This window comes from Atractosteus spatula, chromosome 8 (genome assembly GCF_055471065.1).
Source record: "Atractosteus spatula isolate fAtrSpa1 chromosome 8, fAtrSpa1.hap1, whole genome shotgun sequence".
Taxonomy (NCBI): Eukaryota; Metazoa; Chordata; class Actinopteri; order Semionotiformes; family Lepisosteidae; genus Atractosteus; species Atractosteus spatula.
In genome coordinates this window covers 15789208-15861296 of record NC_142713.1, presented here as the reverse complement: position 1 = coordinate 15861296, position 72089 = coordinate 15789208, and the positions used below count along the sequence as shown (strand labels likewise).

The window sequence follows — 72089 nt, the reverse complement described above, 5'->3', positions numbered from 1 at the left end:
CATATGGTTAATACAATATAGAATATGGCAAAGTGAATGCAAATATTTGTTGTTTTTCATGCAGTGGCAGTTACTCAGAAAAATGAATAATGTATTAAATACAAGCAAATTGTATTTTTACTGTATACACAAAGCTGGCTTGCTATTTTAGTAAGTTTACAACACAAACAATTTGGGTCAGCCAACCACAAGATGTTGCATTTTTTTAAAGAAGCTGAGCAGGTATAATCAAGGCACAGATGGGCATTGTCGGTCTTTGTCTAACAGAAAATAGCTAGCCTATGAATACAGCTAAGTCTCCAATCTATACATTACCTTTGCATGTTTTGCTTAAAAAATACAAAATCCTTTGCTGCAAGGTGTTCATTTAAGAGTTGACAAGGGACTAAGGTAAGACCTGAGCTTGCAGATTTAATTTATTTAATTGAATTCAATTTTGAAAATTATGGAAAATTAATATTAAGCTTTATCAATATAGCGCAATATGCTAGCTAGCTCAGGGGTATTTAGAAAATTACCTGTTACATTAATCAACATTAAAAGATTGACAGTATCTGTTTACATATTCTTTCAGGGGTTGTAATATAAGACATAAATACAGCAAGTGTGGCATTAAATGAAAGCCTATGTTTGCAATAACATGTTTAAATGTTATTTTGTCATGATGCGTTATGGTTACTATCTATTGCAAGCTTCTTGTTCCATAAATATTTTTTTGTGCACCCTTACCAAAAATGCTTTTGATTCTGATTAGTATTTTTCTCAAACAATTTGATTAGATTGCAATTAAAAGGATAAATCACAACGAGTACATGTAAACTTGTACCAGTAAACCTTTCCTATTAGGGTTTGGACAGAATAAAGTAGTGATCAGGGCTCTCAGTATCAGCCCAGAAGGATGTGAAAATAAAATTCTGAGTGCTATGGGTGTTTGTTTGAGTGAGGAAACTCTACACTCTAAAAATGTTTGGATTGATTTACCTGGTTAAATAAAGGAGATTTGATTGTTTTTTTTTATTTGATATCTTCTTCCTGGGCAACAACAGTCATTTTTTTCCCAAGCTTATGATTGTCATTTGAATACTGTAATAAAATCTTAAAATGTTTAAATGAATGAATCTTTTATTCATTTATTTTTATTAACTCACTGACTCATTTAGACGTCTGGAGAATAGAATGTAATATGTGCAGTGTTTCATCATTGAGAGCTACAGCAGAATTGAAAGTGTGAACTACAGCAGATAATCTTTTTGATTATTTAAATGAAAACTAAGAAGGACAAGAAAAAAAACTTTTGAATAGAACAGAAAACTATTGTACAGTTTTTGCAAAACATGCAATATTTATTGAATTACCCACTCACTGGTGATATCTGAACACCTACTTATATCTGAACACAATTTGCTTTGGTCTGACTTGTACACATTGTACACAATGTTGTAGTCTTAGACAAGTAAAATTGGAGTATTTTTTAATCTAGTTCTAAAACCCAATTGTAAAAATGTAGCTTGTGACAGCAAAGAAACAAGTGAAAGGTTTATTCCATGCTGAAAAGAGAAGAAAGGAAACAATGTTTTGGCTGTGGAGCCTTCTTCTGGTGTTGCACCAAGAAGAAGGTTCCACAGCCGAAACGTTGTTTCCTTTCTTCTCTTTTCAGCATGGAATAAACCTTTTACTTGTTCCTTTGCAGCCTGCCCATGCTGACACAGCTACCTGCTTGAATGGCTTTGTGACAGTAGCCAAATATTTAATGTATTTTATTAAATACATTGTTCAGATTCACATTCTATGCAATAGCCAGTGAAAACTGGGACATTATGAATTAATGTTAAAAGGAGTTGTTCAAATGAAATACAATTATACAGTATGTACTGCTTCTGTTTCATTTCTGATTTAAATACCCAAATTCAAGATAATATCCATATATATTCTAATGTCACAGATTTTGGTGCATTCATCTACTTTCACGAATCATGAATCTCAGGCCTTGAGTACACATACAGTAGTTGCTCTTTCATTGATTAATTGGGACATGAACATGAAGCCAGTACTCAAATGTGTTTCCGATTGTGGAAATTAACCTACTGCCGTAGCTTTTTGTCAGTATATACCATTTGATTTAAATACTGCAATTCACATATTATGTCCGGATAACCTGTTGTGGAGTCACATGACCTTGTGTAAAATCTGTTGAATTTTACAGCTATAAATTGTTAATGCACCATTTTTTTATTCAGAAAGGTGCAAGATGGCAGGGTCTTTATTTCGCAGTGAAGAAATTTGTCTGACACAGATCATCCTACAAGTCGAAGCTGCCTATTGCTGTATTGCAGAGTTGGGAGAGCTAGGTCTTGTCCAATTCAGAGATGTGAGTAAAAAACAAGCTTAAACAATTGAGTTTTTCTCCTACAATGACAAAAAAACAGGTGCAAAAAACATCTTTAATAGGGAGTAAATGTAAGGTGATGTGATGAAGAACATTTTGATAAGAGACTATTTTTATTATTAAAGAAAAGACAGTTAATTGTGTGAATAATGGCCATTCCTTTCTGTTTGGAAAGTTTACATGATATACTGTATAATCATAAAAAAACCACAAGAATGTCTGAATAGCATCCAGTACTTTAAGTATCAATTATGTGACACTTGCGCAGAGAAACAAAAAGTGTATTAAATACAGTACAAACAAATCATGTTTTGAATATCAATGCATAGCTTGCTTGTTATATCACTGTGTTTAGAACATAAACAGTCTCAGTAGGCCAGGCAAGAGATGATCCAAAATCTGAGGCAGTGCAGTCGGGATGTGAGCTGACGGCGCTGAAAAAGTGTGGTTCGTAAAAGAAAAACAGTCTGCCTACTGTATATATTTATTTTTAAAATATGTTTGGAAAAAATATTTAATGCAAGGTGTTCTTTCTCTTCAGACTAAGGGCTCAGGATCAGATTTGAGTAACAGCCTTTAATTTTTTTACAATGGAATGAACCAAAATTATTCAAATCTTTGTCACATTATACCATTTCCTTAGGATAAAATATTTTAGTTTTATTTATTCCCTTGCAAAATGTGATCAAGCCTCTTTAACCTTTTAGTAATAAAGCCCTTCAGAGGCCATTTCCACCTGATATGGATGTGTCTTTAAACATCTTGCATTATTTTGGCAAATATACAGTAGACAGTACAAACCGGGTTGAGGGACTGAATTCAAGGTATTGTCCAATCTGCAAACAGGAACTAATTTTAATATCACTTGTACTTGTACTTTCCATAAATTCTATTTGTCTTTATCGCTTAAAATAATACTTCCAATGATGCTGTGGAATACTAAAATAATGTCTGAACTCCTGAAATAATGAACAGTCCTAAGCAAAATAAATCACTTTTTATTTACAGCTGAATGCACATGTAAACAGCTTTCAAAGAAAATATGTGAATGAAGTGAGAAGGTGTGAAACCCTGGAAAGAATCCTCAGTAAGTATTTTAGAAATAGTAAAATATCAAACAAAAACAGTATGTAATCTTTATGGAGGAAGACTAATGGGAAAAAGGGTTGGGCAGCACATACAGTATACAGTACAGTACTATAAATGCAAACATTAATGTTACTGAAACATATATATTAATGATGAGTTTTTTAATAAAAAACACTCATGGATACCCTAACTTTATTGAGTCTTACAATGATGTTGTTCACAGGGTTTCTTGAGAAGCAGATGGAACTTGAACAAGTAGTAGCAGAAAACTGTGGTGAGAGCTGCCCTTTATCCCCCCTTCCACGAGAGGTCCATGATTTGGAGGTAGCAATAAATCTGTGTTAATGTTGAACTCCCATTTTTGGGAGGAACTTTAATACAACTCATATTGAGCTAATTTCCCTTTTAACAATTTTTAAACGTAGATTTTAAATAGGTACAGATCACATTGTGTATTTAATGTTATATTCCTATGTAAGAGATTAAAGCCTGGTACTACTGGTATATTTGCTACTGGGCAAGCACAATCTAACAAATAACAGTGACATGGCTTGAGAGAGATTGCACATGAACCACAGGGATGCATTTTTGTTCAATGTCTATCCAGCTTGTTTCACCTAACATCCAGGGCTGGACACTGATTCTGAAAGGCAGAGCCGGCACTACAGGCAGTACAATGGGTGCAACTGCACCCGGGCCCAGATCTAAGGGGGCCCTGTTGTTAACGTCATTTAAATTAGAGCTGTTTTGTGTGTGTGTGTGTGAAAAGACCATCCGTAAAATAAACGAACGAGAGTTCGTATGTCAGGGGCGGGGAATATTATCCAATATCAATACAAATAAATAAAACACAACGATCTCTTGGAAAACACGGCTGTGCCGATGATTTGCAATTGGTCATTGGCGCGTTCATTCCAAAATATGTCGAATTGGATAACACGACCTGTCCCCCTGCAAGACAGAGCAACAGACAACTTTTCATTTTGCTAAGCTATGTTCGTTGGTGTGCAACATGAAAGCGGTCCAGAAACGTAAGTTGGGTACCGAGAAACACAAAGAACAGAAAAGACAGAGAGGAAAAGTTTAGTGAACATTTTCCATTGCTTACTGGACACTGTCATCAGTGAGACAGAAGAACGTTTTTCTTTCTTGAGCAAATTCAGCTGTCTTTTTGGCATTTTGTTTAACATAGAAATACCGGAGATAATTCATCTAAAACCTGCAACGAACTTGCCCTGATTTTAGGAGACATTCATGGCAGTGATTAGGCAACTGAATTAAAGTTTCTGTCTCATCTTCCCCCCAATGAAATCAACACTCCGTCTGAAGTACTGCGGTATTTGGTCATCAAAGATATGAAATCTGCATTTCGAAACTGTCATAGAATGTCAAGTGTTTTTAACAATTCCAGTTGCTGTCGCCAGTGCTGAACGCACGTTTAGCAAACTGAAATTGATCAAAACTGATCTAAGGTCCACCATGTCACAGGAAAGACTGTCAGATCTGGCTTTGCTGTCTATGGAACAGCACTGCAAGGCAAGTGGATTTCAGTGATGTAATTGCCAAGTTTGCTGCGACCAGTCAAGTTGTATACTTTTAAATAACTAGTTACTAAGTCTAAAGTTCAATACGTTAGCCCGTTTTAATTCTGCTCTCTTGCTCTGTGTGCACTGGCAGAGCGAGAAGGAAGCCGGGGAAGGAGGGGGGTTGTAATTACTTGCACCCGGGCCCAAGTACTGTATGGGTCCTGGCCCTGCTGAAAGGCATGAAGGGAATTTTTCAAGAGATTAGAAGATGTACTGTACAAAAATATCAATAATATGATTGTGATAAAGAAATAGCAGTTTTTCTTTAACATGCTTTGAGGGATGTAGGCCATATGGAAAAGGTAATCAGACCTCCCCTTTACAATAAACCAAAGAGTTTTTACATTGATAATGGTGATAGGTTTGTAGCAGGCAGTTTAGCATGACAAGAACTGGGAAACAGTGGTCTAAAGGCCTGTGTATCCTAGCTAGATTGGCAAGAATTGTTTATTTTATTCGATTGAGAAGAACTGAGCTTTCGTTATGAGCTCTAAAATAAGCACAGGACTAAATATGTGGTCAACATAACTTAAACTGCTACATTGAAGGAACAGAACCTTTTTAGTCTGGACCAGAGAAGATTTTGAGGAGACTTCATACAAGTGTTCAATATCTTGAGACCACTGACAAATCAACCCATTAGATTTATTCAGAATGAACACATGAGAAACATGAACCTGAAGACGTACTGTAGGTGAGAACTGAGAAAAAGAGGCACTTTCGCACTCAAAGGGCTGTGGGAGTGACTGAATCTGGGCCATAGCTTCCTAGGATACTCAGAATCCAGATTCTGAATTGTCCAGTGACTTCACATGGCACAATTTCTGCCAGCAGAATTCCCAGAATGTTTCCCAGTTCTCTCTTTCTCTGAGTTATGAGTCATTGAGCCAGTTTCAGTCACACTTTATTTTCAGGTGGTTGAAAGTAACATACGTAGCTGTATACATTTGAAGTAGGTACTTATTGCTTTTATGCAAGTAAAATACTGTAGTTCATACTTTTTATTCAAGTTTGGGTTACAAGGAGTACAGAAAGGAGCTCTCATTGTAAATTTTGGGATGTGCAGATTTCACTAAGATGTTTCTGAAGTGTGTGATTTGAGAATACTGTATGTAAGGTTCTATGCACAAACAGCACAAAACACCATAACTACATAGAGCATTCTAAAGTGTAGAGACCTCTTCTGTCGTTGGAAAATCTAATTTGCATCACACCAATTATAGTTTCCAATCAAATATTATTAGGACTAAATGATGAAAAAGGAAAAAGCCACTAAAACCAGTACTGGTTGGTAAAATATCCTATTAAAATTAGGTAGTTTCAGAAGTACATTAATATAGCCCTGTAATGTGTCAAGGAAACCTTGATTATGATTCCCTGCAAAATATCACTTATGGCATGGGGTATTTGACAGAACTGTTATGACCGCTAATTGTCCACTAGAGGGAGCCAAAGGTTCCTTGTATAAGTTCACTAGTATGATGATGATGATGTTATCCGGTCAGTCGGATCCGACTCTCGGCGATTCTATAGGCCATCTCTCGCCACGCTTTCCGGTCTTGGTGTCCGTTTTGATGGCGTCGAGCCACCACGTTCTTTGGCAGCCTCGTCTTCTTGTTCCACTGACCATTCCAAGCATCATTGCTTTCTACAATGAATCTGATCGCATCACGTGACCAAAATAAGTGAGCCGGAGTCTGGTGATCTTTCCCTCAAGCGAAATTTCTGGCTTGATGCACTCCAGAACCTCTTTGTTGGTGACCCTTGCTGTCCATGGTATCCGTAACAGTCTTCTCCAGCACCATAGCTCGAAAGCATCCATCCTTTCACTGGTATACATTAGTTAATTACTGTATTATTGGTGAAAGGTTAAAAAGATACATTCTCACTTGGGGGTGTTCAGTGATTGCTTGCAGTAGAATTTTTAGGAAGCAGTCTTCGGAAGACTGCAGTGGAAAGCAGCAATAGAGAAAAGAGCTTAGTTTATATCTTTGGTTTGTAAGTCCAAAGACTTACTTCAACAGCCACATTACAATGGGGTGGGTTCTGTCAGTCATATTTTCAAGGGTAGACTCCAAAAATTTAAAAAAACAATATTTCCAAAGAGGTGAAGGAGCAGGTATTCCTGTGCATTATAGCCTATGCATTAAAGTGATTTAGAATCTAACTGACACAGCTAGGAGTACCGGAGGTGTGTATGATATTTACAAGTCCACTTTGTTCTTTATTTTAATTTAATTTTTAAAAAATGAAAAAAAAATATTTTGTGTTAAAAAACATTATATTTTAAATACAAAAATGAGGAATACAAAATCGAAAATATTTAGCTCAGGAAATCTAAATGTAAAGGATTGTAGGCTAAAATAATATCCTGCATATTAGTATTTTACACAATAATGCTTTACATAAATACAGTGATGTGATTCATCCAGATTTAAAATTTTCATAAAGATTTAGAGAATTGGAGTGACAATCAGCTGAAGTGAAAAGATTGAGATGTTTAATTATCTAACCTGTAAGTCCATGTCTATATTTTTACTTGTGAGTTATCTTTTTCTTCTTGTGCAGTCTGTTTTGGAGAAATTGGAAAGTGAACTGCTTGGAATGGCTCAAAATCAGCAGTCGCTAAGGAGCAATGCCATGGAGCTGATTGAACTTAAAGAATTAGTCAAGACGGTGCAGGAATTCTTTGAGGTAAATGTTTTTTGTCATAGATACTGTACGTTACCAGTCTTAAAACTTGTGAACAACATTAAACCATAAAGATAGGTATCAAGTAATGCCATGCTGACATTCAAAAAATCAAAGTGATTATTCCTCTCTTAGGACATTTTCACTATGTAATGACAGTCACCTTAAAACTGCTTTGTGGAATTTTGAATATTTATCCACAGGAACTGTTTTAACTTTAAAGCTTTAAAAAGTTTTTTTTTACTTGTGTTGAATATTGGCTTACAAGAACTAAATACTCTGCAGACATTTTTCAGGTGTAAAATGAAAATAATCTACAGTAGGAAAAGATTCCTGAAAAGAACATAAATTGGTAAATGATGCAAAATGAATAACAAGACTAATAAAAATTGAAATTGTAACTGGAGCAATCGCTGTTTATTAGTTCAGTGGATCACAGTTCTAATCTTATTCAAATGCTCCATTTTCTTTCTTCCAGTACTAGGGGTAGTAAATAAATTACTGTATTTTGGGAACATCCATGGTACTAATATAATCCAAGGATGAATATGTGCTTCTCATTCATTTTCAGCATTCAGGGGTAGGCTTTGCTGTCTTAGTGGAAGGATCTGTCATTCAGTGTAGAACAAAGAACTAGCATTGTCCTTACCTTAATGCTTTTTGAGGGGCCCAGGATTACTCTAGAATGACACCAAGCCATGCCCCTAATGAGGGTAACTTTTCTGCCCAAACTGTTAATGACAAATTGTCTTCTTATTTGAGAACGTACAGTATATGTCACGGATGCCGGAAGGGACAAACCGTGGAGAGGCAGGGGAGCGGAAAAAGACCCGTATGCTTAGCGGCAGAACTGGGAATTAGCCTGGGCTCAGCAGTTCAGGAGTCGAATAGAAACCTATGCCTTCATGCAGCAGACGTGGGGCAACCTAGATGCTAGGAGGGTCTCAGGACATCCAAACATCAATGCTGTGCGAGGGGGAATAAGGGACCTGGAAATATATAGCCCCAAAGAGAGAGACACTGGAAGGAGAGCAAAGTACAGGAAACTAGGGACAGGACAGAGTAGGAGCGCCCTCTGGCTGCAGAGGGCATGACAGTATACTATTTGTAATACTTTTATGTATTACTTTTTTGATTATCTAAAGAATGTAAAATACAATATTGGAAATTTTTTACACTTCTGGATGGCATGGTGATGCAGTGGTTAGCATTGCTGCCTTGCAACACTGTGACCCTGGGTTCAATTCTAGAGCTACAGTAAGGTGCAATCTGTGTGGAGTTTTTATGCACCTCCTATGTTTGCATTTTTTGCCCGTGTTTTTGCCAAGCACTTTGGCTTCCTCTCACAATTCAAAGACATACTGGTAGCTGCTGGGAAAATTGGCCCTGAATGTGTAGAGTTTGTGTCTGTGTGTGCCCTGCAATGGACTGGTCTCCCATCTAGGGTATATCCCACATTGTTCCTGATGCTTACTGGGATAGGCACCATTTCCCCAACGACCATTAGAAGATGGATGAATGGATTTACAGTTCTTTTATTGTTTTTTTCTTGCACAGAAAGAAACACATTTCCCAGACGAGTTCTTTACTGAAGAGAACACAGCTTTAGTAGAGTCCCATGGGCCATCTACAGCAGTAGCTAGTGGCAAACTGGGGTAAATCTTTCAAAGAGTGTATTTTTGCTTTGAACATTATTTCTGTATGAATGGCAGAATACATTTAAAGTGTTCTTTTGCATGCCTGATATCAGCAGCTAAATCCAGAGAGTGAAATTTAGACTACACAACCAAGTGATTTTAATGTACTATAAAATTTGTAACTAACACAAATCATTAATACATGGCAAACAACACATTTCACTGCACTTTCCAAATTCTTGTGCTTTTTACTGAATGCTATATTACCAAAAGTAAAATATATGCATATTTTTACTTACAGTACATTGTATGCATATAATAGACTAGAGGTCCATCCTTTTAGTTGCTGCAAGGGAATCTGATATAATTATATTCTGTTATAGATGATCACAGAAAAGGATTATAGAAATGACAGATTACAGCTTAGATAATAGAAACACATATTACAAAAATGTATCATTTCTCCTGTTTTGCTTTTCTGTCTCACCATGGGAAATTTGCATCTGTGGCCAGTCTGGTTCTGATTTACCTTTCAATTTCAGAAATTTTCTTTAAGATTGAGACAATTACTCTGAAATCTGTGCTATATTCTCAGCCTTGTGACGTGATTAATTGTTGTATTGATAGATTTATGGATTCCATCAATACAAGTGCGTACTGTGCTCCACATTTTTATAAAATTGAAACTGCAGTTCAAGCCACAAGAAGCACACCTACTGTACACATTGTAAGCCCATCAAATACCTATCGCAGGTTGCTTCCCCACTGTTCTAAATCACAGTTTTAATTATATCTAGACATCTGCAACCATTTTTATGTATTCATTGGCTTCTGGGCAGTTGTGCAGCAATGAAATTGTTGAGCATGCAGTTCACAAGGTATACTGGACACCCCTGTACATACACCAGTACAGTTCATGGTGTCTTGAGTAAGAGCTTTGGCTATTTTTTAATTCAAAAGCAACACAAGACCTGTCATTTAAAAACACTACTATCCACAGAGACCTCTGTCCTTTGATATACTGTAACTTTCAACTCATTATCTCCATATAAAGTCCACTACTTTGCTAAAACGCCTACTGAAATTTTGTAACAAATTCATAGGATCCAGAAGTGAATTTCATGTACACTGTATACTTAATTGAAAAAGCTGTTCACATCAGATACATTACCTTAATGTAACAGTTTGCATGGCTAAGCATGGTAGACAACTGCAGTCTGAATCATTGTCTGTTGTATGAAGTATCATAGGGGGAGTTATCAGAAGCGAGAGGATGCTGTCTTTTGAACGAGTGCTGTGGCGGGTATGCAGAGGGAATGTCTATATCAAACAGAGGGATATGGACGCTACTGTGGAGGACCCTGATACGGTGAAGAACATTCTCTTGAACGTTATTGAAGAAAAAAGCACCCCAGGTTCCAGGATAAGAAGAAATTAAAAGCATGTGGTAGAGATAAAATACCTACCAGAGCCTCAGAGAAACCTGGGGAAGGTCAACATAAAGTATCAAAAAACATCCAAGTAATGTGAAAGTAGTTCAAGTAGGTAGCTGTGTCAGCATGCGTAGGCTGCAAAGGAACAAGTAAAGGTTTATTCCATGCTGAAAAGAGAAGAACACCCGAAGAAGCTAAAATGTTTCTTTTCTTCTTTTCAGCGTGGAATAAACCTTTAATTTATTCCACGCAAGAATCTTTGCAAGTAATGTGAAAGATTCTTAAATTCTTAAATGTCTCTAACCACTGCAGGTAGTTTAATTACAGTAAATCTTTGTGACTTTATTAAATTAATCTGAGAAATGAGCATACTGAATTAAACCAGTTTAAAAATAAGTATTAATCAGTATATAAATAAAGAGCAAAAAGTCTTGTAATTATTATTTTTAATTAGCAATATGTGTTTATCTAAATATCCTTTTAATTTTGTAGTAGGTGCTCACTTCTGCATCTATTATTGCAATAAATTGAATTACAGGTGATCTGTAGCTGTAGATGTACATGTACCTGAATCTGTACTCAAAATGTGCTGAAATAAGAATTTCATAATAGGAAGTCACATTTAATGCCATTTCCACAAAAGCTCCAGTACTTCCACTTACACATCAATCAGATCTAGGTGTTTATACCAATGGGGGGATGGTTCAAGGTGATTCAAACATATTTTTATTATTATGATTATTTCAGAAAGAAGAAGTAAAAAAGAAGGTCTTCTTTATATTTTTTCAAGGCGAGCAACTTGGCTTAAAAATTAAGAAAATTTGTCAAGGGTAAGTGGCATTAAAGACAAGTAGGTGTGTTTTCATTTTTTAAGTAACAGTAGTGTAAAAAGCAATGATCATACATCATTTATATTGTGGCACTAGTGAGCAAAAGACAGGTTCTGGCAAAGACCTCAAGGATGAAATTTATTTGCGATGTCACACGCAACAGCACAGCTCATAGACAAGTCACAGCATAAGACACTCCCCTCGTGCACTATTTGAGGACGAAACACAGATGACACCCCATCACTCTCAAATCCCATCTGTCCAGGGTTATCTGCCATTCACACAAAATGGATAAAATAGAGGAGAAAGCCTAGGTCCTTAAATATTATAAGAAGAAAACATTCTCTCTTACGATTAGTAGTAAACAAAATAATTTTGCTGTAAGCATTAAATGTACAGCAGCTGCAGTGAAGTGTTATATTAAAACCTATTTGTAGGCGTTAGGGAAAAGGAGATGTTGTTTTGTTCTGGTTTTAATTACTGTTTTGTAATTGTAGTTTATAAAAATAATTAACCAAAACCTCATTTGTGTTTGTCTCAGGTCTGTTTTTTTGCTTCATTATTACCTTTACTGAACCTACAGTGTATGCATTTAAAACATTAATAACTCTTTTCCCAGATAAACAGCCTGTATTGGCGTATTTTTAAAAATATGCAAAAGTAATGGAAATGTTTATGCTTCTCACAAGATTAAAATAATTGTAAAAATGCCCTTGAACTGACAGTATATTCTTCATGCAATGAACATGCCATTTGTGTTTAAAAGTATACAGCATGTCAGGTAAATTAATTCTACAGTGAAGAAGACTAATATATTTCAATATGTCAAAGTGTTTTTGTTGTTGTATTATCCAGATTTCATGCTACAGTGTACCCTTGCCCAGAGAACAGTAAGGAAAGACGAGAAACAGCTGCAAGTATTAACTGTCAACTGGAAGACTTGCAAGCAGTAGGTCATACTGTATCTCTTCTCCCTCTGCTATTGCGTCAGTGTACAGTCCCACTTTCTCAGATCGGTTATTAAATCTTGATAACAAAATAAAATCTTGTATGGTTTAGAAAAATTTTGCAAATTTTGAATTAAGCACAAAATAGTGAACCTTGTGTAAGTAAGTTCATGCAAATCACGATGTGAAGTGGCTCTTCCTGTCATCTCGAATTCGAAGGCAATATTTCTTTTGGATTAAAAGAGATGTATTCACAAGCCTGTCTGTTTACAATATAACAGGGCTGCTTCATGTCAATGGATTTTTTGCCTATTTCTGAATCACAGACAATGATGACAATATGACGTTGCACATACAGTACCTGGAATTTTTTACTATTTTGTGATGTAAAATAGAGCTTTAAAAGCTACTTTGTATGTTTTACTTTTATTGTGGTTTGAAATGCACTCATCAATGCTGATTCTTTCTAACCCTGAAATATAAAAGTAGCATTGCAGTTCCCCTTTAAGTATCACGCTTGCAGATGCAGTCATGCCGTTCAGTGATTTGATGCCCCCAAACAGGAATCAGCCCAGCAACAGTCTATACTGTATATGAAGAAATGCTATATTCTTATATATTCTGTATGATTTAAAAAAAACACTTCAGCTTTCTCAGTAAGCAAAGAAAACAAATTTAATCTTGACATTAAAGTTTTTAAAAATTCCAAATAATTTGTAGACAAATTAACTGACATAAGCAGATACTATAGATTAATTTCAGAATGGAATATAGAGTCCACACTATACTATACTATACTATACACACACTATACTACATGGCACCCTGGACCTATTGCACAGTATCTGTGTTCAGATGGTGCTATTGATAAAGTAAGGTAAAATCTTTAAATTTAATGAGTCCATATAATACATGAGGCAGCTGGATACACCTAGTTAAGGCACACAATCATAGAGCAGGTTGTGTCAGGTAGGGTATCCTTGGCTTACCGTGTTAAGAGTTATACCCTGAGGCTTCTGAAAGGCCTTGATTTTAGCAGAGAGGGTTTCATATTTTTATTTCTGATACTCTGGGTCTTTTCTTTTTGTAAAAAGAAGATAGGAACATGTTTCAGAGAACAAGTACTGTTTTCATCTTCCTGGTTTATGTTAAGGAGGTTGAAAATGAAATGAGCTAATAGTTAATTTTGGATATTGTGAACATAGATAAAATGCTAATTCCAAGAGTTTAGATAAAAATAAACCATTCACATGGCAACACAGCTCTGTATTTTAAATCTCTGACACTCTAATTCTAGGTCCTGAAGCAAGCAGGAGACCATCAAAAGAGGGTGCTACAGGAGGCAGCTAGCAGCATTCAGGAATGGAAAATTAAGGTGCAGAAAATGAAAGCGGTCTACCACACCTTGAACATGTGCAACATTGATGTAACCCAGCAGTGCTTAATTGCTGAGACCTGGTGTCCTGTCACAGATATGGACAGAATCAAAACGGCTCTCCAGAAAGGAATGGCAAGTACTTTAACTATTTTCAGAGAAAGAATACAATAGTTAATATGTGTAATTGTAACTATGGACCTCCAGAAGTTTAACATTGTTTAGAGTGTCTTCAAGAAAAATATGTTTTTGAATTTCTACGTTACACAGTATCAGGGGAGGGAGTGTCTTACATAAGAGCTGTTTGTGTTTTTTACATCTGCTGGGAGGAGAGAAAGCGTAGAGGGTTTTTTTAATGGGAGAAATATAATTGTCATTTTTTATAATACTGAATTATCATGTGTTTGGTGTGTTGATTTGTTGTTTGAAACCACAGGACCGGAGTGGTTCAACTGTGGATCCTATTGTGACTGAAGTAAGCACAAGGATGTCACCACCTACCTTTAACAGAACCAACAAATTTACAGCTGGATTTCAGAATATTGTTGATGCATATGGTGTATCTACTTACAGAGAAATCAATCCAGGTTAGCAGTTTCGTCTACAGTAGCTCAATAAGAATTACTACTGATTTGTTTCTGTCTGTCTTCAGTATTTGTCTCAAGTAATGAAAAAAGATTAGTGTTATTCACTAGCATTCATTACTGTATGTTAAGAAAGATGCATTTACTAAGGCTCAGGAGTGTACTGTCCTGGATAGTCCAAGAGGTCTAATGAATTTCTTAACATAGTATACTCAGCACCTAAAGAACTGAGGGAAAATGTTAAACTGGTCTAAATCAAAGTTTGTAAACAGAGGAAAAATTGACCATCTGGTATATTAAATCTACAGTAAATTGAATTGAATGTTTTTTTTAATCAAAATGTGAATGTTGTAGTGCTAAATACATTCATGGGTGGAAGAACTTAAATGTCAGCAAAACCTAACAAAAATTAAAAAATAAAATACCTAGATCACATCCATATGCATACACATTCACCACCTTGTGTCAATTCTTGGTGGAATTTCCTTTGGCTTGATTCAGTTGTGTTTGGTTGGAGCATTTGAGTTTTACTTTAAAATGTATATACAGTACAGCACTGTAATTCAACACAAAATTACATCATTTAAAGGAGGAGAATACTTTGACCAGGCACTCTAACTCTAGGTAACACCTTTGTCTCAATGTCTACGGTATCATCAGTAAAGGAACAATTAATAGGTTTATTCTATGCTGAAAAGAGAAGAAAGGAAACACAACATTTCAGCTGTGGAGCCTTCTTCAGGTCTGAGACAGGACAGGGCAGACAGCAAAGATTATATAGCAAAGGAGAACAAAAGCTGGGAGAGTGGAGGAGGTGGGAGCAGGGGAGGGTGGGAGCAGGTGGTGCGAAGTCGAGAGAGGTGAAGAGAGATGTGAAGTGGAAACCTACAAATGAGAGAGGTTTAGAAGAGAACAAGTCTGTCATTGAGAGAAGGGGGAAGGTGTGAACCAAGTTTCAGGATAACTTTAGTTCCTGATGTCTTTCTGCTTTAGGACCCTTTTTTGAGACAGATTAGTGTGATCATGACTATCAGATGTCATGACTTCACACCACCTAAGTGGCCACTCTGCCTCTCCCCTGCTCCAGACTCCTCCACTCTCCCGGCTTTTGTTCTTCTAGCTATATAATCTTTGCTGTCTGCCATGTCTTTCTCACACCCAAAGGAGGTTCCACAGCCGAAATGTTCTGTTTCCTTTTTTCTGTTTTCAGCATGGAATAAATCTATTACTTGTTCCTTTGTGGCCTACGCATGCTGACGCAGCTACGTGCCTGAACTACTAGAGTTTAGAGTATACTAGTAATGTAATGTAAGAATCTGAGTAATGTAGAATCTGAGTAAGTAAGAATGTCATTTATTTTAAAATGACACATTAATATTAATCTACGCTACATTACAACTACAGTTTTTAAAGAGGAAACAATATGACAATATTGAGAGCAGTAGAGTTTGAACTGCAATGCTTTGTTTAACCAAGTGTATTGGATGAATTCAGGTATGACTGCCTCAACGTACCCATCCACAATATTCAAATTTATAAATGTTCAATAAAGAATGAATGTGAGAAAAAATTGTTTTATTTCATTTAGTGTTAAGAAGACACATAACAAATGTACAATTGTTATAGTGTACAATAAAACTTTACGAGCTGCTTCACTCATTTCCAGATGTTTATTTTTCATCCCCATAGCTCCCTACACAATCATAACTTTCCCCTTCCTGTTTGCCGTGATGTTTGGTGATTGGGGCCATGGTGTTATTATGCTGTCCTTTGCTCTGTTGATGATTCATAATGAGAAGATGTTTTCAAAAAACAAGAGTAACAATGAGGTGAGCTCTTTACAGTCTTTCTGTGTGTTTCTTTCAGAACATTGCTACTGTAAAAGGTTCAACAACAGTAACAATATGATAAAAATATTTATAATGCACATTGTTAATATTGTAAAATAATCCAAATTAAATTTAGATGTTTAATAGGTGTGGACCACGTTTAATTTAGTGTATGATAAATACCTTCAGATTTTATGAGTTCACTAGCTTTTAAGTGCTATACTTTACCTTTTAATTAGTGACTGCAGACATTAATTAAATTCTTATCTACAGTACATACCCTATTTTTCAGTTTTATTAATTAGGAAAGACTATGTTTGTTCATAGGTTTCTCAGATTCTAACCCTATTAAATTTTACTTACACTCACACTTTTGGAACACATACAGTAAATATCTCAATGAATGATTAAATTAATCACAGAATGTTGAAAAAGTTGTAATACTTCTGCCTTGATTTTTATGTATTTTGTTTATTTAATGTTTTTATGGATCTTTTGAGTAATTATGCTATGGGGCAAAACATGGTTTTCAATGGTTGGTAGAAAATGCAGTTGTGACGCTGTTGGGGGTAGCAATGATCTTCTAGTATGTGGAACTTACTAAACATAGACACAAAATTGTAGTATAAGGTAGGTCTTTAGTAAATCCTTATTAACAGTCAAGGAGGAGTAGTGCAAAAGAAAAACAAAAACTTTAAGCTCTCTCCAAACTTTAACTAAACAATTTTGTAAGAAGAAAAAGAATGCTAAAGTCTTAAAAATTGTAATGTCTAATACCGATTGGTAAGTTAAAACTTTAAACACTTCAAATGTGTGACCTCCTTTACATACACTGAAAAAGACTATCTAATCCTAAACCAGAAAGATTATTTAATCTTTGTATTTTTTGTTATAAAAATTGTTAAATATTGAGATTAAATTATGATAGTGAAAACTTTTATTTTCATTTTCAATTGTTTAACATAAAACATCTCCCGATAGCACTGCTCAATTAGAACCATTTATTATGGATATGGTTGTGTTAAGATTAGCCTATCTAAAGCCCAAAGCACCATAAAATCCACAGAGCACTTGATAATGAAAGTTCAGCAAACAATGTAAGCAGAATTCTAAAATTCTTGAAAGGTTATTAGACAAGTTTGAATAAAATCACTCTATACATATTTCTTCCTGTTCAGATTTGGAATACATTCTTTGGTGGCCGTTACCTGATCCTTTTGATGGGTATTTTCTCCATTTATACTGGCTTCATTTATAATGACTGCTTCGCCAAGTCTTTCAACCTCTTTGGTTCCTCCTGGCATGTGAGACCAATGTTTCTGAATGGAACATGGAAGTAAGATACAATTTCAAAACCAAATATTTCTGTGACATTTTTGTTCAGATCTGTTGATGTATCTGATTTTCTCTTAAGTTTGCTAATGAATGTAATTAATTTTTTAATGCTATTAAAATGACTAAATGATGTATTTTAAATCGGTAAATTGTACAGTATATAAGGCCAATGTGCACATGCTCGTTATGTTTTTGTGTATTTGCAATTACTTTGGAATGAGAGAAAACAAATTATTCCTAATGTCACCATAGTTCTTAGTACTCTTAGTGAAGTGCTTTGTTGGGTTACAGTAATGTCAACCATCCTGACTATTTGGTAAGTAAAGATCCTGTGGTGGGTGTTATTCCTGGTGTCCTGACTGATTTTCTCTTTCAGCTTGCACAATCTGATCACCCTATATTATCTTTAATTTGATTGGCAAAGCAATTTCTTACTCCCCTGTCTTATCTTTGGGGCATAATGGCAGACACACATCACCCATGTGGGTGTTGGACTTCATTGATGCCTGATGTTGGTCCACTTCTGTGTGTGAAGAACTTTGGGATACTTTCATATGAAAGATGTTGTACAAATGCAAACAATAATTATTATCTTGAAAATAATAGGTTATTCTTCATGATATTGGCTTTTATTACTCCCATTTGCTATATACTGTGTTAACTCTATGTAATAAAAAAAGGTTTTTTTAACTTTTCCAGTGCACATGTCCTTGAAGGAAGTCTACTGCTTCAGTTAGATCCAGCTGTTCCAGGAGTTTACTCGGGAAGTCCTTATGCATTTGGAATAGATCCAGTAAGAAAGTTAAACATGTTTTTAAAGCACAGTTAAAAAACGCAGACCTTATCAGTGGGATAATGTAAGATCCACACAATTATTTAATACGCTTCAAAAAAAGTGTTCCACATTTTGATGAAGATCTTGTGCTGATTATAAACAACAACTGTCTTGTATTGGAGCATACAAAATTAGCGTCATTTATTCTATTTTGATTTTAATTTTAAATACGACACACTCTTGACATGCATGTATACAATAGATAATGTAGATAATGTGTGTTTTATTTAGAAATTTAAGTTCAGGATTGTTTTTTTTTTAAAATGAAGGATTTTAAAGATAACTAAAACTGGAGATAACTAAATGGAAATTCTGAATTCCATTCCAATTCCAATTGTTTGTAGATCTCCTGGACGGGGATAATGTATTGCTTAGATAAGTGGAACCCAAAAGCAATAAAAAAGCCAAATGTCAGTTAATATAAATACTGTTCTGTTCTGTGAGCCATAAAAAGGACATAAGCCAAGGAGAAAGTCTAAAGAAGAATCATTACAATGCTTTAAAAACTTATATTATAAAGATTTCAGTAAAAAAGTTTTCCAATCCAGTAAATGGCAGTTTGTGAAGGTGTGCAGGTATAATCTTTATAGACAAAGCTTATCATAAATTCCTCTTCATTTCTTGTGTTTGAGTTCCAAAGTAACATGAGAGTAAATAGACTATTGTTACCACTGAGAGGTTATTAAAATGGAGAATAAGCAGGACTTGACCAAGCGGCTTAGTCAATAACTAAAATAATTAAGATTAACCCCCAACTTGTACTACTACATTTCTAACGCAGGTGCTATGGAATAAAAGGGGGCCTGTCTCCCAATTCTAAAATACACCCACTAGCAGGATAGGCAGTTTCAAATGGAGGGATTCTTCACTCAGGAACTCCAAGTTCCCTTATAGGTACAGAATAACAGGAACAAGCTGTCTTGGAAAGATTCATAACTAGCTCCAATCAGGTTTTTTCACAGGTTCATGAAGTAGCCTCTCGCCTGGCATAAGCTTCAAGTTCCTACTGCTCTGTCTTGTGATCTGACCTTTTTTTTATTCTTCTTTCCTTCTCCTCATCTGATCTTATATGGTGTGTTTCTAGACTGTTGATTGATACTGTACTTAATCATTTACTCAGAACTTAATTAACCAAGGTACTGTATGCCAAGGTAAACTTTATAATTTATACATCTTAGCAAACATCCCCTCTGCTTTGAAGCTGGAAATGTTTAAATTGCCAGGTGATACAGACTTTGTTAGGATTTTTAGATACTACCATTGTCACCTACCTGAGCTTGTAACACAATGAACTTTAATTACTGTAAAAAATAGTGGATTCATCAATTATAGAACAAATCATAAAACACCATAAGATGGTTGATGCTACACATCATTAAACTTCAGTAAAAACATTTTTTCAATTAAAATTTTAATTTTATTTAATAGTAAAAACATGAATTTACTGAATTAGTTCTCCACTTTCTTTCCATCAAATGTATGATTATTTAACAACCTCACTTTGAAATGGAAATAGATACTGTATACATACAGTATACCGTATCTCAACAAATTTAGGTTTAGGTGGTTTCTAATATTGCTCATAACATGTTTTTATTTGGTGTTTTACATGTTTTAAATTTTACTTTAGATATGGAACATTGCTTCAAATAAATTGACATTCCTGAACTCCTATAAGATGAAGATGTCTGTAGTGCTTGGAATCATCCAGATGATATTTGGGGTGATTCTCAGTCTTTTTAATCACATGTAAGTTCACGTTAAATTACGGTACCCTCCCTAAATGTACAGTATTGGAACAATGAAGTCTGGGATTTTTTTCACAATGAATTTAATGAATAATAAATGAATTTATTAGAATTTTCTAATAAAGTCTATGAAATTAACTTCTTGTGTCAATTAATATTGTGTTAAATCAATAGCATTAAATCTCTTTATTTTGAAGGAGCAAAAGTATTGTGCAAGTTGTCTGTTAGAATATGTCTCTTATTGGTCAGGAGTTGATTGTTGAATAATTAGGCAAAATTAGCCTGTCTCACTTCAGCATTTGAAATTCTAGTCAAAAGTCAAAAAGAAAACCAAACAACATTATGTTAAACAAACTTAAGCAATTTTGAAGTTGAAAGCAAAGAAAAAGTCAATAATCACCATAGCATAGAAATTGAGCATACCAAATAAACCATTTAGAATATACTGGATAAGAAAGAAACCACACGTACAGTATAATAACAAATTAGTCAAGAGCAGATCTGTCAAGAATAACAAACTAAACTAAAGCAACTGTCAATGAAATTTCCAACACCCTCTTCAGGGCAGGGGTGAAGGTATCAAAATCAATAATGTTCAGAAGACTAAGAAATTCAAAGGCTGCTCTGCAAGATGTAAACCTCTCACAATAGACATGACAAAGTGGCTGTACTGTAGACTTGCTTGAAATCTAAATTGATAACACAAAGACTATGGTGACCTCAATGGGTTAGTTTTCAACTAAATGCTGACTTTTACACTTAATGTAAATGTATCTCAATACTTATGTTCATTTGAAATCACTGGATTGAACAGTATCCACATTTGTTCACATTTATGATAAAAAATATACGTGATACTTTAATATATTCTGTACAATAAATATAACATATATTATATTATCATACTCTAGGGATTTTACCATTTTGATTAATTTCCTTGAATAATTCTTACATCAGATTGGAATGCTTTTCTTCTTTCTTCTTTCCCTTAGGCACTTCAAGAACACAGTCAACATTGTCTTCCAGTTCATCCCAGAGATCATTTTCATCACCTGCTTGTTTGGCTACATGGTTTTCATGATCATATTTAAATGGTGTCAGTATGATGTTCACTCCTCCCAGATAGCCCCTAGCATCCTCATTCATTACATCAACATGTTTCTCTTCAACTACAGAGACTCCTCTAATGCTCCTCTTTATTCATATCAGGTAATGTAATTTTATTGTATATACAGTAGTAACACTATCATTACTGTAATTGTTGTTTTAGTGATTAAGTGTAACAGGTATGTATTTTAGCCTTCGCTAGTTAATTAGTTTATTATGTCCCTCCTTTTCTACAAACAAAGGAAGACATAGTGGACTTATTGTCAAAGATCTTATGGTGAATCAGTTCATCTATACAGTAAAGGAACAAGTAATAGGTTTATTCCATACTGAAAAAAAGAAGAAAGAAAACACGTTTCGGCCGTGGAGCCTTCTTCAGGTGTCAAGGCTCCACGTTGTTTTCTTTCTTCTTTTTTTCAGCATGGAATAAACCAATTACTTGTTCCCTTTACTTGACACAGCTACCCACCTGAACTACAACAATCTATACAGTAGTTATGATTGTTGGTATATTTGTAATTAGCAGTAATACATTTTGGCCCAAATCTGTAAAAAAGGTCTTTGTTTAGGCTGAATCTTTTCTATTTTAAATTTGTAGAATTTCAGTCAAATCACTACTATACTTTAACAGACATTCTCCAGCCATTGTTTAGTTTCATCATGATATTAATTAAGTAAAAAAATAAATATAAACCCCCAAATTTTGAGATCATGATCCTGTGTTGCTAGTGATCCAAAGAATGTATGACCAAAAAAGCAGTAAAGATTTCTTATTTTATACTGTAGATCCAAGGCTTTCTGTTAGTATTGCGTCAGTTTTATCCTGGAATTTTGTTCAGCAGACAAAAATAAAACAATATTAAACAACAGCACAATATTAAACTCACACATAGAAATTAAATGGAGTTTTTAATGAAAGTTCGGGAGGAATGAAAGCAGCAGAGCTCATTCGACACAGCTGCTGCAATTCTCACTAATCCTGACGTAAGCAACCGGTCTCCATATATATCAAACGTCACCCTCTCCTCTTCCTCGTTCACTTTCTGCATGGTTCGTTTTCGCCTAGCTCGAATCCGTGCTCATGGATCTGTAAATTCGCTGCTCCAATGAAGACCTTTTCTGCAGCGCAGGAGACTCTCCTATCCCTCTCGTCCAGTCCTCCCCCCCCGGCTCCCCTCACCTCCGTCTCATCGCCTCCTTCACCCGCCGTGCCACATCAGTCCTCACAACATCCAACTCCTCGCCGAAGACTGTGTTCTGCCGTCGTAGTCCCTCTCTCATCACAAACCCAGCCTTCCCGTCCCTCCACAGCAAAGTCTCCAAATAACTCCCGCTTCTCTCGAGGATGTCCCAGCCGCCGCGCTTCACGCACATCGGCTCCCCCATCTCCTGGATCATCTCTCGCGATTTCCAACTGGACCATAGCAAGCCTCCAGAGGATACTTCAAAAATATGCTGTCCGTTTTAAAAGAAACGCTTCCAAAAAAGCTCTGTTTTCCCTGTACGTAACCGCAGTCTACACAAAGGAAACATCAGCTACACAACTTCCCCCGGTGCCCTCTGATGACATCACCCGCGCCGCCGTCACTCATCCCAACGTGAGGACCCCGAGGCCGTCCACGCCTCTGCCTGTCGCGTCGTCTGTCTTGTCTTGTCCTGATATATCCGTGTTTGTGTATATTCCAACTGGAATGGCATATCTCTCTTCTACGATGACCTTCTCTCTGACGCTGAGGATATCCAGCTTTTCACAGATGCAGCCCCCTCAGTCGGTTTCGGAGGCTATTACAAAGGCCAGTGGTTTGCGGCCCCTTGGCCTCCTGAATTCTCTTCAATCCCTCTCGCTGACCAGTCATTGGCCTTGTTTGAAATATTTCCAATTGTCGTTGCCGCTTCTCTTTGGGGCCACAATTGGAAAATCCGTCCTTATCCATTCGGACAACTATGCAGTAGTCCATATAATCAACAAAGGAAGGTCCTCATCCCGATCTATCATGAAATTTCTCCGCCGCCTTAAATGGATTTCTCTCACACATCAATTCATCCTCGTAGCTGCTCACATTCCAGGCCATCTTAATGAGAAAGCTGACTCTCTCTCTCTCTATGTCCAGCTGGCCCAGCAAACTATCCTCTTAGGGATTGCCCCTCGAACTCTCAACTCTTACTGGACTGCCTGGAAGGGCTTCCAATCCTTCCACCTCTCCGCAAACATAAAATTCCCTTCTTTCGATATTCTCACCGTATCATCCTTCGTTTGCTATTGTAGAAACTCACTCAAGGTACGAGCATCCACCACCAAAGTATACCTGTGCTGCATCCACTTCTTCCATAAACTCCTTATCGGCACAACCTGTCCCTTCCTTATCCACCCTCAAATTACTCTCCTGCTTAAAGGTTTTTTTAGCGGCTTGAAAAACCACTTCCGAACCAACGCGCACCACTTACCTCGGACATCCTTGAATCCTGCATCTACGTTCTCAGGTCCGGTTACCACTCACCCTGGGTCGACCGCACTCTTGAATCTTTATTCGTTAGTCTTCTTTGGCTTCCTAAGATGCTCTGAAATTACCGCTGCTTCCACATCCTTTGATCCTTCTTCTCAACCCTGCTTATCCGACATCTCCATCTTATCTTCCGATACACTGACCTTCTATCTCAAGAAAAGCAAAACCGACCAACTCGGGTCCGGCACTCTCATCTATTATTTCAAACTCTGTTCATATATAAGCCCATACGAGCCTCTATCCCATTACGCACATCTTCGCACCTCTGCCGGAGCTTTGCCTACTGACCCTCTGTTCGTAAACGAGAAGGGCTGTATCGTGACCCGCGACTGGTTCCTCTCTCACCTCCACGACGTCCTTCTAACCGCCGGATACCCCCCTGAACAATTCTCCGGGCACTCCTTCAGATCAGGGGCCGCATCCTCCGCCGCTCACCAAGGCATACCCGAGTATCTCATCAAGCAACTCGGCCGCTGGTCCTCCGAGGCTTATGCATACATTAAAACTAACCCCAGTATCCTAAAGTAGGCACTTTCTCTCCTCGGCTGAATTAGTTTAATATAGTTAATAGTTTGTTTTTGTTTTTTCTGCACTGGTGACTGGGGGTCCCGCTTGGTTCTTTTGGGGGTCCTATCCTCCCCGTCCAACGGCCGGGAGGTTGGCCCTCAGCCAAGCGGGTTACACCAAATCTCCACATCTCAATAAACGATTCTAATTTCTCCCAAGCTTTTGGCTGCCGTCATTCCTCGTGAAATTGACTTAGTTCTAGAAGAATACAAATTCAAGTTAGGTTTTGGGTGTATAATTACATTTACTTTCTTAAAGTAAGAGAGATTGCCAAGCACTTAATTTACTGTACAGTATATCTTTTTATCCAAAATGGTTTTCTTGAATTATGACATTCTTAATGCAGTCTTCTTTAGAATTCTGGGCCCAGTCTTGGACCCTGTTGGATTATACTACATACGTTTATTTACATAAACAAAACCCCAATAACCTGTACGTTCAGACAAAATATTTTAGTCTGCATTCAAAAATGCTGAAACAAGAATTTAAGTACATTAATTTATTTAACATAGAAGCCATATAGGCATTTAAATTTAATAACCACCTTGTTATTAATTAAATAATACTAACTAATTAACAATATCTAATCTTGTTGCTGAATTAATAGCAAAAGCAAGAAACATCTACTAATTTCCTAGTAATCACTATTCGAACTCTGTCACTTAACATTAAATCAACACTACTACACACTTTGAAAAGGCATCCAGTACTTGATAACTATTTAGTGAAAAATATTTTTTACTGGGATTATATCTGATTATTGTTTGACAATCTGGGAAATTTTGATATACAGTACTTAAGTTGTCTTATTCTTACTTTTTCTGTAACTAGGGTAAATAAAAATAATAAATCAACAACAATAATAAAATCATTGATTTCTCAACCTTTCAACAGCACTCTTATGCTAAAGGTTTTTAGTCCACTTTTTATAGCAGATATGATCTATCCAACATACTGTACCTTGTGAATGTATTCAGACATTTTCTTTGGAGTCCCATTTTGTTAAATTACAAAATGCTGTTTAAACAGTTTAAAACTTTTAGTTTATAACTTGCATGTTCAGACTTCACGCTTCTAAGAGAAAGATAAGTGACTGTAAATGTCAACAAAAACATAATAATTAGAAAATTATTTTTTGGGATTGTATAATAATTTCACTCAATACTTGGTGGTAGCACCTTTGTCAGCAATTACAGCAGCAAATCTGTAGTAATTCTCGATCAACTTTGCCTGGTGCAATTTTTGACCATTCTTCTCAGCAGAAATCCTCAAGATCCCCATGTCAGGACTTTGACTGGGCCACTCAAAGAAATTCCCTTTCTTTGTTTTAAGCTACTCCATTATAGTTTTGGCCTTGTGCTTTGATTCTACTGGAAGTTGTATGTTTGCCTTAGATTTAAGTCTTTAAAAGACTGAAGCTGATTTTTCTTGCCTCTCCATTTTTTCTTCAGTACTAAATAGCTTTCCATTCACAGATGAAAAGAAACCCAAGAAATTCCCATAGCACGATGCTGCCACAACCCTGCTTGACTGTTGGTATTGTCTTGACAGGGTGATGCACTGTGTTGTTTCTCTAAGAGACACAGTGCTTTCCAATGATACCAAAATAGCTCAAAACATTTTGATACAATTTTGAAGGATCGCTTAAATGCATCATTTCATGTGGGATTTAAGATGAGTTTGCCACTCTGCCATACAGGATATCTTTATGAAGTGTCCAAAACAGGGTTGACTCATGTACTGTAGGTTTTTTCCATCTCAACCATTGAACTACAGTATGTAGCTGTTTCAAAGTTATCTTTGGCATCCAGTTGGCATCCCTCACCAGTTTTGTCCCTGCCTAGCTGCTTGGTTTGGAGGGACAGTCTGATCTAGGCAGTGTCTAGGTGGCACAATTATTAATGACAGAATTGACTGTGCAGGGATATTCAGAGAATGTAATTGCACACTAATCAGTGTTTTCCAATTATTAAGAATTAAGAGAACTACTACTATTACAATAGAAGCCACTTAAATAATACAGGTTTGCCACAGCAAAACATACAGTATGAATACAAATGGAATCTTGACTTTTCCATTTTTAGTAAATATTAATTATTTTTATTTAGTTTTGTTTTTTGCTTTGAATGTGTGGAGTAGGTTATGTACATAAGAAATATTAATTACATCTTTAAAGTGTCATGACACCAAGTTTTAAAGCACAAAAATATGAAAACTGTACAAGGGTTCGAATACATGTGCAACTATTGTATCTCTTTGTGTGTACTGTATACTGTGCATTTACAGTATATATGTATTATTTTTCAGCAAGAAGTTCAGAGCTTTTTGGTAGTTCTTGCAGTGATTGCTGTCCCTTGGATGCTGCTGTTTAAGCCTTTGATTCTACGTGCCAAGCACTTAAAATCCCAGCAACAGGTAGAAGATGTAATATCTTAAACGTTTTCGTGGGGAACTTTTGTGTGATCTTTATCTTGTCCCAAGGAAAATGCTTCTCTTTTTTATTTTTTTAAGTCCTACAGAAGATTTAACATACTATACACAGTCAGTTTGAGTCAGTCCACAAAACAAATCCAGAAACAGTCTGTTACATAAAAAATATTTATTGTAAACATACAATGGACTAAAGGAGTTAGTTACTAATGAGTTACTATTTCATAATTTCATATTAATCAGATTTACAACTCTCCAGTTACTATTTAATTGCTTTCTCCCACAAAGCAGCCAATTAAGGGAGGTAGAGAGGAGATAGAAGTGGACATACTTCATGTACACTCCTCTAATGACACACCTCCAGAAGGACGTGAAGAAGGTGAAAGAGAGGTACATGTAAGTATTTTTCTTCTTTATTTCTCGGTTTTGTACCCTCACTCTGAGGCAGAACATGATATTGTGTAGTCAGTATTAGTAATTTTTTGAGTAGGCAGTGTAGTTGTGATGTAGCCTGCTGGAAATCTAAATTTGAGAACATGACTGCATGTCTTGGTCTCAATGCCTGAAATATCATTCAGTCAGATGAGGAATAGGAGCCCCCAGGACCTTTTGAGACTAGAGTTAAAGATTCTTTGTTAGGTCAGTTGAGATCTTTGTTAGATCTGTCTCGAAAACTTGTAGTGCATCTTTGTACCATAGTGTTCTATGTGTTTTGTATTGCATATGTTTTTTGTATTATTTTTTAGTTATTTTCTTTTGTGTCAGACTTAGCATCATTTTTAAAGCAACAGGACATCTTGTTGGAAGTTTTCTTTTCAGTTGAAAAAACAACTGCATTATTAAACAATGGTTTGTTATTTCATTGTCAGAAAAGGTTCAATTGGGGAGCTGTGTATACATTTGTTAGCTGCATAGAAACGAGTAGTGGTTAATTCCACACTGAAAATTAGAAAAAGAAAACATGTATCAGTAAAGAACTTTATCACAGAATTTAACTTTTCACATCTGTCCCCTAAATCTCCCTTTTCTTGGATAGTCTTTCTCACCTGTTCTGTATGCATTCACACCTGCTTTGTCCTTTGTTCGCCTATGCGTTAATGTCGTTGCTTCTTTCCTTCAATAAACTTGGGCCTGGGCTTAACAGACAAAACAATGTGTTCTTTCTAATTTTCAGCATGGAATTAGTTGTATTCTGTTTTATATGTCAGTCTTTCATGCAGAATGAGACTTGCAAATTATATTAATTTCTAATACAGTTTAGCCTATTTAGGATTCCTCTTTAAAGATTCTTCACCTTTACATTTGAATAATTTCAGTAAATCATCCCCTTAATTTGTTTGTATATATTCTCCAGGCTACAAAACTAGAATGCTTTTTAGATGATTTTTTGGTTCAGTGTGATACACATATAAAACAATGTAATGTCATTGCTATATTTTACCACTATCTCACAAAAAAGAAAAAATATATACTTCCCATACTTACTGTATGTGGTGCAAGGTGGGCAAGGTGGTGCCCTGCATTTCCAGTGTTCCACCAAATTATGTACAGTACCACTTCTCTTTCCAAATATCCTAGAATTGTTTTTAGTATAACATCATCTTAATGCTAAAATTAAGATTTATCAACCTTTCTCTGTTTAACCAGTGTTCTACAATAAATCACTCTTCTGCTGTTGAACTGTTCTGAAACTAAAGATTCCCATATAAGATTTACTTTTCACATTTATTATAAAAGCCGGCATGGTGGCACATTGGTAGCATTGCCATGCAAAGCAATGGGGCTTTGAGTTCAATTTTGGACCTGGGGTTCAATCTGCGTGGGGTTTGTATGTTCACTTTGTGTCTGCCTGGGTTTCCTCCTGTTGCTCCGGTTTCCTCCCATAGTCCAAACCTCATGTGTGAGTGTGAGTGTATGTGTCTGTGTTTGCATCAGTCTGCCCTGTGATGGACTGGCAACCTATCAAGTTTGTACCCAGCATTTCACCCATTGTTTGTTGCGATAGGCTTTGGCTAAGAAGTGGTTTGAAAATGGATGGATGGATTAATCATAAAGAACAGAAATAGGCTATTGCATAGCAAGCATTTAAAGTAAAGGTTTTGTTAGTGGTTTATATTTAGGACTTCTGAATTTTAATTTTATTGTCAAGACAAATACCTCCTTTTAAATTCTAATTACTGCTTTTTAAGCTATCTTTGTGTTCTAATTAGGATAAAAGTATGCAATGCCATCTGCACTTGAATAATTTTAAATCTCAGAGATTAATATCTTTAATGCTGCAATTTTGGATTTCATACAAGTACATGGTCATTTAATTCAGAAATCATTTTTGGAGTAGTATCTAGAGTCCTGGCTTCAACTGGCATGTGGGAGTTTTATATCCTAGTTTGTTGTACTATTAAGAAAATACATACTGTAGAGAAAATAAATAATATATAGGCATAATAATTAGTGATCAGTGCCATCTCCCAGATGTGTCCTTAATTACAAATAAAGGAGAAGTTCAAACAAGGAGTGAACTTAAGACAAATGAACCTTGTTTCATAATTACTGCATTTTTGGTTTTAATTAGACAGAATGAGCTTTCAGTGAATTTAAAATAAAATTATAAAATAAACACTGGAAACCAGGCCAGGAGCCCTATTTCTATTATTTCCATTTATCAAGTACTCAGCACTCTAGTTGTTCTGCTTTCTTTCTGTCTCATGCAGCAGTCTGTATCTGAAAACACAGAGCAGATAGAAATGGATAAACTTCAGACACACTCCTCCGTTAACAGTGGAGGGCATAATGGAGGACATGATGAGGGACAAAAAGAGGTAAGCCTTTGCTCCTTAACTGTTCACATTTATTACATTCTGTACACAGGCAGGATCTGCAGCTTCATCTGAGGAGTCAGTTGATTGCAATGTAACTTGCTGTGAGGCTCAATTAATGATGCAGAATTTAGCTGTATGCCTTGTTCTCAGTGCCTGGGCTATCATTCAGCCAGCTGACTGGTAGGAGCCACCAATCAATATTCCCTTTAATTTTTAATGGCCGGTGTGCGCAAACATTTCAAGTTGTGCAAATTGTTACCCCAGTGACAAAAACGTGTGTGCACTAAACTGAGTGTATGTAAAATTGTAATCACCTGAAATTATTGTTAATATAGTCATTCTCATAGAAGCATAGAGAACCAAAAGACAGGGACAGCGATTCAACGTGCCCAGTCATAGAGACTGAGTGTCGAGCGAGCACTAGCAGTGAGGTACGAGACTACGAGAGCATAGATATCGATTATTGAGTAGCAATAATAATGCACACAGCCAAGTTGGGTCTCTCTCAGCCAGTCTCATGTAGTCAATTTAGCATTTTTCAATTGATGACTGTGTTTGTTTTATTATTATCATATTTTGGGGGGAATTTAATTTTTTGTGCGCAGTTCAATTTCCTATGTGCGCTGATTTCCTGCAGCCAGCAGAGGAATCCTACTCCGCTGGGCCCCTGAGCAAGGCCCTTAACCCCGGCTGCTCCAGGGGCACCGTATAAATGGCTGATCCTGCACTCTGAACCCAAGCTTCTCTCTCCCTGTCTCTGCGCCTGTGTGTCTCATGGAGAGCAAGCTGGGATATAGGAAAAGACAAACTCCTAATGCAAGAAATTTGCATATCTTGATCTCTTATAAATTTCATAACCTGTGTGTGCACGCACATGCGCAGAGCTTAGAGGGAACATTGCCTCCAACCCCTTTTAAAATTAAAGTTAAAGATGATTTTTTAGGTCTGTAGAGAATTCTGTTTGTCCCAGTAGCACAAAATCATAAAATGCAATGGAGAACCATTCTCAGACAAAGGTGTAATTTACACTCTGTTTCCTCAAAAAACATTACTCAGCTGCAGACATTCTAGCTGTACTAAGACAGGGATGAAACTTATCTATACTTTACACATACTGTAATCAGGCATTAAGGATAAGGAAAACGTACAGTATATGAAAATTTCCTCATGCTTTTATGATCTAAGACGGTTTCCAAGGACCAAAGAAAGGTCTTCCTTTCTTTGGAGAGAAGTTATGTCAGAATAAAAACTTGTTTAGTATTTCTGCCTTGCATTATTGGGATCCTGGGTTCAACTCTGAATTAGGGATGCTATCTGTTTGTACGTTCCCCCTGTGTTTGTGTAGGTTTTTGCAGGTGCTCCAGTTTCCTCTCACAATCCAAAGTCAAAACATATCTACCAAAACATAACTTGTTATGTTAATTTATCTTCTGCAAAAACTGGCCCTGGTGTGAGTGTGTGGATATTCATGCATGCATGGTTTGTGATGGACTGGCATCCAGGGTGTATCGTGCCTTTTGGTTGCAGAGATAGGCTCTGGCTGCCCTATAACTGTGAATTGTTAAAATAAATTGATATTTATCTGTTTTCTTTTGAACTCAACTGAGCTAGTGTTTTAAAGGGAAAAATGTCTGTTTGCCTCTTTCGACTATAGATGTCTGCAGCTGTGAGAGTCTCTAACATTATTTAACAATATATGGCTGGTGCTCTCATTCCTGTACTTACTGTCTCTTCTATGGACTGATATCAGAGCAACAAAAGCTTTTGTTTATGTTAATGGTGACCTAAACAATATATTCTATCACAACCCACTGAACCTAAGCAAGTGTGAGCCTGGTCAGTACCTGGATGTGAGACTCCTTGGAAAATGTAAGGTTGCTGCTGGAAGTGGTGTTAGTGGGGCCAGTAGGGGGCGCTCACTCTCCGGTCTGTGTGGGTCCTAATGCTCCAGTAAAGCACTTTGAGTTGAGTATCCAGAAAAGAGCTATATAAGCAATTATATAATATTGGTTTATTCCATGCTGAAAAAAAGAAGAAAGAGAACACAACGTTTCGGCCGTGGAGCCTTCTTCAGGTGTGAGAGAGACAGGGCAGTAGGCAAAGGTAAAGTAGCGGGAGAACAAAGGTTGGGAGGGAGGAGGAGTGAGAGGCGGGAGCAGGGGACAGAAAGAGAGGCCAATCAAGAGGTGTGAAGTCAGAATGGGTGCAGAGAGGTGTGAAATGAAACTTCCAATGAATGGAGAAAATTTAAAAGAACAGTAGTCTGTCGTTAAGGGAAGGGAGAATGTATGATCCTAGCTGCAGAATAATTTTAGTTTCGGTGGTCTTTCTGATGTATGAGTTCTGAATATTATATAATATTGCATAATAATTTTATTATTTACCTTTTTTGAACCCTAACAAAACTACTGCTGAAGTTGTTCAGGTGGTCAGAATGCATCAGAATGCGTAGGCTGCAAAGGAACAAGTAATAGGTTTATTCCATGCTGAAAAGAGAAGAAAGAAAACACAATGTTTCGGCTGTGGAAGCTTCTTCGGGTGAACGTGTGTTGTGTTTTCTTTCTACTTTTTTCAGCATGGAATAAACTTTTTACTTGTTCCTTTACTACTGAAGTTGTCTTCTGTCTTTTTCTTTGCTGCAGTTCAACTTTGGAGATGTGTTTGTGAATCAGAGCATTCACACCATTGAATACTGTTTAGGCTGCATCTCCAATACTGCATCCTACCTTCGTCTGTGGGCTCTCAGTCTTGCACATGCACGTGAGTCATCCATTCCTCTTTCAGCATGCTAAACCACAAGAAACACACACCACGACAGTTTAAACACTTCAGCAAATAAGTGTCTACGTGAGATGTCTACAAATGTAACACAATATCTATATTATACAGTGTAATATTCTAAGCCATTGCATACGAGATGCAGTAATACTACATCACATGGTAGGTTCAGCTCAAAGCTACAAAACAGTGAATGGTGTTTTTTTAAATTGCAACAAGAATTTTTAGACCTACTTTATATAAATGGAAGGCATTTATTTTTCCACAAAAAATCCATGTTTTTCCAAATAGGTAATGTAGTCAGAGATCTGAAAACATTTTATTTATGTTGTGTTAAATGTATTTTCATTTCATAAAGGACCTCATAATTATATACAGTATACTGTACATACTGTACATTGCCTTGCAAAAATATTCATCTGTCTACAATGATGAACAAAGTCACACTGTCAGTTAAATTGCCTCTGTGTGCACAGTCAGGAAGTGAATTTTAAGTAAAAACATAACGATGAAGACCAAAGCGCGTTCAAAATAACTCAGATGTAAAGTTGTTGAAAAGCACAGAATGGTATAAAAGTTTCAAGACACTGAATATCACTTTCAGCATTATTGAGGTTATTAAGAAGTGGAAATAGTATCATCCCATCCAGACACTCCCTAGATCAAAGTGTCCATCCAAACTTTGGAGCCAGTAAGGAGTACTACGGAATTCAGATGGGTGAGATGGGTGAGAATATCCACTGGAATTTGGAAATTTAGAAATTTAAGAAGTTTAATTTAAATGACGTGTCTGTTATTCTCTCCTAAGAATTATCTGAAGTTCTGTGGCATATGGTGATCCATATTGGCCTTGCCAATCGAAGCTGGGGAGGAGTTATTGGAGTGTTTGTCATCTTTGCTGCATTTGCTGTCTTAACTGTGGCCATTTTACTTGTAATGGAAGGACTCTCTGCTTTCCTTCATGCTCTGCGTCTACACTGGTACGTATGATGCTCAGTCTAAATGAGGAATGAGTTAAGCATTATAGGTGTGGAAAGTCTATAGTAGAAGGTAGTTTTATTGGCTGCTCTTCTGGAACATACAGAAAAATAATTGTAAGAATAGAATTTTTCAAAAGTTTTCCCACATGGATTGGTATGAATAAATAGGATCACAAAAAGCAGTACACTTAAAACTGAATTAGAGTGCAGGAATGAAATTGTTTCACGTTAAAATATGCAACTAAATTCTTACCAAACAATTGGGCCTTGTCAGTATAGTAGCTTGACATATGACTACAGTATATCCAACATTTGAGATTCTGCAGCTGCAGTTGAAATAGTCAAGGGTTGAACCCAGAATCATCATTACTAATAGTACCTGAAACCCCCTCCCTAACAACTCTTTTAACTGCATATACAGTACAAAGCCTAACTGGTATTGAGGATGGCAGGTCTTGCTTAATATCAGCAGTACCAGGTCAGCCTTGATTGCATTATCGAGACAGAATAGTTAATATAGCTTTAGAAAACTACCTACACTCGCATCAAGTGTTCTGACTCATTTGGTGTATTGGTAGCTCATGCATCTTTCAATCTGGGTCAAAAATTAAAATGCAGATATCTGAAATTTTGTAATTGTGTTCTGGCTCAAATAATTTTCGGAAGATTCTTGTGTGTAACACTCGAAAATAATCCTTTATGGTGACATTTTTAATTTTTCTTGTTGTACGTACGGTACTTTATTGAAAATTAATATTTTTTAAAAACTTCTCATTCCTGTCCAGGGTGGAGTTTCAGAACAAGTTCTACACCGGGACTGGTTACAAATTTTCACCTTTTGATTTTAAACGTGTCTTGTCTGGATCTGAAGAAGATTAAATATTAATATTTAATGATTAACAAACTTTCTTTACCTTGGGATAATACTCTTAAAATTGACATTGAATGTACCACCAATACGTCTGCTGAAATTGTAGTGTACTGTAAGTGATGCAAGTTAATTATTTGTTACCTTGTCTTTTTGCTTTTTGAGCAGGATACCTTATGTTCATAGGTACTGTATGCCAACAAGGGAATTAGCAGTCTTTTTTTCCTATTCCAAGAACTGTGTTATCAGAATTTTCTTTTTAAAATGTGCTTTAAGTATAACTCTGGCATTAAAATTAAACTATGATTTTAGGAACTACAAGATGTTTGTGGTTTGTTTCTTGACCTGAAAAATGTTATCCCTCTATAAGCAAATAAATCAAAAGGGTGGCTGGACATGTACTGTGAAGAAGGTCAAGAAAAGATTATGCAACTTCAGTTATAGCTTTAAGAGTGAAAAGATCAGAATTATAAAAACAAATCACATTTACATACAGTACAGTACCAGTCAAAGGTTTGAGAACACCTGCTGGAAACCAGGTTTTTCATGATTATCTGTGCTTTAAACTGTATAAACTTGTCTATAAACACTTAATATTTAATTACATGATATGTGTACTTACTGTATAATCTTAAGTGAACTGCATTGAAAATGTTAATGTTTCATTTTCAATAAAATGAACACCCAAAGCAAGCGGATTTCAGTCTGAAGCCCAGGTTAGTTAAAAGTCAGAAATGTGTACTGTATAACATGGTGTTAGAACACTAAAAAGTTTAAAATTGTCTTTGTTAGATGTTCTCACAGTTAACTAGCATGTTACCTCATTTACCTTACATTTACCATACTACTGTTTGTGTTACAGTACATGAATATAATTATATGGTTATTAATTTCTTTAGACACGAGATTCCATATTATATTCCCTATTAATCAAATTCTGAAAGTATGCTTTGTTAATTCCGATAACGAGCGTATTCGCATAAAAGGTTAAAATGATCAGAAGGAGCATGTAAAAACATTTCCGAAATAACCACATGTAAGACTTTGATGCTTAAAATGTTTAGGGGGAAATGGAATACTAGTGTGTATTTTTTCTTTAAAATACCAATACCAGCAATATACAGTTTACATAATATGTTTATGTTCCTAAATTAATATCATTTATGACCTTCAGATGCGCTATGCTCCTCTTCTTTTTATGCTCAGCTACTAAAAATTCCCTTTAGTGGTAAAATTCCATATAAATATTCAATACTAAGCAGATTAAAATGGGCACACTAAAGAGATTAAATGATTAAATCTTTTCACTATCGACCAATGCACCACGAGTGCCCCTGTCGGTCATTTTGGCCAGCCAATCACATATCGCTGTATGGTGTGGTGGCGCACGCGTAGTTGCCCGCGGTACGGATTTGTACCGTGCTTTTTGAATGGCTGCATCTGTATACAGTGGATATAGAAAGTCACCACCCCCTTTCAAAATTTTGTTGTACCTTTTGTAGTATGACACTCTGAAAATAAAAACAAATTAAATTAGGCTTGTTTCATTTTTATTTACACACAGTATCCCACATTAGCCAAGTGAAAATAAAATTCTAAAACATTCTGAAAATTAATTTATATTACAACAGGAAAACACCTTATTTGGATAAGTGAACACCCGCCTTACATTGCATCTGTAAACTTGCTCAGGTATAACCAATCACCTTATAGATCACACAACAAACTAATTGGCTCCCACCTGTGATCAACTGTGGTGATTTTGATTAGTTCAGAATAAAAGCAGCTGTTTCTAGAGGATTCCACTGCTTGGAAGTGCATTTCAAAGCAAAGAATCCACTATGGGAAGGTGCTTTCAAAAGAACTAAAGCTGTAGAAATAAGAGATAAAGCTGTAGAAAGGCAGTCAGGAGATGGATATAAAAAGATTTCAAAGGCTCCCATGGGGCACAGTCAAGATGATCTTTAAGAAGTGAATGGCATATAGCACTACCCAGACCTTGCCTAGATCAGGCCGTCCCTCCAAACTTGATGTCTGAGTAAGAAGGAGACTGATCAGAGAGGCTAACAAGAGGCCGATGGCAACTTTGAAGGAGCTACATGCGTTAATGGCACAGACTGGTCATACCATCGAAAATATTTGGAATGACTTGAAGAGGGCAGTTCATCAATGGTCACCGTGCAGTTTGACTGAGCTTGATTAATTCTGTAAGGAGGAATGGGCAAATATTCCTCCCTCTTGGTGTGCAAAGTTGGTAGAGATGTACTGTATCCAAACAGACTCAAGGCTGTAATTCAAGTAAAAGGCGCTTCCACCAAGTATTAACTCAGGGAGTTCTCTTATCCAACCCAGTTATTCTACTTTTTTTATTTTTTAGAAATTTTGCTTTATTTTTTTTACTTGGGCGTTGCAAGGTACAATTTGTAAATAAAACTGTAAAAAGTCTGATTTTATTTGTCTTCTTTTTGGGCTTTAGGGCAACAAAAGGTGAACATCTTGAAAGGGGGTGGTGACTTTCTATACCCACTGTATATTAATCTGCAATGATTTACTGTAGCATCTACTGTAAATTCACCAATAACATCTCTATTGTAATTTTATTAATTTAATGGGGTTTTACCATTTAAGATGAAGAAACTGATCATCCCTACTGTAATTGAAGCTTTTATGTAATCAGTTTTTATTCCTGAAGCACTACTTTGAACTGGCGTTTTTTGCAATGCCCTAAATTCTTTGTGTCTAGGTCAGGAAATTCTAATTTTAAAACATATACTGTCATAAGTACAGTACCTATTTCTAAAAATAATTAAAAATCAGTAGCATTTCCAACAGGATCTACAAGCAGAAATCAAGTAATAAAATGAGTATACTGTACAGTAAATAACATTATGTACCTTTTACAAATACAGATGTGTGGGTTTCCTTAAATGCCAAAGAAGAAAAAGATATGCAATTTAATTATAATTCTCAAAGGATACAAACCTTATCCAGCCACTGACACTTCATTAAAAGATATAATACTTTAAAAGAGTACACATTGTAAAGATAGACATTCCCTCTACCCAAAATGCAATGCTATCAATATTATCAAAATACAGTTTGTTATCTGTTTAAAAATGAATTTTTATTTTTTATGAAATAAAAGAAACTATGTTTATGTTAGAGAAACTTGAGTTTTTCATTTTTCATCCCTGCAGTACTAATTACATGTCCATCCATATCTGACCACCTTTTTGGTAAGTAGCAGCAGAGGGACAAAAAACAGGGTTTTCAATCTCTGTCACATCAGATTCTATCAAAGAAGTAACAAAGGAAAGTGGTGTGAGAGAGCTCTGTTCAGAGAGCTCATTCAACTCACAAGTCAATATTCTTTGAAAGGTCTGACCTGTTCTACTTGCTCAACACATGTTTTTGAATTCTCTCTAAACCTGGCTCTCTTAACAATGCCATGAGTAATCATTTTCTCTGTGGAATTGGTGTATGAATGACTCAAGAGACACAGGTGGAGTTTACAGTGAGATACACACCCGAATGCACGGGTAAATACAGTGCTGTTCATGTTTCCACTAGTTCTAGATTGTTCTCAGGATTGCATTCAAATAAGGTGACTGTGTGTCTTTTTTGGTGGCTTCGGTAATAAATGTAGTTGCTAATTTTTTGACTGCTTTTATGTTAAAATTCTTGATTGTGGATGGCCAGTCAGCGGAGTAATGCAAATGGATAAATTACAATTAAATTAAAATTAAAAGTCAAGCAGTGACAGATATGGCTTATTTTTAATTATTTGTCTTATAAAGGCATTCGTCATACAGTACACAATACACGTACAGTACACGTCGTAAGTTATACAGTACACAATGTTTAATAATTAGTGCAAAATAACTCAATTTAATGTTGTAATAACACAATAATTAATGTGAATTAATGCAACATTATCTTGATAAAATGCAAGAATTATTGTGAAACAATGCAATGTTATCTCATAATAATGCAATAATATTTTTTCTCTGTGGCACATACTGTATAGACACCTGTATGACAACCTCAAAAAAAGGATGAATGTATTTTTCAAAGGGCATTTTAGGATCCTAGCTATTTAAATTTGATAGATTTCCAAAACCAAAGGACTAATGCTTCACAATTCATCCAGGCTCAGAATATTGCACTTTAATACAAAGTCAAGGCTCTGGCCATTTTCCATAAAGTTCATGCATATCTCAGGCAATAAAAATTACTATCTTAGACATACTGTACATGCATTTGCACTGTAAACAGTAGGTCCAGCTATATTTAAAGTGCTTTGGAATGCTTTGGATTGAAAAGAAGAATGTATAAGGATTTATTACTAATTATTGTTAATATGAACTTTTAGATTTGAATGTATCAGGACCTATAAATGCATATTTGATCAAATTAATGTAGAACAATTAAAACTAAATAATCACCATCAAACAGACATTTCCATACAAAACATAGTACATACTAATGTACTAATAGACCTAAATTCTAAATAAGAAAGTCAATAATACAAGTAGTATTATAGATTCTAGATGAAAGATTCTTGTGTAATTGAGGCCAACGACCAACAGTTATGTCTACAGCCTCTTAGATATGTTTGGTTGAACAGTTGGTAAGTTTTTTCTCTTTTTTGTGAATACAGTTAAGAACATATTTTGTGGACACTCCCTATAGTCTTTAAAGGTGTTTTGCAATATTTGCACCTCTGAGATCTAATTATTAGGTATAAAACCAGGTGGCAGGGAGTAATGCAGATGGGATAAATTACAAATAAATTAAACAAGTCAAGCAGTGACAGTGTCTAATTAAATTAAACGTTAAGCAGGGACAGATACATGGATATTCCACATAATCCTTTAAGGTGTTTTGCAATATTTCCACCTCTGAGATAATTATTAGGTATTAGGCAAGACTGTGAACTACTGCACCTAGCTACAGTATCATTGCAATTCTGCTATATATTATAGACTATATTAACCAATCTTACAGGAGGTATAAGGTTGATGGCCTGTAGGTTTTACAGTTTTCAGGTTTTCAGATCCAACAAAACGATGGTGACATTGTTTTTCAGAGTTTAGATAATCTATTCTTGTTTAGATTGTTGAAATTATTTAAATAAGTCTTGACCGTTCTTGACTGTGATGCCTCTCTTTTTTGTTGTGAGTGGCTTATTTAGAAAGCCTAGGACAATTAGCATCATTTGAAGTGTTTGCCTACTTGTAGGTGGGCTTAGAGGCAGGTAAACAAAAATGATCAAAGGGAGTTCTAAAGGTTTACTCTGGTTCATTAACTTCAGGGTAAATCGTTAAAACTCATAATGGGGCATTCAGGAGAGAGGACACAGGAGAACCAGAAGAAGAAAAATGAGGGAAGGAAGATAAAGGTGGCTACAGTATAGTACCTTTGTCAACTCCTCTTACTGTCCACTCATTGTCCAGCCTGTAAAAACTGGGGGCTGGATAGAGTTCTGGAAGATTGAGCATGAAGAAAAGGGTGGATGGCATCTCATGTCAGCAGCTGTGGGCTTTCACACTGTAATTACACAGCTTTTTCAGACAATATTTGATCACTTTATTAGCCATATACAATTTCTTGCATTAGGAATTTGTCTTTTTTGCATACCACAGCTTGCTCTCCATGAGACACACAGACAGAGAGAAGCCTGGGGTCAGAGCACAGGGTCAGCCATTGTACAGCACCCTTGGAGCTGGTGGGGTTAAGGGCCTTGCTCAACAGAGTAGGATTCCTCTGCCAGCCACAAGATTTGAACTGGCAACCTTTCAGCCACAGGCACAGATCCTTAGCCACAGAGCCACCGCTCCACCCATACAGTATTGTCTTAACCACATTCCCCAGAAGCTTCTGATAAATTAACTGTTGCTGCCCTAATTCACTAGTTGTAGGAAGACAATTGGTCAGGTGAATGTTTAAAAGCAGGAAGCAGATGCTTTCTGAGTCAGTTACAGTATGTACTATCTGAATGCCAGAGAACACTTCCTCTGTGTGCAGCCTCCTAGAAGAAGGAGGATTGACTTGTAACTTTGGAACTATGGACCAAGAAACTGAATTTTTGGAAGTTTGTGTGAAAAGTCTCAAAGACAGATATGAGATATGGATTTTGCTTCTAAAGAAGTAACAGGGAGAGACTGGTGTTTGTCTGAAGAGTCTCAGCATAGTTAAAAATATCTGTTAGTATTTATTTTGACACCTCTGAGCAGTTTAGCTGCCTATTTACAGTATGATAGTTAGGGGTTGGAGCACTTAATTATCAGCTCAAAGAAGATCTAGGATTTTGCTTGTTTTGGATTGTAGTGTTTGTTGGAATTTTATGGCTGTGTCTCTGTGCCTGTTGCCCCAGACCTGCCTATGTTAAAGATCCTGTTATGACACACCCAAAGTGACATCACAATGCCCAAATCAGACAATTCTGCAGTAGCAAAAACTGGTAGAAAGACTAATGTTCCAATGAGGAGTGCTTGTGGTGTCAAAAGAATTTACCATGAAGTTAAATCTCCTGTCTGGAGTGATCAAGGATGGAGTTCTAAAAGATGGATCCAGGGTACCCATCACTTTTATTGAAAGAACCTCAGTAGCAGCAAGGTGGTCTGAAGACATCTGGGCACACTGGTGACTTTGCAGTTGACAAAATTAGGCCTTCCCTAGTATTTGTTGTATGCAAAGATCCCCAAACAGGTTTTTTCCATTTGAGTTATTACATGGGTCATATCCTTGAGGAGTCTTCAGTTTGTTACATGAAAGACTGGAAATTTAAGACTTTTATTAGATTTATGAATTAGAACATAAATGGTATTTAATTACTATTATACAGTATATTCCTGCTTCTATCAGATTTGTAATACAATAAACTATAAAGTACCTTACAAAACTAAAAGCCGAGTATCATAAAGTCATACTTCTGCCATGGCTTACCTTCATGAGATTCTCTAGTTTGCAACGAAATTGTTCCAGGTGTTTCACTGTTTTTTAAAATTGATTTGACACCAATTTTCATTATTTTTTTCTACTTTATTTGAATTGCACAAGATGGCAGTGGAAATAACTACAATAAAATAGCAGTTTTGTTCTTGTAGTAAAAAAAGAAATGACACCTAGACAGGATTTGGAAAGGAAGGAGTGGCTCAGAAGATTAAGACCTTCACAAAAGAAACAAAGGCCTCTTTTTTATTAACAACAGGCATTCCTAGCAGCAATTTAAAAGATACCTCCTTCTCTCTTACCTAAGTGGGTTAATTCTGTCAGTTACAAAACAGGACTCATATTGCACAAAGCTAACACTTCAAAGATGATGCAAACTTATGTCTCTTTTTTTTTAATTTTCAACACAACCTTAGTGAACCAACCTATTTAAAGTAAATATACTGTAGATACACTCAGGTAGCCCTAAGGAAAACAAACAAAAATTCTTTGGTGGGTAGCCTCAGTTCCAGACTTGCAAACATACAAGAGGTGAATGAAAGTACCATTCAGTGGTTTGTTGAATGGATAGTAATTTATGAAAAAGACGTTTGACATTATTCCCAGGAAGAATAGTTGTTCATTTTGAGGAAAGCAACTGAGAAGAAGAAGTCTTAGTTCCTACCCTTTACTTCCTGATTTCTATTGGATACATCTGAACAGAACACGAATTATTGCTAAAAGTTCAGCATGTCAAAAAGTTGCATTTCTGAAATGCTGAGCATAGAGATGATTTTTTCCCCTCTTTTAAACCATTTCATTACATACTTCAGACCATATTTCCCTGTGGGCACCCTACTTAATCCCCAGTTTTAAATAAATTAGATGGACAATTTGATTGCAGGTACTTACTCCCGGTGAGGATTGCAGTGGTAACAGGCTCAGCAAGGCAGACCTGACTTTCCTTTCCTCAGTCTCCAACTCCTCCTGGGGGATACCCAGGATCTCACAGGCCAGCTGAGAGATATCTTTTGTTAAGTATGTCCTGGGTCTGCTCCTGAGTCTCTTCCTAGTAAGCCAATACACTTCCAGGGGTAAGCGCCCAGTTGGCATCCTCACCAGATGCCTGATCCACCTCAATTAGCTCCTCTCAACTCAGAAGAGCAGTGACTCTACTCCAAAGTCATCCTGGATGACCAAGCTCCTCACCCCGTCATGGAGAGTATGCCCAGCAGACATAGAGATTCACTTGATTTCCATCTTTGCAATCTCATTCTTTCGGTCACTATTCAAAGCTCATGACCATAAGTAAGGATGGGAACATAGATTGATGGGTAAACCGAGAGGTTCGTCTGAAAACTCAGGTCCCGCTTCGCCAATGCGGCTGCACCAATGTGCTGGCCAATCTCATGATCCCCTCTACACTCAGTCGTGAGCTGGACCCCAAGGTGCTTAAACTCTACTTGGGACAGCCATTCTCCTCTCACTTAGAGAGAGCAAGTCACTCTTTATCAGGAGAGAGCTATGAAAATATTTCCATTATCTTTCAAAGGGCACAACTATCGCCTGGCATCATGTATTAAAGATAAGAATTTAGATGTTTAAACATTGGTAAGGCATAGTAATTTTACCAAACGAGCTAGTACATAAAGTACATAAACTGAATGGTCTCCTCTTATTTCTAACCTTTCTTATGTTTTTAATCCCTGAAACACTAAAAGTGACACTACGTAGAAAAAAATGGACCAGAATTATGAGAAACAATTTACTTTTGTGTAGTGTGCTTAAGACTGAATGCCACAACATGTTTTATTCTGAACTGTGCGTGCAGTTGTTGCATCAACAGTTGATAGAACATTTTGCTGCATTGTATGATCTTAATATTGAACTTTTTAAAGCAGTTTTTATCTCAGACTAATGTCAAAGGTAAAGATTTTTAACATTATGAAACAGTAGTACACAATTCTTTTCAGAACCAACGCTTTAGTAAATTCCTTTACTTTCCTTCAGATTAGGTGGGTAGATGCAAAACACTAACTTTGATTTATTATTATCTTTCAATACACAATATTAATTCACTATGAATTACCAACTCATAATTGCATGCAGTAAAATGTTTGGTAATATTCTTTGGAAGATTTAGATTCATTTTTACTTCGTTGATAGTTTTAAAGTGCAACATACCACTTAAACTACTATACGAGTCTCCTGTAGGCGTACTGTACCTATAGTATGCCATTCCATGCTGTAGCACTTTTTCGACTCTAAAAACCTTTTGTTTTTAGGTGTAACTAAGATGGACAAGGGTAGTGTAGCGAGTTGGACAGGTTTAAAATGTATGCTGTGTACCTTTAAGAACGCATCAGGTAACTTCCTGTTTAGGTTCTGTATCGTTGTTACATGCAGCTCACCAACAAGATGATGTACTGTAGTATACTTTAAACGCAGAAGAAGAGAGTTTTCGATGTTTGATGTTGCTTATTTGTGAGAATTTAAATTTAAGGATATCCGACTCTTTTTTCGTGAAAGTAAGTGAAGCTTTCTTCTTTTGTTGCTGGTTTTCGGTATTATGACTACATGATTTGTTTTATGTCTAATGTATATGTTACTAATTTAAGTGTGTAAAAAAGCTCAACGATCAATAACAAATAACCGTAAACAAATAGTATGAAAATAAATCTATAAGCAAAAGTTTTGAACATTCAAACTACTTGTCCGATTTCTCTAAAGCATTGAGGGATTGTTTTTAAATAAAAAAGTAACAGAAATCATTTTAAGTACAATTTATTCTATTCTGTTTTGTTCTGTTTTATTATCAGACACGTCAATGCGAATGCAGACGACATGCTGGACCACAAAGGGCAATCATACAAAATCTTTTAAAACAAATCCCAGGATAGTAGTTAATACTTTGTTACACCCACTATACTGTATGTAGATTAAGACGTCAATTTAAGTGATATAGTACTTTTAAATAACCTATTTATTCATTATTAGACTATTATACAAGGTTAAAGGCTAGGTAGAGAATAGCTTGTTCCTCGCTATATTAGCACAATTAATTCTAATATTTCTGTTCATAGGCGAAAATTCGTAAAAGCCACACTAAACTTTATGAACATACACCACATGTAAAATTCGTTCCAAGTCCTTTTAACTGGACATTAACCAGCTACATTGTTATACAATCTTATTGTCCATCCAAAAGTGTGGAGAGTTGTCTTTGGCAACACCATAAAAACTACAAAAACAAATAAAACTCAACATAAAGTAAATACACGTTAAAAACAAATAGTCCTAGCCATGCAACAATAAACACACATATAGCGCTCTGTCCACATTACACTGTCATTACAGCCCCACAGACTCATACATAAAACAGTCACTTTAATATACAGTATCTATTGCACAGGGGAAAAAAGATTTCTCGTATACATTTTTCTTGGCCATAGGCAAATACCTCCATGAAGATAGCAGTTGGAAATGGGAATGAAGAGGGTGGGAGTTTAGTTAATTAGCTAAGTTAGTTTAGTTATTTTTCTTATGTAATAGAATAGTTTGGCACCATAAACCACTTTTACACTTCTTTTTAATGAAAGCTATTATCCATCCACCTATTTTCTAACCACATCTTCCAATTCTGGGTCACGGGGGTGCCAGAGCCTATCCCGGCAAGCGACTGGTATAGTGGTTAGCATTTCTGTCTCTTTGCTCTGGGGCCCTGGGTTAAATTCCTGACCTGGTATGCTAGCTGCTTGGAGTTTGTACATTCCACCCTTGTTTGTGTGGGTTTCCTCTGGGTGTTACGATTTTCCCACCACAGTCGAAAGACTGTTAAGGTTTACTGTTAGGTTAATTGGCTTCTGGGAAAACTGGCCCTGGTGTGTATGTCTGTCTAGGCCCTAAAATTGGCCCTAGGTGTGAGTGTGTACTTGTCTGTGTGTCTGCCCTGCAATGGACTGGTGTCCTGTCCAAGGTGTACCACATCTTGTGCCCATTACTTTCCAGGATACAGTAGGCTTCTGCTACCCCACAACCCTGAAATGGAAGAAGCAATTAGAAAATGGAAGGATTAATGTATTACAAAATTGGTTATATGAAGGCATACAATTTGCATGATCCATATAGAACCAATAAATAATAAATATGACATGAACTAATCACAATTTCTTTCTCAACAAAAATTGTTAGTTAATAAATCTTGTGCAGTCAGAACAAAACACTGTAAAAGTAAGATGTTGTCTCCAGGTTCTGTCTGGTGATATCAATACTGTACATTAATGTTGCACAGGATAAATTAAGAAATCCAATATGTAGCATAACCAGTTTTCACATTAAAATCTTAAGTTATTTTTTTTAGTTATCGGAGAAGTGAGAAAAGAAGTTTAACACTCATAAGAAATAGACATTGACTGGGTGGTTGTAGCTGGTTGCAACACCAGTGGCAGAGTCGAACACTGTATCATCATGTTCACAGATCACAAAACCTGAGAGGAGTGAAAATAAAAATGGAATAGGCTATACACTTGGAGATCATGTTAGTGGGGGAAGTTTAATAGTTTTAAAAATAGGTACAGTTACTATCGTAAGTATTCACCTCCTTTGGACTTTTCACATTTTATTGTGTCACAATATGGAAATATAATGTATTTAATTAGGATTTTTTGCCATTAATCAACACAAAATACAATATATTTTCAAAGTTAAAACAACATTTTGAATATCCTTCTAAGTCAATTATCTATATAAAACATAAAATAACTGATTGCACAAGTATTCACCCCCTTTGTTATGACACACCTAAATAGACTTTCATGCAGCCTGTCTGTAGAAGTTACTAAATTAGTTGAATGGGAGGTTCCACAGTTGATAAGTAGAGTTCCCAACAAAACTACATCATGAAGACAAAGGAACAAAGCAAATCCAAGATAGGGATGTTGAAAAAACACCGACAGGGGAAGGGTATAAGAAAATTTCAAAGAAATTGAATATCCCCCAAAGCACAGTAGAGAAATGGAGACAATATAGACTGTTTAGTGTCAATCTATGACAAAAGTTCCAATTAAATATATTACGATTCCATATTGTAGCATAATAAAATGTCACAAAGTCCAAGGCAGGTGAATACATTTGATAGCCACTGTACTGTAGGTACTCTATCTTATCACTTGTTTTAGGGAGTACTCATAATTAAAATGCGTGTTTAATGAGAGATTAGTTTTATAGTATACAGTAGGTGATACCTATTCATTCATGTTTCTTACGCATTTTATACAGTATGTATTATTTTCATTTAGAACAAGTTAAAGGCTAATATAGGCATCTTGACTTGAGAAAATGTGTTTCCCAAAGGTACTATTGTTAAGCTATCCAGCTATTATTGTAAAGGCTTCAGTGACATACATATCTTTGTGGATATTTTTTGTACTTGAATTACAGAATATTATATACTAAAATGCTTAGCATAAGCAAAAAGGAAAATGCAGCTTGGATGCACTTGGATGAGCTACATGTTTTCCTCTTCTTAGCACTTAAACTGCATAGACATTCCATCACATTGCTTTTTTGATGTACAGACAGTAAAATAAGTGACACGTGAATGTTTTGTTTTTCAAAGATAAATCTGTAAAGTAATAATGCTTTACTTTGGCATCATATACAGTAGACCTGCAAAATAATACAGGCTGATCACTGAGGGTATAAAGCAGAATGATATTAATTCTCTATTTTGAGTAGATAAATATGAATATATTCATATACTGTATCAATGCTTAAGTCTTTTGTCTGTAGCTCCAAGCAGTATCTTGTGTTTTGTCTGGAATACAGTGTAATTAGGATTAAGGACAAACTACTTGTCTTTGTAGCAGACATGATGGAAGCTGAAAAAGAAAATTGTGATTAAAGTTAAAAAAGAAAACAAAATTATTTAATTATTATAAATGTACAGCTTATTATAATTTAATTAATTTGCATTTTAAGAGTTATCTGTATTGAAATAATGGGACATATCATATGATAATAATTGCTTACGCTTAAATAGCACTTTTTTGGACACTCAACTCAAAGCACTTTACAGGTAATGGGGATCCCCTCCACCACCACCAATGTGCAGCTTCCACCAGGATGATGCGACAGCAGCCGTAGTGCGCCAGAACGCTCACCACACATTAGCTATCAGTGGGGAGGAGAGCTGAGTAATGAAGCCAATTCATAGATGGTGATTATTAGGAGGCCATGATTGTTAAAGGCCAATGGGAAATTTGGCCAGGACACCGGGGTTACACCCCTACTCTTTTCTAGAAACACCCTGGGATTTTTAATGACCACAGAGAGTCAGGACCTCAGTTTTACATCTCATCCAAAGGACGGCTCCTGTTTACAGTCCACTGTCCCCATCAATATAGTGGGGCATTAGGAACCACACAGACCACAGGGTGAGCGCCCTCTGCTTGCCCCACTAACACCTCCTCCAGCAGGAACCTTAGTTTTTTCCAGGAGGTCTCCCATCCAGGTACTGGCCAGGCTCACACTTGCTTAGCTTCAGTGGGTTGCCAGTTGTGAGCTGCAAGGTAATATGGCTGGCTGATATATTTCTTTCTAATGAGATGCTGAACTCAACTGACTATTTGGTTATTAAAAATCGTTGTGTCTTTTCAAAATTCCACTATGGTCTTCACAGATCTGGCCTTCCTAAATTACCCCCTTAAATCAATTGGGGAAAAAGAGTCTTACTTCTCTGCTTGATCTGCTGTGTAGTGGGTCTGTGTGCACATAATGATTGACAGGTATCACTCACAGTGCTGGAGGAAGTGAGACCTGTCCTACATATGCAAAATTGGGATAAGCATACAGTATGATTTTGGATGAAAAGTGCTATTTAATTAAATGTTTCTTTTTGTTTAGATAGTCCCTTCATTCCATTGCTTCCTCATGTGAAGACAGTTGATTTGAGCAGAGGTACACTTTCACCACAATGAGTACCGGCATTAGGAAAACACTTGTGAGCTCTATTCAACTGCAGGATATCAACCACAGAGCAGATGAAATTCCACAAGAAGTCAAAGGTAAAACTGTACTCTGAAAATCAAGAAACACGTCACATAATTTTCTCTTATTTTAATATATTTTATTTGAGAAATTAGTAGCCTGGTGATAGAACCTGATAGCAACAACCTTCAATCATAGGTAACATACTGTAACTCTTTCTGAAATGCCTTGTGTAACTACATAATTTAAACATGTCCTTTTAGAAAAAAACAGTAGTACTGTATATTGCTTAGCATATTTTTCTGATGCTAAATGAATACTTCATCTCATAACTGCAAATATCCAATTGGGAGAGCAATTAGAATACTGTTGAGTGTCCTTGGATTTTGGTATTATCACATTAATTAGCACACCACATCAGTGAATTCTACTATAAAGTTTTTGGGATAGTGTCAGAACTACTGTGGGATTCTTCCAGTAGTTTTCAGTATGAAGCAAATCTAGAAAGTTGTGCTTTTTGCAAGACGCAAGATGCATTTTTCTTCTTGTTTTTGTGAACTGTAATTTTTAACCAACCCAGGTTACATTTCATATTACAAATGTAATGTTTTCAGCTAAAAACTATGTGTTTTTCATATTTCTGCTTTATCACCTGGATTACATTTTCAGAACATTTAAAGCACATTAAGTTTTAATCTCTGTAGTAACTATGAAGTCTTTGGAGAGGGGCAGAGAAAGTCAAAATGCTTATTATTTTATTTACTGAAATATTAGTGATAACACATCTGTTTAAAGGCTTTTAATTCCATAATAGTCTACGTTTTAAAAAATGTGTTTTTATTAACATTATGAATTTTCAAATATGAACTCCCTGGAGTTTGTTAGGAAATCCACAGGTCCATTGCTATTGTACTTTGCTATTGTTATATCTCTTATAGATTAAAGATAAAGATAATATTTGAAATTGCCTATATAACACCTTTGTTATTTGCATAAGTCACTATCCATGATTTGTTGTGATTGACTGTGATTGTAATTGTGATGGACTGTGATTAGCATTGCTACCTTGCAGCACTGGGGCCCTGTGTTCAATTGTGAATCTAGGTTGTGTGGCGTTTTTATGTTCTCCCCATGTTAGTGTGGATTTCTTACCATGGTCCAAAAATGTACAGTACTGGTATGTTAATTGGCTTCTGGAAAATTTGGTCCTGGTGTGTCTGTCTGCCCCCACAACTCTGAACTGGAAAAAGCAGGTGGAAAATGGGTGGAAAGATTTGAATATTTTTATCCATTTATTCTTTTTCTCCAGAGTTTAAAAAGGATAAGTAAATTGTAACAGATTTTTTTTTTCTCTTACAGAGGAGAAAACTTACAGCATTGAACAAGCTGTGGAAGAAATTGGCTTTGGGCGTTTTCATGTTCTTTTGTTTTTAATAATGGGCAGTGCAAATGTAAGTTTAAATTTAAAATTCAGAGATTTAAGTAGTGGTAATAATTTCAAATGGCTTTTCAATATCACAATCTATATACAGTACAACAAGTTAACACTTCTAATATCTGTGATATTTTTAATACCTTATAACATCTCAGTCAACCATACAGTATATTAAAATATTGTTACAAATTATGGGAGATGGCAAAACGGAAATCTAAATGTAAATGTATCTGTGCTGTAGGTAGCCAGTAGGTACTCCTCATCAGAAGTGCAAGACATAGTCTTGTGTGGTTTCAGTCTTTATTTTTTTAGCAAAGAATACGTACACCAGTAAAGCATTGAGATTGCCCCTCAGAACCTCCCAGCTCTTACCTACATTACAGGCTCAGAAATAAGTTTGTTTCATATTTGGGTTTTTGTCCTGTCCTTTGATATGTAAAAGAAGTTTGTTTAGCACTTTCACTGTTTTGACCAGTTGTTTTAGGTGTGTTACTTCTGCTCTTAAGACTTAATAGGAAAGATTGCTGCAGCTGTAAGTTACAAATCAGCTTTCTATTCCTTTGGCAAACCTCCTGGTACAGGCAGTACAAAGCAAGAATAACGCATTCCAGCAATTGCTCTAATACCTCCCACAATGTAATTAAGCAGTAATATAGGAACCTTGAATATGTATAAGATACATCTGTGTCCCACTTCAGTACCCATTGAATTGAAGCCTTAGCACATAAGGTATTTATATTCTTTGGCACAGCTCTGGCAAAGAAGTAATAAAATCAGAGGCTAAAACTTGAACTGAAATGTTTCTTAACAGTAAACACATACATTTATACGACACAAATGTTACACAACATACTGCACACCAGTATATGAACACTTATATACAAGTACAGTATACGTTTACAGTATATGTTTCAAAGCCCTACATTCTATAGATCCAGAAACAGAATTCTAGCCCTGTAAACTAAAAATCCCATACATCCGGTTAACAGACCAAAAGAGACACATACAGGTACAAATAAACTGGATCTGGAGCCTAAAATGACAATAGACACTAGCTAAGTACCTTACCAGGTAAAGAGATGGCAAGTAGAAACAGACTTTGACAAAGTACAGGCTAAGTGATCACAGCCTGGCAATAGAAACTGGGTGACACAGGCAGATTGGGTGCCCAGAGAGCACAGGCTGTGCTCCCACTGCCAGTAGGAAGAAACAGAAACCGAGATACACATTCTGCTGCACTGGGAGAAATATTCAGGTCTTAGACATACAGTCTTCCTTAAACAAAAAAAATCTAATCTGAGAATTCACATATATGGTACAGTAGACTCGAAACAGCTTCCAATCCTAATGGGGGAGGGGAGAAGAAATGATAGAGTTGACAGTCCATTATGTGATCTCCTGTTACTGCCTGAGGTATAGACAATGTGCCTGTTTCACAATAACATCTTATGTGCTGTCTGCAAATGTCCAAAAATATGTTTTTGCTGTAAATGTTGTGTTAATTGTAGCAGCTTTTACAGCACTGTGACTCATTTGTCATGCCAGTTTTAATCTGAAATAAAACCTGTCTCCAAAAATGTCTTACAGTTAGATCACATTTTGCAGTACAGCTTTGGTATGTGAGAGTGTCAGAATTAAGATCTAAAACATAAATGACTTCATTTGGATGGATGTTCCACTTTTATGACCAGTTGAAAGTTTTTGGCAGTGCTGGGTCTATGCTTGGTTTCTAAGCTCCTGTTGTTTTTAATAGCAGATAGATCATCTTCAGTGTTTCTTCAGGGCAAAAGAAAAAACAACACCATTAAAATATTTAATATAATTTCCCATAATAAGTAACTCTGTCAGCAGAAATAGTTTGGGAAAATGTATAAAGACAATGAGAGAGGTGAGATATGTTTTATCAATGCAGCATTTGTGCTGCAATAATTATTTTCCTATTATACAGTTTTTCACAGTCATTTCAGGGGAACATTATTAAAAGCTACTGTATGTGTCTTCAATGAATAACATTAAACAACAATTTATTCAGAGTCAAGAGTCAAGTTATCTAAAAACATAATAGCAATTTCACAGCTTTATTTATTAATGTAGTCACCTGTTGTCTCAACACACTTTGTCCTTCAAACTAATTTCCTGATAAGAACATAAAATTATGTTATTTTAACCAGTTGCCAACAGTGCACCTCAAGAAATTGACTTGAAATTCTGTACTGTATGATGTAGCAAAGCCTTTAGATATAAACAAAGTAATCTTTCAAAACCATGTCTACCTTTGTGAACTAGAGGACTGTCATGCAGCAGGAGAATACTTCATGCCAGTGTACCTCCAATGCTGCAGATAGCTTTACACAGCTGAAGGGAGTACTTCTTTATAAAGATTTAATGGAATGGAAGCACAGGTTCTTTTACATGTACTGAGAGCACGTTTCCTTAGTGTTTAGTAGTAGTGCTTTTCTGAATTAGAGTTTAGTATTACACTGTAATAATAAAAACAATTGTTTCAGTCATATACTGTACATTATTTTTCCATAGATAGTGGAAGCCATTGAGATAATGTTGTTGGCCGTTGTATCACCGGAAATCCGATGTGAGTGGCGTCTAGAGGACTGGCAGGTGGCATTGGTCTCAACAGTAAGGACAAATGTTTCTCATACTGCACATTCCTACAACATTAATACAAAACTCAAAAACTCACTAAAAAGAGTTAAAGAGTGTATTTAAGGACAATAAAGATGTCCTTTTTATGGAGAATGGACACTAAGTCATACATACAGTACAAAGTTACCATAAAGAAGGAAAAAACAATTTCAACAGCAAAAAGATGTTGAAGTTGAATAGTTTCCTAACCAGTGTTAAGATGGCTTCTGATTTGTGTTCCATCTAAAATATATCATGCATCAAAGGAAACTGTACAGAGGTTGGAGGTACAGTATGGTGTGGTGGGAGAATTTGTAACATTTGATTCAGTGAAGGAACCCTTCTAAATTGTGGCCTAGAACCACAATAAAGAGAATTGTTACTGAGACATGGAATACATAAAATATGTATTTGAAATTTTCAGTTCCAGGAACTACTATTCGAAAATTGGGTTATTGTCAATTTTCTATGTACAACATAAGAGTAAAACACTAGGTTGTATTAGAATAATTCATATTATTTTGTTAGTAAACAAACAGGAAATATAGAATAAAGATGATGACGAATATTATGCAACACCGCCATGAAGGACACTTGTAGGTAAATTGTTTCTTGGCATAACCCAACCCTAGATGTGAGAAACCTAAGAAAAACAGGTTTTGAAATTGACGTGTTTAATCTTTAGCCATTTGAACAGCATGATGGTGTGGCAGTTGTTGCGGCTCCCTTGTAGCATTTAGGTACTGGGTATGATTCTTGGCCAAAGGGCCTCGTTTCCTCCCACCTCCCCAAAACAGGCAGGTTGGATCTATATTTTGATTTCCAAAGGAAACAAAAGCACTGCTGTTGAATCTTGGCCAGCTTCACCCTTTAAGAAGGGCAAATTACAGAGAAATCAGAAATAAGTTGCACAGTCATTTCAGGGTATCAAAATTACCCTAGGTTAAAATTTTCTCAATGCCCAAAATGCTGCCTTTTTCAACTTTTACACACACTTTGACCCAGTTCACAAAGCCTACTCTAAATCCAACTAAAAATTAATTCCTAGATTCCCTCAAGATCTGTCCCCACCAAATCCCAAAATTTCCTATGAAACACCACTGGGAGTCCATGACTTCCAGGAACTTTCCCCAGCTTCAAAGTTCTCACTGCTTTTTCCAGCTCTTCTAATAAACAATTAACAATGAACAAACTCTTTCAAGACTTTTATCCACTTTTAGCTTTTCAATCAATGCACTCAACAAGTTTCCCATCTGAGTCTTATCTAAATTCTTAACTCCATACAAATCTTTATAAAAGTCCTCTAACTGCCTGCATGGGTCCACTGCTTTCTTCTCCAAAAAGATACACAGATGCTCGTCTCCCTGTCTCCCTATCTTTTGCTTAAAAACCTTATTTTCTTCAAACACTTTTTCTTATTGCCTTTTTCACATCTCTTATTTCTTCTGTAAAACCCCTTCTCAAGTCTTGAAGCATAAAATATCCAAAAAGATTTGGAAAAAATCCAAAAAGCTCATCCCTCCTCTGAGCCCCAGAGAGAAAATAACTAACTGAACAACCAGAACATTTCTTAATACAAACAAAAGATCTTAAATGTGAACCAAAAATACACAATTAAAGTATAACTATATGTTAGAACAAGTGTATCACATCTGTTAGAACAGGTATACCTGTTCAAAAAATGAAATACAGTGTACAATATAATGCAAAGCTTTTATCTATTTATGTACAGATGGTGTTTTTTGGCTTCATGACTTGTGGTGTACTTAGTGGTTATGTGGCTGACAGATATGGACGCTGGAAGGTAAGACAATATTGATTTTTGTATATCTTGAACTATGTTTTTTATGTGTATCACTTTATGAAGGTAATTTTCTTTGAAAGGTGATTTATAAAGCTGGCATGACAGTTACCATTGTTGCTTCAAGGTATTCTGCTCTCTTCCACAGTTCAAAGGCATGCTTTACAGTACAGTATATGTTAATTGATATCTTTAGAATATTCCCTTATATTTGTACAGGTATGTGAGTGCATGTGTACCATAAACTGGTGTGTAGTCCAGGGTGTATTCTACCTTTCTCCCATTGCCAGGTTTGGCTCCAGCTGATCGCAACCCATATTGAGTAAGTGGTTATTGGAAATAGGTAGATGGATGATATACTGAAATAGTGTTCGTAGAAAAGCTCAATTTTTATGGAAGGTAAATAGAAGCATTAATATTATTGAGGTCATTTTCATTTAACCATATCAGTAAGCAAGTAGAGAATAAGAAAAACAGCAGAATAAATTAGAACAAAGCATATAACAGCATAAGATATGATATTACAGTATTCAGGATTTTCAATGAGGAGTTGAAACCTGCTTGATACCTGCTTTTCTCATAATGCAAATGTTGCATTGTAAAGAGTTTACAAATTGCAGCTCTTCACTCAGAATTACTTAAACTGATCCAACTACACCATCTTCTGGTCATAGGAAGGAGAGAGACCGCAATGAACACAATGACAGCATGAACATGGATGTTCAGGATGCATGGATGTATAAAATGAGCATACTGTATTAGAATTAATAAAAATTAAAAATTAAAATGCACATATTATACCACATCTGGATACCTACATTTCAGTCTTCACATCATAAAAAAGAAAAAAAGAAGCCTTGGAGAAAGTCCAAAAAAGAACGTTGCCATGTGGGCACAGATTTAACAACCTTTTTAATAGAAACATTCAAGTGAGAGAAACTTTGATTTTTAAAACATTAAATATATATAGCTGAAATACAGATTTTCTCAATCTTCAGTCCCAAAACTATGATGGAAGTCTGTAGCCAGGGATATTAAGTAGTTTTTGCCATTAATATTTTTCCACTTTGTTAATGTTGCTTAAACCTCTAGACTTTTTCAATTTTGGTTAGTGACATATTTTTAATTTTGCTGATCTGCATCCAGGTGTAACATAATCTGTATATCACTTTTCTGTGAAGGAAGATTGCACCAGGATAGTCATGAGTAATTTGCAATAATATCTGCATTATAAATCTGAATAATGTTTTTTCTTTATTTTATTTTTATAGGTTGTATTTGGGGCATTCATCTGGGCTGCTTACTTCTCTCTGCTGACTTCATTCTCTCCTTCATATGGCTGGTTTATCTTCCTGCGCACTATGGTGGGATGTGGTGTAGCTGGAACCTCGCAAGGGTAACATTGTGCACTTTATCACTATTAAAGTCAGAGGACAAAAAGTGAAGGCAGAATTAAGAGGTTTCCCAAATCATCTAAAAACATGTAAATATTAAAAATTGTCCTTTCAGTGTTAGTCCTTAATTGTAAAACACCTTTAATGCCACACAATTATTTTTTCCCTATAAGACATTTTTAAAGTTTTATTCTATGGTACTGCATGTGTTGATACCTTTATACAGTATGTTTAAATCTGAAAAAATATAAAGTCACCACAGAAATTGTAAAAAGCTAACAAAAGTCAGACCTGAGAATAAAATTTACTGTCATAAATTTGTGTATGTTTGTTTTCTTTAGGTTTGTTTTAAAAACAGAATTCATTCCTGCAAAGTACAGAGGCTATTTGTTACCATTATCACAGGTAGGTACTTTAGTTTCAGAAAAAAGATTACAAGGCTATTTCAAGTATTTTATATCCTATTGAAAGGCCTCTAAGAGAAAAGAAAGAAGAGTTTTGAAATGGAGATATGAAGGAATATACATCTGATGATTTAAAAAATGTAATGATGATTTAAAAAAGACACTTTAAAAAACAATATTATTAGCTACAGTATATAGCTAAACAACTCTGAATTTTCTATTCATTGTACATGACATGTTATTTGTATTTGTAGGTCACACAGCCCCACTGCCATTTCCCATTAATATAGTCTGCTTTCAAGATCATGCAGCTTTTTTGTTACTTTTTTCATGCTGAAAATGAATTGTAGAAAATGGTAAAAATCAGATGAGATAAAAAGCAGACAAGGATATAATATGCAGTTTTAGTTTAATGAATAACTAGTATTTGTATCTGAATTATTGTAATACTGGGAGCTGATAACAGAGGGTGTGATATACTTGAAGATAAAGGTGCAGTTGAAATTAAAACAAAATGTTTATCCAGTACATATTTCTGTGCAAATACCAAAGTAGCATAAGTTGTAGCTATATCAAATAACTTCCTGAGCAACAATAGTGCCCTTGAACTACAGCTCTAGTATATACTGATCTTTTTGTTTTATGGAGATTAAAAATACCAAAACCCTTAACGAAAGTCAGAACAGCAACACAAGAAATGCTTTGCAAATAAAGATGCTTACATGCTTACATGCTTTGAAGGTGATTTTTACAAAAAATGTGGTACAAAAGGAATTCCAAGTAAATTACGTTAATATGTGAGTAGTTTATAGAGGTATACACAGTGTGCTGTAAATAATATTATTATGACAGAAATATGAGCCACCATAACAGTTCTTTATTCTTAGAATTGTCACGTGGAATGTGCTCTAAAACTGCATTTATGTTGGTTTTCCTGTCTCAGAACAACTTGTGCAAAAATAGGGTCATATTCCCCCCATTTCCCATGGGACTCTTCCTTCTAATTTTGGCTGTTGACAAAATATACTCACATATCTCTAGTGGTAGCAGAATGTTGTTTTGTTACCTTGCTTTTGCCATCTTGGGACAGCTTTTTTGTGGCTTAATAACATTTTGACAAATTGCTTTTTTCACCCCAGTCGCAAAATAATTCCTTCACTTTTAAACTGAATAATACAGGGAAATGCTGTTCTATAGTCATTAGTGCTGTTTTATGTAACCAAAAAAAAAGTAATTAGCAAACAATTTTACTATTTCCTCCACCACATGCTTAATTTTTTACTTCTCTAAAGTTACACAGACACTCATTATTGAGTGGTACAGCCTAAATGTGGACATTCTAGCTGCATTCATCTACTCAAGAAGAGTGATAACAATACTATTGAACTATAACTATTTATGATGCCTCCTGTAGTATCGGTGATACATTGGGGGCAGGATATCATTGCTTAGTGGATCTTGGTAAACAGACATACAAATGCAGGCATTTCTAGTGTAAACATTTTTATTGTAAATGTTTTCTCTCTCAGTGAGGGAAAATGAATACAAAACCAAACTCTAGTTCTTATCTAAGCTCTAGCTAACCTCCTTCTGTCAGTCACTCTGCCGTCTTCTTAGAGATGGTAGAGATCAATGGCCCCCAGGAAACCTCTAATTCCGGTTTTTTACATGTTAGTGACCAATCGTCTTCCACCAACTGACTTAGGACAGCAGGTCATCCAGCTTTGCACTCTGGCAAATGTGGTTCAAACCAGAACCTCCAACTTATGTGTATCCAATGTACTCTTACTTATCTTAAGTTGGAGTGAACACCTGCATTGTTAAAAGGTTTTAAAATTTACCTCTGGTAAATCTGAAGTGATGATCAAATGCAGCAGAAAACAAATGGGAAGACAGATTACAATCAAATCGAGAAAGAAGTTTCCCATTTGCTCAATGGCTGTAAGTTAAAGTCTGTACAGTATGTACAGTATGAATAGTCAGGTTTGTCTTCCGATATTGCTTATTAAAGGTGCTACTATAGTGACTCATAAAATATTTTCAGGTTTATTTACTTTTAATTTTTAAAAATACTTGATTTTGTTCTTTGTGACAGATTTTCTGGATGCTGGGGGCAGTGCTCATGGTTTTCCTGGCAATGACAGTGATTCCCTCTCTTGGCTGGCGTTGGATGATCCGAATCTCCATTATTCCAAGCATTATTTTATTATTTTTGTTTCAGGTGATATTAATTTATTTCAAGCTCTGACATCTATTACTCAGTATTATTATATTACTCAACAGCTATTAAATATTTCTCATCAATTACCAAGAACTACAGTTGACTATCCCTAGGCATTCCAGGAAACCCATTTTGTCACAATATTTTCCACACTTGTTTATTTCTGTGTGAATTCTTAGATTAATTATAAAATGAAATGGTTTTTCAATCAGGGATTTAAAACTGTGCAACATACAGTAAATAATGTTACAAGTTATTGCTTTGCACATTTTGTTTCCACTAAGTACCTCATTGTGGTTCTTAACTGAATGCAACAACTATAACGAAAAAAGGAAAACTAATAAAAAACATTTCTTCAATAATTTATAAAGATATTAAAAGGTTGGCTAACAGTAACTTTAAAACATTGAAATCATGTGTTTACAATGAAACTAGTAAGTTTTGAATTGCATTGGATTGCATACACATTTTTTGCAGAGTTCATTTAAACATTGAACTGTTTCCAGTTTATTCCAGAGTCAGCTCGGTACAACGTTTCCGCAGGCAATGTCAGTGGTGCTCTGCAAACCCTCCAGCGTATTGCCCGAATGAACGGCTCCTCACTGCCCGAGGGAAAACTAGTGGAACCATTAGTGGTGTGTTCTAACGTGCTTTGGTTTAGTTAATGCTTGGAAGTGCTCTTCCTTTAAGAACAAAATATCAAAGTGAGGAACACATGAAATTGATTATTTTTGGTGAAGAATATGCTCCAGTTAGAACATATGAACAGCTTCAAACAAGAAGAGGTCCATCTAGCTCAGTTGATTGATGTTTCTTGAATCAGCTTTGTAACTTATTAATGTAAAATACACCACACATGAGTGTACATTATGTATTCTGATTTTTGAAAAAGTAAATTAATGAAGAAACAAGCCATGCACTTGTGAAGTTACCTGCATTTTAATGTAATTACTGGAATGGTGCTTTCTGTGTTTTGTTGAAATATTGTTTTAAAGAAATTTATGTAAGATCTGTGTATTTTTAAACATCTTGTTGCAAAGTAAAATATATCTGTTTATTATTTTCAGACACAAAGAGGAAGTTTTTATATCTTAGTGAGTTCAACATTTAGGAGGACATCAATGCTTTTGTGGTATTCATGGTAATGTTTTTTTAATTTAATTATACAATGCATGGACAACAGTTGTTTTTAAATGACTAATTTTTAACCTTTTTATTTTTATGTATTAAGGATTTTTCTATGATTTTGTAAGTCTTACATCAGTGTGATCTATGAAATCTTAGGCTTTTCCGATGGCTTACTAACACATCTGAAAGCTTACACGTACAGAAAAATAAACAGTAATTGGTCTCCTCCTTTGTATTCTGGGAAAGTTTTTGATGTAACTCTAACATTTTCTTTACTAAGGAATGTATTGGAATAGGTAAACTTTAACCATGTCTTTGTTTTACTTGGGGAAATGTAGTCCAGTTTGCATTGGAACTAAAATGATGAAGTACAGTTATTTAAGGCTATAGACCTGACAAACCTAATTTAGGGTGTTCATATATTTTAAAAAATGCTTTGTTTTTCCTGTGCTCACTAGGTTTGTTGCTTCTTTCTCATATTATGGCTCTGTCCTGAGCAGCTCTGAGTTGCTGGAGAAAAATCTCCTGTGCATCACCAATGCTGAGTATGAGCACAAGATAAACCCTGAGGTGACTCCGTGCTACTGCATTCCCTTTGGAAACTCAGATTACCACACCATGCTGATCAGTTCCTTGGGGGAGATATCACGTAAGAATCATTACTTTATTTTAGGTCTTATATATAAGATTACTGAACATTTTCATCCAATATTGGAGATCTTCAGGCTTCTTTGAACCTGTTGGTACCAGATGGTGTTTTTAACACTCTGTTAAGAATGTATTTAAGATTGTGTTCTAAATCCTAAGTCATACTTTAGTTTTAGTTATTAAAAGTAAAAAAATGAAATGATTATTTGCAACAGTAGCATTAGCATCTTTTTGCCAGCCTTATCAGATCTTAGAAGTTAAACAAGGCTGGACTTGGTCATAGCTGGGATAGAAGACCTCTAGGAAATCCAAGTTACTGATGTAAGAAGTGTTTGTGATCCAGTAGGTGGCATTTTTGTTTCTGGTACAGAGTTCTCAAAGCAATGCCTACTATTATGACAGGAGACATTGTTCTACAATGGTTGCTGTGTTTTGAATGAGACCTTAAATCAGGTCTTTGTTGCTTGTTCATTATCCTGTGGAACTGCTCGTAAGAACTGGACTATTAACTTATTTGTCCCAGCTAAATTTCACTCTTGGCTTGCCTAATATTGTCTACCTAATGTTTCCTCTTAATTTAACTGGTGGGATCCTTTAAGACACAACAATTACTTTATAAATTTGGGGATTGTTATTATTAATGAATAATTAATTATTTCTTAGTTCTTTTTTATTTTTTGACTTATGTAAATATTAATGTAAATGTCTTATATAAATATCTTTACATCATAGTTGCCCTCAACTGTAGTAAGTTTTCCACTTTAAAAAATAAGATAAATTCAAATGCAATTTTTAAAAACATTTCTAAAGTGGGATTCTCTAAATTTATAAAGTATTACTTTATGTCTTGTTTAGAAATAACCAACTTATAATTTTGATTTATTCTTTAATAGAATTATATTATTTTTAATAAAGGATGATTTCCTCAATCCAAATTCCAGAGAGTTCTTTTCTCAGAAAAGAAAAATTAACAAAATTAAATATAAGCATCAATTTAACTTCTAATGCTAGTTGTACTTTTTGAAAAATTAACTACACAATTTTATATTCTTCATCGTTTTAACATTGCAAAATATATCATTTTGCTTGTTTTTTCCAGTTCTTCCTTTGAATATCATCATGTTAAATACTTTAGGACGGAAATACAGCATGGCCATTTTAATGATATGCTCTGGAATATTCTTTCTGCTTCTCAGCATTTGCTCAACATTGTAAGTGAACTTAAATTATTTTAATTCTGCATTCATCTGTGACAAAATAAAAAGCAATGACTTTGCATGGTTGTTCCATTAATAGAGGTTCCTAATTAAGGTGTGTCTGAGTTGTGTATGGCCCCAATTAGTAGCCATACTGGACCCCTAACAACCTAGATCTAAATGTAAATTTAAATCTAGGGGATGTCCGGTCCACCCTTTGAGTACTGATGTTAGTTTTGGAATACATGGAGACCCTTATGGTTTGTTATCTGGTATTATCAAAATCCCAGGTGACACTTGTTTTTAAGATGAGCTGAGCTCAAATCAATGTGTTCCCTTTTCTCTATATCTTTAGTAGTAGTAGCTTACACTTATATAGCGCTTTTCTGGACACAAAAGGCGCTTAACAGGAAATGGGGACTCCTCTCCAACACCACCAATGTGCAGCATCCACCTGGATGATGCGACGGCAGCCATAGTGCGCCAGAACGCTCACCACACATCAGCTATCAGTGGGGAGGAGAGCAGAGTAATATAGCCAATTCATAGAGGGGGATTATTAGGAGGCCATGATTGGTAAGGGCCAATGGGAAATTTGGCCTGGACGCCAGGGTTACACCCCTAGTCTTTTCGAGATATGCCCTGGGATTTTTAATGACCACAGAGAGTCAGGACCTCAGTTTTATGTCTCATTCGAAGGATGGCGCCTGTTTACAGTATAGTGTCCCCGTCATAATACTGGGGCATTAGGCATTAGGACTGCAGGGTGAGCGCCCCCTGCTTGCCCCACTAACACCTCTTCCAGCAGCAACCTTAGTTTTTCCCAGGAGGTCTCACATCCAGGTACTGACCAGGCTCACACCTGCTTAGCTTCAGTGGGTTGCTAGTTGTGAGTTGCAGGGTGACATGGTTGCTGGCTTTAAACAATCAAAAGGCTGAAATCCTTTGAAGTGTAAAATTAGCTGAATAAAATCATTATGGCCAGAGGTAGGAGGAAAAGATACAGAGACTGTGACTGTTCAGGACTAGAATTATGCACAACTGATCAAGAGAATCTGGAAAATAAATTGATATTTATTGGAAAATAATAACACTGAGTTGCACAACTTTGTCAATATATCTGATTTCAGAATGATGGGTAACTTTGCCACATATTTACCCATCATTCTGAAATATTTGTTATACACAATATCCCCAAGAGATGGCACCCCATACCATATTAGAAGACCTTTCCCAACAGTCTTCTGCAAGTATAAGATAAGCTCCCCCCTGTGTTTTCAGTCAGCCCTGCATATGAAGAAATGTGCTTTATCAGAGGAACCTACATTTTGTAATTGTTCGTTGTACCTCTTGAGCCCACTGCAGTCAAGCCTTCAGCCTTGATTTTGACTTAAAGTTGTACCAAAATAGGGACCATAGCACTGTTACTAGGCTTTTGTGTAAAGAGCAGCAAAAGCTTGATTGCTTAATGCTCTGATGTTTCAGAGCAGAATCATTTCATACTATTTTAGATTATTGTGCGTGTTTTACAAACCTGAAACATACTGTAGCTAAACCACATTTTTACATTGCTGAAGTGGCATTGTTGAAGGTTGCTTACTGCTCAAAACAGTTGTGGTAGTCTCTTTTTTGAATAAGAACTATCATTCTGGTAAGAGAAATAGATTTCATTTCCACTTAAATGTGTCAACTTTCTTTAAAAAAAATCAAGTGTCACCTTAAAAATACAGCATGGTGACATGAGCTTTACTGTTTTTGATTACCGTATATTGCATGTTGCACCACATTCTGTGTGGTGTTTGCATGTTCTCCCCAGGTTTGGGTGGATTTTCTCTGGATGCTCTAGCTTCCACCAAGTTTCAAAGTTTCAAAGACTTGTGGCTTGACTAATTGGCATCTGTAAGCTGTCCTTTTGTGTTTGTGTTCTCACAGTATGTGCCCTGTAATGCGTGGGCATCTCATCTATGGTGTACCTCTGTCTTTCACCTTCTTCTTTTAAGGTAGGCCCTAGAATGCTATGATCTGGATTTAATAAAATTTATTTTTTTCTGTTTTACAGGTTTGGCTTTACAGTCTTACTTTTTCTACTTCGTTCCATCGTAGCAATGAACTTCAATGCTGTTTATATTTATACTGCTGAGGTGGGTGTACAAATGTAGAATTAATGTATTTCACACAGGTTCCTTATTCATAATATTGGTTTTGGCTACAGACTATCTTCCTCTTTAATACTTGGATGTTAAGGAATACTCCAGTTACACTAGTAAAATATTAAAGTAATTAACCTTTAATACTTTTAAATGGTTTTATATTTGGGAAACTGGAACATACTAGGTTTTACATCAGGAAAGCTTTATTAAACACAGCTCTCTGTACAATCCTTGTATTGGTCTGGTACTAGACAGGGCTGAGCTCCTTGAAAAAGTTCATGAGCATAGACTCACAGGCTCTTCTGTTGCAGAAAATAAGGATACAGCCTCACTCTGTCCATTTCCATCTGAGCTATACAGTGTATATAAAAAGTCTACACACCCTTATCGAAAAGGGTTTTTATTATGTAAAGCCAGAAATCAAGATAAATCATGTCAAACATTTTTCCATCTTTAATGTGACCTTGCAACCAACAAAATTCAAATAGATAATTATTAGGAAAAATAATTTAAATAAAAAAAATCTACAACACCCTGGTTATATAAGTGTGCACCCCCCCCCCCCCCCCCAAAACTAATACTTTGTGGAAACACCTTTTGCATTTATTACAGCAGTAAGTCTTTGTGAATAAGTTTCTATCAACTTTGCACACCTGGAATTTGCAATTTTATCCCGCTCTTCCTTGCAAAAAAGGAATATTGTCAGTAGATCTCCTGTGCACAGCCCTCTTTAGGTCATTCTACAGGTTTTCTATGGGATTGAGGTCTGGACTCTGACTGGGCCATTCCAAGACTTTGATTTTCCTTTTCTGAAGCCATTCCTTGGTTGACTTGGATGTGTGCTTTGGACCATTATGTTTGAAGGTGAAATTCCTCTTCATCTTCAGCTTTCTGACAGAGGCCAGAAGGTTTTGTGCCAAATATCTTATATCAATATCTTATATTTGGAGCTAGTCATTATCCCATTTATCTTGACTATAGCCCCTGTCCCAGCTGAAGAGAAGCAGCCCCAAAATATGATGCTTCCACCACCATGCTTCACAGTAGGTATGGTGTTCTTTGGATGATAAGCTGTGTTGTCTTTGCACCAAACATATCTTTTAGAATGAAGGCCAAAAAGTTCACCCTTTGTCTCATCAGACCATAAGACATTTTCCCACATGTTTTAGGGTGATTGAATGCATTTTTTTGCAAAATTTAGATGGGTTTGGATGTTCTTTTTTGTGAGAAATTGCTTCCGTCTTGCCACCCTACCCCATAGCCCAGATGTGTGCAGAATACGGGAGATTGTTGTCACATGCAAAGAGTGACCAATACCTACCAGAAATTCCTGCAGCTCCTTTAATGTTGCTGTAGACCTATTGGTAGCCTCCCTGATAAGTAGTCTTCACAGTGCTCCATGGTACATTCAATGCCTTTGAAATTCTTTTATACCCCTCTCCTGATCGGTACCTTTCAACAATAAGATCCCGTAGATGTTTTGTCAGCTCCTTGTGGACCATGGCTATCCCAGTACGATGCAACCACGCAAGTTTCAAGGAAATCCTACAGGAACAGCTGATTTTTACTTGGGGTTAATCAGAATCACTTTCATTGGTGGCAGGTGAATGCTACTTACCTTGGGAAATGATTTTAAATGTGATTGGTTAACTCTGAACACAGCTACAGCCCCCATTATAAAAGGGTATGCAACCAGGGTGTTGTAGGTTTTTTAATTTCAATTATTTTTCCTAATAATTATCTATTTGTTTTTCTCTTGAATTTTGTTGGTTGCAAGATCACATTAAAGATGGAAAAATGTCTGACATGATTTATCTTCATTTCATTTAAAACCTGCAATTTCAGTAAGGGTGTGTATACTTTTTATATCCACTCTACATTGTAAAGCCGTTCTTGATGTAAAACATGATATTCACTTCTTATTTATATTAATATATAGCCTATTTAATGTTTTTCTGGATACAGATCAATAGTTTTTTATAATATTAAATGGTTTTCTATATTCAACTGTGGACAGAAAGGTTTTGCTGTAGTTTTACTAACACTTGTAAGGCAGGTAGGAGTTAAATCCTGTTTCTTTAAAAATGTTTAATTAGAGAATTCATGTTTGAATGAAAAATCTTTACTTTAAAAAATGTGTATACAGTATATTATGTTATTCACCATAATGGGGCATCATTGCAAGGGGTGAGTATTGTACACAGTGTCAGGTACAAAATAATGACCCCCCATTCCTAACAGCAAATCAAAATTGTTTAAAATATTTGCTGACAGTAAAGTACTAAAACAGTATGGTAAAGAGCTGTAGTGTTTAACACATTTAATATTACATGTTGTTTTCTTTAAATTTAATTTATTTTTGTTTCTTTGTGAGTGGTAATGCTATTTGATACAGTTCTGTATTTTTATCACATTCAAGGAATAGAAAAGTTCCTCACACCATAATGTCCTGCTCATTGACAATCTAGTCCTGATATTTTTAGTTTTTTATAGCTCTATTTTTGTTTCCTCTCAGGTCTATCCAACCTCAGTGCGATCCATAGGATTGGGGTTTTGTACCTCTTTCAGCCGTATAGGTGGCATGATAGCACCATTTATAGCTCAGGTAAGCATGTCTTAACAGTTATTATTGTTTTTAATAATGTTCATAACAATAGGAGATCATTGAAAGCAGTAAGGGATGCTTCGGTCCATTTTCTAACCGCTTCAACCTAGGGTGTGGGGGAGCCAGAGTCTATCCCTGTAAGCAGTGGGCCCAAAGTGGGATACACAATGGACAGGACGCTAGTCCATCACAGGGAACGCACACTCACAGTCTCACACAACAGCTAATTTTGCCAGAAGCCAATTAACTTACCAGTATGTCTTTGGACAGATAGGAGGAAACCAGAGCACCCAGCGAAAACCCAAGCAAATGCAGATGCATTTAAAATGTGTGAGGAGTCAGGTACTATAGCATAACAAGTGCCAAGGCATGACGAACAGCACCAGATTACAGCATTTTTATTTTTTTTAATAATATGATGCAGGACTGCACTACTCTATAAAATTGCCAGGTAATGTGGTGAATCCTTAAAGTACCACAGCTGGGTCTGGTTGTCAAACAATTTATTAACCCATTAGTGCTTTCCTGTGCTAATTACACTGTACAAAAAGCATAGTACTAGCTACAAATAATTTGATTAAATACAATGATTACACACCAGGCTAAATAAGATACAATATGTCACAATACTAGTGTTACTAACAGTAACAGATTTTTTTAAATTTCATTATTTATTAGTTTTTAAAGTTTTTTTCTTTAATCAAAGAAAAACTGAATCCAAAAGATGCACAATTGTTACCTATTTTAATTTTGTTCTGCTTGATATGGTCATATGTAAGTATTTCACATAAATACCTGTTGAACAGTAATTCTTGCAAAAAGATGGGCAAATGTGTTTCTCCACCAGTTTTTTTTCAGATACAAATGACCCTGAACTAGTTTTCTGGGTCCATTCCTAGAGGGAGACAGAGCAACATGATGGAAAGGCAGATTAGCACATCTGTGTGTATCATGGTTTTATACTACATTTATTACAATATCAATTTTGTACTGTATGTATTTATGGCATCATATGTCTTGCATATTTTCAAGTAACATTGTTAGACTACACTGCAGTCCATAAGTATTTGGACAGTGACACAATTTTTGCTATTTTGGCTCTGTACTCCAGCACATTGAATTTGAAATAAAACAATGACTACGGGGTTACAGTGCAGAATGTCAGCTTTAATTTGAGGGTATTTATGTCTATATTGGGTGAACCATATAGGAATCACAGCCCTTTTTATACATAGTGCCCCCATTTCATGGGACCAAAAGTAATTGGACACATTAACATAATCTTAAATAAAATTTGGCATGTTTGCAAATCCTTTGCAGTTGATGACTTTGTGAAGTCTGCAACCCATAGACATCACCAGACGTTGGGTATCTTTCCTGGTGATGCTCTGCCAAGCCTGTACTTCAGCCATTTTCAGTTCCTGCTTGTTTCGGGGGCTTTTTGCTTTCAGTCTTGTCTTCAGTAAGTGAAATTAAAAAACATTCCACTTTTTGGCCCTGAAAAACTCCATAGTAGTTTTAGCAGTATGTTTGGAGTCATTGTCCTGGTGCAAGGTGAAGCACCGTCCAATGTGTTTTTCAGCATTTGGTTGGATCAGAGCAGATAAGGTGCTTCTGTACACTTCAGAATTCATCCTGCTGCTGCCATCTGCAGTCACATCATCAATAAAGACAAGTGAGCCAGTTCCACTGGCAGCCGTACATGCCCAAGCCATGACACTACCTTCACCATGTTTCACAGATGAGGTGGTATGCTTTGGATCATGAGCAGTTCAATTTTGTCTTCATACTTTTCTCTTTCCATCACTGGGGCAGGTTAATCTTCGTCTCATTTGTCCATAAGGCTTTGTCCCAGAACTCTAGGTACTTTTTTATGCACTTTTTAGCAAAGTGTAACCTGGCCTTTCTCACCAGTGGTTTGCATCTTGTGGTGAACCCTCTGAGATTATGCTGGTGTATTCTTCTCTTTATGGTAGTCTTTGGCACATCTATGCCTACATCCTGCAGAGTGTTTTTGATCTGTTCAACAGTTGAAAAGGGGTTTTTCTTCACAATTAAAAGCATTCTTCGGTCACCCATTACTGTGGTCTTCCGTGGTCTTGCTTCTGTACATTCTTGCTTCTTAACAATGTACCAACCAGTTGATTTTGACACACCTAATGTTTTGGCCATGTCTTTGATTGATTTATTCTGATTTTGCAGCCTAATGATGGCCCGCTTTAGTGGCTTTGACTGGTTCTTTGGTCCTCATGTTGAGAGTCAACAGCAACAGACTCCAGATGCAAATGCCACATCTAGAATCAACTCTAGACCTTTTATTAGCTCTCACAATGCTGACCAAGAAACAACTGAGCAGCCAATTGTCCAATTGTGGTCCCCTAAAATGGGAGGACTATGTATAAAAGGGCTGTGATTTCTATATGGTTCACCCAATGTCAAATTAAAGCTGACGCTCTGCACTTTGACCTCATAGTCATTGTTTCATTTCAAATCCAAGGTGCTGGAATACAGAGCCAATACAACAAAAATTGTGTCACTGTCCAAATACTTATGGACTGCACTGTATATACTGTCTTACCAAAATGTTGTAAAGTAAAAATAAGAGCAAAAAAAACATCAAAGACTGCAGGCCTGCTTTCTTTCTTCTTCCCATTAGATGATATCATATTCAGGAGATCACATTTCTAGAATAAACAATTCATATGTTTTGGGGGGATTTTGGGGGACCAAAATACATATTTTGTCCATAATAATTTTATTTAGCTTTTTCAAAATAATTAAAAAATTGCACATTTGATATATAAGACATATTATTTACTACATTGGTAATTTATATCACATGAATTACATGAATAATATTAGTATAAAATATTACATGTGTAGTAAAATAACATAATTTCAATGGACATTTTGTAATGGCATTCTGGTTTTCCAACATTTTGTTCCTATTTAATAGCATAAATACTCTGTGACATAAGAAACCACAATTAAAGAATCACCCATATTGTATTTAAAAACAAACAAACACAAAAAATGTGTTTGCATCCCCCTGGAATCCCTCTCCCCACCTCCCTTCCCCATTTGGGGATGAGGAGGGTGGGACCCCTGCAGAGTGAAAAGTGACCAAGGGGGAGCTGGAAGGGTGGAGATGGATTCAGTGAAAACTGAGAAACACAGTAAAAAACAGCCTAATATAAATCAGAAACATTTTATAAGTTTATAAGTACTTATATAATTTTGTTTGTTCAAGTATGTGCTGTTATTGTGTTTAATTAGAATCTTGCAATTGTTCATAAGAAATGTATTTAAAATGAGTATGTTAAAACATTTCTAAAATAACTACAGAAGGTAACCAAGTTAAATAATGCAGAAAATGATTATGAGCAAGGTAGAATACTGTTGTGTACCTTATTTTTATTTTTGCTGTGCTGTTCCAAAATTCCTTAACCTACAAAGTCTAATTCCACTTACTGTATACCAGTGTTCATTTTGCTTGCCTTTATTGCAAACATGTAGTGATGCCCTGTCAGTCATTGTTTTGCTCTTTCTATAATGTTACTTCATTTACTTGTGAGGATTCCACTACTCAAATAACAGTGACAGTGAAGTTTTTCTCAAAAATATTTTCTTTAATGCATGTTTGTCATTAGTTAAAAGCCATGTCGGGGAGGTTTTTCCAAATGCCTGTTATTATCAGTTATAATTTAGTATAATAAATGTATATGTTAAACTATAATTTTTTATGTGTTTAATGTTTTATAATATACAATTTAATTTGTCCCTTGTTTTAGGGGTTAACATAATCTTTACTTCTGGATGGAGCATGATTGAAAACAGAGTACATACAGTTTTTTCAGCAAGAGTCATGTAAATTTGCCACATAGGCTTTATATTTTCAACTGTTGAACCCATTTAGAACCTTTTTTTTGTTGTCCTTTAAAGAGCTGGTGACAGAAACAAAAGATGTACATTTACACTTTCTGTCTTTCAGGTCTTAATGTCCAAATCTGTGATAACAGCTCTGGTTCCGTTTGCGGTGGCCAGTTTCCTGTGCTCAGTTGGTGCTTTACTCCTGCCTATAGAAACAAAAGGCCGAGCTCTTCTGGTAGGACAACAATATGACAGCAGGAAATAAAACTGAATGAAAATGATAAAGAATATCTACTTAATTGGGCTTAATTAAAAAAGCCAGCAGCCATATCACCCTGCAGCTCACAACTGGCAGCCCACTGAAGCTAAGCAGGTGTGAGCCTGGTCAGTACCTGGAGACCTCCTGGGAAAAACTAAGGTTGCTGCTGGAAGAGGTGTGGGGCCAGCAGGGGGCGCTCACCCTGTGGCCCATGTGGGTCCTAATGCCCCAGTATAGTGAGGGGGACACTATACTGTAAACAGGTGCCATCCTTTAGATGAGATGTGGTCATTAAAAATCCCTTTGCATTTCTCAAAAAGAGTAGGGGTGTAACCCCGGTGTCCTGGCCAAATTTCCCATTGACCCTTACCAATGATGGACTCCTAATAATCCCTATCTATGAATTGGCTTCATTACTCTGCTCTCCTCCCCACTGATAGCTGATGTGTGGTGTGCGTTCTGGCGCACTATGGCTGCCGTTGCATCATCCAGGTGGATGCTGCACATTGGTGGTGGTGGAGGGGAGTCCCCATTACCTGTAAAGCGGTTTGAGTGGAGTGTCCAGAAAAGCGCTATATAAGTGTAAGCAATTATTATTAATTTGATCAAGATGATACACCAAATAGCATCCTTTTTTTCACCATCAGAAGCAACACAGTTCCAGTATGTCCTCAGGTGCTTTGAGTATCACTTGTGTTTTCTGATTCTATAGCAGGCACTCTAATAAAGTGCAGACTTAGAGTTCCAAAACCTGTTTAATATTTTTCTGGTCTAAAAAAGATGTAGTTAAGTAGAAAAATATTACTACATACACTGTTTGTCTTTTATTGAAAAACAGCAGTACAATCTTAGATAAAGCAAGGTATTGGAGCAAGACAAAGATAAAGCAAACTATAGGAATGTGTTCAGAAACTCTGGTTGTGTGCCTTTACATGACTGTTTAGCTATATAATGAATTCATATTGAAAAGTGTGAGTACAATGTTACACACTGTAACATTAAATGTAAGTGCTATTTGCAATTGTTTCCTCATTATAACATTTATGTGCATATTCCAGAAAGTAAAAAAAAACTTTAAATATTTGTGGCTGTGCTATTTAAATTTAATTTTATTTCATAGCCTTTTTTCTTGTTTTCTTTTTTAGCAAAATGAAACGTGATCTGAACCAATGAAGAAAGGATTCTTTATAAGGGAGAGGGACTCTCTGGACAAATTTGTAGGGAGGGTTGTTTAGGAAGGGGTTGGGTTATTTTGCCATATTAATTATTGCCTTTTTTAAATCATTGAAGAGTTTTCCATGAGCTGGATATTGATATTGGACAAAGTATTTTTTCATGAAGTCTTCTGATTTTGATCAAAAAGGTATTTTTTAAAAGAAGCCTTCATAATCCTCACCAATCAGAGACATTCCCAGAAAAGTTGCATGTTGGTATTTGTTGTCTGTTTATTGCAAACAGAAGTCCACTGCCATATTTAATAATAAAATGCTTTATTCATTTATTAATTCAAGTATTGTGAATGCAAAATTGTATGAGTCTATGCTGTAAATGTACAAATGACAATAAATGAGAGAAGGTGGTCACTTTGCAATTGCAGTCATTAAATTATTTTCTAGTTATAGATGTCTTAAGGACCAATATGCCAAAATCCATTTAATACATATTGCTGAATGGTCTCCTCTTGTCTATAACATGTTCTTATTTTTCAACATAAAGCAGGAAATGCTTCTGTTTACAGCTGGCAGTGGATAAACAGTAGTCTACAAGATCATTAACAGCTGGAAAATAAAAAATAAAATATGAAAAAATAAATAAAAGATTACCAAAATGAACAACCAAGCTTTCCTCATTGTTATGTTTTAATGCTTTTTCCAAAAACAGTTAAGCCTTGTTTTACTACTCACGTACAAAGCTTACACACATTTTCATGAGGACAAGAAAACCCTCTTATCTTCTGACCATGGAGCACTTCTTTTGGTAAGAAATGCAGCAAGAGATTTTATAAATTGTATTATTTACAATTTAATATTGTGTTAAACAAAAGAAAATAAATGAGGCAA

At 35.9% G+C, this 72089-nt stretch overlaps 2 protein-coding genes across 3 annotated transcripts; both read left to right on the top strand.

Moving 5' to 3' along the window:
• Positions 1-215: 215 nt before the first annotated feature.
• On the top strand, positions 216-34679 carry LOC148829208 (V-type proton ATPase 116 kDa subunit a 4-like). Of its 2 annotated transcripts, none has more exons than XM_088922697.1 (22): positions 216-390; positions 2238-2368; positions 3395-3473; positions 3699-3799; positions 7630-7755; positions 9310-9407; positions 10632-10758; positions 11570-11652; positions 12508-12601; positions 13897-14109; positions 14411-14561; positions 16248-16387; positions 17566-17723; positions 18422-18515; positions 20188-20306; positions 21298-21514; positions 26791-26898; positions 27202-27309; positions 29625-29732; positions 32375-32492; positions 33319-33490; positions 34276-34679. In XM_088922697.1, exons 2-22 carry the CDS (start codon positions 2249-2251, stop codon positions 34367-34369), a joined length of 2628 nt encoding a protein of 875 aa, XP_088778823.1. In that variant the 5' UTR covers positions 216-390; positions 2238-2248; the 3' UTR covers positions 34370-34679. The 2 variants fall into 2 exon arrangements, with proteins under 2 accessions (XP_088778823.1, XP_088778824.1); XM_088922698.1 differs by having other exon boundaries at positions 219-390; positions 27205-27309.
• An 8993-nt stretch (positions 34680-43672) lies between these two features.
• svopl (SVOP-like) lies at positions 43673-71868 on the top strand. Its single transcript, XM_088923145.1, has 16 exons — positions 43673-43819; positions 48195-48355; positions 49638-49729; positions 52249-52347; positions 54086-54157; positions 55426-55550; positions 55890-55953; positions 58048-58173; positions 58680-58808; positions 59241-59314; positions 59760-59950; positions 61049-61160; positions 63205-63286; positions 65811-65900; positions 69892-70005; positions 71175-71868. The coding sequence occupies exons 2-16, from the start codon at positions 48265-48267 to the stop codon at positions 71187-71189; spliced, it is 1476 nt and encodes a 491-aa protein (XP_088779271.1). The 5' UTR covers positions 43673-43819; positions 48195-48264; the 3' UTR covers positions 71190-71868.
• The last annotated feature ends 221 nt before the right edge of the window (positions 71869-72089 follow it).

Excerpts from the sequence above, each read along its gene's own strand:
- LOC148829208 (XM_088922697.1), top strand. The coding sequence starts at position 2,249 with ATGGCAGGGTCTTTATTTCGCAGTGAAGAAATTTGTCTGACACAGATC. Across the intron at positions 20,307-21,297 it reads CTCAGTCTTTTTAATCACAT|GCACTTCAAGAACACAGTCA; the intron begins GTAAGTTCACGT and ends TCTTTCCCTTAG. Across the intron at positions 32,493-33,318 it reads TCTCAGTCTTGCACATGCAC|AATTATCTGAAGTTCTGTGG; the intron begins GTGAGTCATCCA and ends TTCTCTCCTAAG.
- svopl (XM_088923145.1), top strand. The coding sequence starts at position 48,265 with ATGAGTACCGGCATTAGGAAAACACTTGTGAGCTCTATTCAACTGCAG. Across the intron at positions 58,809-59,240 it reads AACTAGTGGAACCATTAGTG|ACACAAAGAGGAAGTTTTTA; the intron begins GTGTGTTCTAAC and ends TATTATTTTCAG. Across the intron at positions 63,287-65,810 it reads TTTATATTTATACTGCTGAG|GTCTATCCAACCTCAGTGCG; the intron begins GTGGGTGTACAA and ends GTTTCCTCTCAG.